General features: G+C 39.8%; 1 protein-coding gene across 2 annotated transcripts; it reads right to left on the bottom strand.

Moving 5' to 3' along the window:
* Window positions 1–4,244: 4,244 nt before the first annotated feature.
* LOC135091602 (condensin-2 complex subunit D3-like) lies at window positions 4,245–54,273 on the bottom strand. Of its 2 annotated transcripts, XM_063989357.1 has the most exons (5): window positions 53,198–54,204; window positions 30,233–30,409; window positions 27,984–28,150; window positions 13,716–13,869; window positions 4,245–4,882 (listed from the first exon to the last, which is right to left on the bottom strand). In XM_063989357.1, exons 1-5 carry the CDS (start codon window positions 53,783–53,785, stop codon window positions 4,613–4,615), a joined length of 1,356 nt encoding a protein of 451 aa, XP_063845427.1. In that variant the 5' UTR covers window positions 53,786–54,204; the 3' UTR covers window positions 4,245–4,612. The 2 variants fall into 2 exon arrangements, with proteins under 2 accessions (XP_063845427.1, XP_063845426.1); XM_063989356.1 differs by lacking the exons at window positions 4,245–4,882; window positions 13,716–13,869; window positions 27,984–28,150; window positions 30,233–30,409 and adding an exon at window positions 41,348–42,755 and having other exon boundaries at window positions 53,198–54,273.
* Window positions 54,274–58,389: the final 4,116 nt, after the last annotated feature.

The following is a 58,389-nucleotide window of genomic DNA, read 5'->3' as shown; positions in this document are numbered from 1 at the left end:
ATACTTCAGTTCAAACAACTCCCAATTCAAACAGGGTTGGTGAACAAATTTTGTCCTCCAATTCCAACACAAACACCAATTTAAAATTCACTTTAACACAATGGAAAAAAATATAAATATTGTACAGTACATAATATTTTAATTATGAAAAAGTACACTGCATTGAAAAATGAAAGGGGACTAAACTAATATGTACAGTAAACCTTTGATATACAAAAATTTGGGTATAACATCCCTTTAACTCTATTCTCTGTGGCATGGGTAAAAAACGACCCATCCTAGCTGATTTTTCCCAAATAAAACAAAATTCTAAACAAGAGAGAGTTTTAGAAAATTATTCTTATTGTCAATCAAAATTTGACGAAGAATGATATTTTAAACTTTTCTTTCAATTGCTCCCAAACCAATATGACAACAGATTAAAATCAATGATCAATGAGTTCACTAGCAACAGCTATCTTCTTGCCAGCCATATGATAGATTTTTCCATATATATATATATATATATATATATATATATATATATATATATATATATATATATATATATATATATATATATATATATATATATATATATATATATCTTTTTTTTTTGTGTGTGTGTGTGTGTTTTGGTATATATATCTTTAGTGTAGTTATTATTCTTCCTCCTACAGTATTTTAAATAAAAATATAAGAACACATGACTTATAAGTGAGGGATAACAGGGTGTATGTCACACAATATGGCAATGTGATCAGTGTTTGTGTGTGTGTTCTACTTTCTCTCCTGCATCATCTCAAAATAAAACTATAAAGACATAATGTGAATGCTGATTTAAGTCCAGTAGCTCAGTTCAATCTTGTGTTGACACAATACATGAAATTAAAAACACTACCAAAAATCACACTAGTTCACTAGTTTAATAATAATAATAATAATAATAATAATAATAATAATAATAATAATAATAATAATAATAATAATAATATCAGGTTTATTTATCAAGAGGCAGCAGACAATACAGTGTTAGTTGCTGAAGGGGTCTTGATTTACATGGAAATAAAAGTTAAAAACAATACATATATACTAGGTTAAAATATTTAAACTATTAAAATCAACTTAAAGTAAAAAGTTTACCAGGGTAAAACACTTTAGAGAAAGAATATAGTGTCCATGTATTTTTGTGCCAGTTATGTCTACTTGTTGGCCAGGCGAGTCACATAGGGGATGGTGGAGTTCCTGTACCTTTCTGTGCGGCACCTGACAGGCGGTAACCTGGCACTGTGCCTGGTCTGATACCGTGATGGTGCTCGCTGGGGGAGAAGCTGCAAGCTCCCCAAAACTGAGGGTAAGCTGACCTCTCCTGTCCTCCAGGGAAGGCAGGCCGAACGTGGTAAGCGTGGCTGTGTAGCTGTTGTAGCTGCCTCCGAGGATGATACGACACACCCGCTTCTGCACACGTTCTAGGGTGGTTCGTTGTGCGGTTGTAAGGCCGGAATGCCACACCGGCCACGCGTACTCCAGCACGGGTCGTATGCGCTGGCAGTATAGCTGCACTAGTTGTTGCTGTGTTGCTCCAAACGATCTCGCTTTGAATAGCATGAAGAATAGCTTGGAAGCCTTCTTGATGATGTGGTTGACATGGTCCTGCCAGGTCAAGTTGGAGTTCATGACTAGTCCGACTACTTTGGCTATGTCGATGCAGGGGATGGGGTTGGCGTCGAGATGCACATCTGGAAATGCCACACCCTGCCGCAAGAGGTTGATATTTATCAGTTGACATTTATTTGGGTTGGGTATTAATTTGAGTTGTTGGCACTGTTCATTGATGGTGGTGATAAGTTGCTGGAGTCGGTTTGCTTGCAGGTCCGCTGTTGTATTTACCGAGAACACAGTGACGTCATCCACAAATTTCACTTTATGGGATGAATGTTGTAACAGGCTGTTGATGAGGGCAAGGAAGATGACAGGTCCGATGCAGGTCCCCTGCGGCACCCCACATGTGGTGGGAAGCCACGTGGATGTTTTATCTTTGTATTTGGTACGCTGCTGCCTGCCCGTGAGAAAAGATGAAATGAATGGTAGAAATGACGTGCGGCAACCGAGGTTGTACAGTTGGGTCACTGCTACGCTGTGATCCACGTTGTCAAAAGCCTTCTTAAAATCAATCAGGCACATCTGGGCCACCGTATTACGCTGCTCCAGACCTTTCAGGATGGCGTCCAGGAGGAACACCATGTACTGCGTGGTAGAGCGTCCCTTCAAGTTCCCGAACTGGTGCTCATCGATGTGTGGGCGCATGTCCGTCAGGGCTACATCTGCAACGCGCCCCTCCAGCACCTTCCCGAAAGTGTGTGTGAGAGACACACAGGTTGGTCACATCAGCCACCTTGGGCAGGGCTGTCACTGTGGACTGCTTCCACCGGTCAGGGCAGGCTCCTGTTTGTAGGCACTTGTTATAAATTATTTCAAGCGGTTGGCTCAGTTCATATGCAAATTCTTTTACTAGTTTCAGCAGAATTTCACCTTGGGGAGTAGATTTCTTTGTTTTTATTTTCTTTAAGTCTTTATAAATATCATGCCTCGAGTAGTAAGGGGGAGGCAATGAAGGTTGGTGGGCAGGTACGATACTTGGGTCCAGGGGTGGATAGTTTGTACATATTGTGGCAAAGTGTGCATTTATCGCGTTAGCAATCTCACATGGGTCGCTTAGGTTGAGGAAAGGGAGGCTTACAGGCTTTCGTTTAGGTTCTATAAGTTTTGCAATGCACTTGTTAAATCCACTTTCACTTTGTGTCGTCACAAAATAGTCATGTTTCGCCTGTTTGATTTTTCTCTTTGCACAACAATTTAGTTCACGATATCGTTCTGGGTTCCCTTTGTTGTACACATTTCGCTTTTTAACTATCAACCGCTTTCTCTCAGGGGTCATCCACGGTTGGTCACTCTCTCGCTTTCGCCATGTTTTCAGCGGGAAGTAGGCTTCGTATTGGTGTTGGAGGATAGCGTGCAATGCATTTTCTTGTTGTTCTATGCTGGGGTATGTTTCTAGGAATGACCAGTCTACCGCTGTAATCCAGGATCCGAATTCCCTCATGGACGATTCCTTGTAGGGGCGGGTACTGCACAGTGTGGTGGTGCGGGGGTGAGGCTGGTGTGGCCGGCCGCACCAACACGCACTTGTGTCTGCTCAGACCAATAGGGGGCAGGTATACAGGGGACCTATAGTAATGCATGTCTGTTAGCACAAGATCTAACACGGAATTTTCATGAGTGGGCTGTGTCACCAAGTTTTTCAGACTCAGTTGATTACATATTTGATCTTTATTAAGCCCATTAAAATCACCACAGATTTTCACTTTACAATTATTATGCCTCCGTCTGAACATATCCACACTCGTTATTATGTGTTCAGTGAGATCACTATGTGTATTAGCGTCAGAATCTGGGAGATAGTACAGCACACACAATATTATTTGGGACACTTGTTTTACATTTTTCAGGTGTACCCAGAGACACTCAAGGTGTGGAGGGACAGTGATTTGTGCTCTCACTACTTGTATGTTTTTGCGCGTACAAACACACTCCTCCGCCACGGGTGTCACGGTTTTTGTGGAACAAGTCACAGCCATTAATTTCATACTGGTGAGCTGGTTTATTCACTGAGAACCATGTTTCACTTATTGCAATAATGTCTGGGTCCTCTTGTTTCACAACAACACAATATTTAAGGCAGTTATATGGAGCATTTCACAGATGGAAGACATAATGTTTACAAAAGGTGGTAGGGTTCTCTCTCTCTCTCTCTCTCTCTCTCTCTCTCTCTCTCTCTCTCTCTCTCTCTCTCTCTCTCTCTCTCTGAGACATGATAACCCCATTATTGTTTGTTACTATGATCTGAGAGGTTGGATGAGAGAATGGCTACATTGAAAGCAATTTCAGATGGGAGTTGCCATGGCGACAGTATTCCACTCTCCACTCCACAACTTACCCAGCCACCCCCACTCACATCAACTGTTTTACTGGACATTTAAGTTCAAGGTCATGATTGACAAGTTCATCACCAAAGCTATATGTGCTACCCATAAAACTACAAGAGAGAGAGAGAGAGAGAGAGAGAGAGAGAGAGAGAGAGAGAGAGAGAGAGAGAGAGAGAGAGAGAGAGAGAGAGAGAGAGAGAGAGAGAGAGAGAGAGAGAATGAGCTGGAATTGTGTCAGTCCATGACCTTGACAACTGCCAATGACTCTCTCTCTCTCTCTCTCTCTCTCTCTCTCTCTCAGATAATTAACAAAGCCAGAGAGAGAAAGAGAGTGTATGGAGCAGAGAGGGGAACAGATTAAGTAAGTGAACTGAGGTTCTACTGTATGAGGTAAGTCATTCAGTAATATTTATTCAATTGGAACTCTGAGTGGCACAAGTACATGATGATATAAAGAAGGGAAAGACTCCTTTTCACCTATCACCTACAAATGCAATGCCCAATAATGTGTTTGTGCCTGCATGTCACTCAAAATCTTGTGACTTTTCCTATTTAACACACTTTTGCTACTTATAGCCACCTAGAGCTTGTCATATTTGAGGCTTTTTCAAGAGACTTAAAGTTTCATTATATCAATATTCATTGTATCAAAGGTTAAGTTTACCATTAAAATAAGTACATTCATACTCGAAACAGAAGGCAAAATTTTCCAACTCACTTTCTATATCATCACCATGGAGAGTGTATGTAAGGAGTGTGACAGCATCCATCATGGAGGAAATGAGCTCAGCTCCAACAGAAAATGACGAAAGAGGTAAGAGAAGTTGCTGGTGCAGGTCCTCAGCACGATCAGCAGGGACATGTTTCATACTGTTGCTTAGTACCTTCAGCACCTGCAGCAGAGTGTATGATCCCACCTGCAGCAAAGAATGATTAATCAATAATAATAAGAATGACTAACCAATAATAACAAAGTAAAGCTAAAGATTCTTAATGAATATATACCTTGTTTATTTTCATATTTTAAACATTATTTAAAATCAAATTACATTTCCTAATGAAAAGTTGCATGCAATGAATTTATGAAATTTTGCTACATCTAATGTACAATGTCATGAGATGATGAAACATTATAGGGTAAAAAGCAAGTACATGTGCACTGATGATTTACTGACAAGATAATTAATCCAGTACCTCCTTTGAGATGGACAAAATTACATGTGTAAACTTGATTTTCTATAAATGTCAAACAAGGCAGCAAATGAAAATGCTGCTCTATTTAGTAATAACAGCTATCTCCTGAGCCACTTATGTATCAATCTTAATGAAACAGACTCAGAGAAAGGAAATCATTGGTATTTTAACCAATTCATAGTCAACCACATCAAATGACATGTTTTTGTCATTACTCCCTCTGGTCAACCACATCATTTCATATTTTATGAATTTTTTTCCACATAAATGAAATGCCTCTAGTGGTTTATAATCATGCTTATGGGAGTATCAAGAATCTGCTCTCAACTTATGCCTATATGATCAAAAGTTTAATAGGCTCAGTGCATGATTATACACCATGACAAATAGATGTCACTTCCATGTTCTCTTTGATAATCAAATTCAGTCCTCTCTACTACATTTCAATGAACAGAATGTATATACTGTATATATACTAAAGAGAAACTGCAAATAAAACAAAAAGGCGTGGAACAATATACATACCATAATATGCTGTAAAAAGGAAAACAACTGTTAGGAGAAAAGTGTATGAAGTATGCCAGTAACAAGATTATATCTGGCAAAGCTGCACCTGAGGTGTCAGTTAAATGCCAGCAGGATGCATGATAAAAATGTAAGGAGGACTTTTCATATTATTTTCTTCTTGTGGAACTATTTTTGGCTACAATATATATATATATATATATATATATATATATATATATATATATATATATATATATATATATATATATATATATATATATATATATATATATATATATATATATATATATATATATATATATATATATATATATATATATATATATATATATATATATATATATATATATATATATATATATATATATATATATATATATATATATATATATATATATATATATATATATATATATATATATATATATATATATATATATATATATATATATATACGAGTATATATATATATATATATATATATACAGGGTGTCCCATAAGTTTCCATACATATGGTATCATGAACACCATTACAAGTATAAATCCAGATGTGTTTGAATGTGTTCTTCAGCAGTGGAGGACATACACTGAAATGTGTTTTCAGCACAAAGGCAGTCATGTAGAGCATATTATATAAATAAAACTGTTTTTTTCTATAATTCTATAATTTATGATTTTTCCTATATATATATATGGAAACTTTTAAATAATTAAAAATTGTAAAAGGTGATAGATTTCAAAAATAGGTACCATTCTGAGGGGATGGGGGAATGGTTGTATCAAAATGGCATACTGGGAGGACTCTTGGACAATAGCACTTACATACATACTAATTTTGATTTACCATAAAAATTTAATGGGAAAAGAACAAATAATGAAGATAAAAAAAAAAGGCGAGGGGGACAGCCTCCTTAAGGAGACAACACCAGTTACTTAAGTGGTGACATTCATATTATGTCTATTTACATAACATTTTTATATGTTTTATGGGATTGATTAAGGGCATATCTAGAAAAATTTGATTTTATTTGGATGAGTAGTTTTTAGGAAAAAAGTAAAATGGAAAAAAATAAATAAAAAATTACATTCACTATAATAGAAAGATAGACACTTCTGTCAGTTCACTTTCAATCACATTTTGCCCCTGTAGTAACTAGACATGTAACTATAAAATGACAATGCAACTTTTTAATATTTTACTCCATTCCTGAGAAAAATTGCAAAATATTCATAAATTTTCTTCCAATGCATTGCCCCGGAAATAAATCAAAATAACAATTATTATTTATCTTATATACAAATTCAATCTGTCAAAATATTCAATGTTTAATCCTCTTTCTGGAGCTACTTTTAAAATTCCAACATGCTAAAAATAAATGAAGCAGGACACAGTAGATACCTGCCAAAATGATAATTACTCCCAGTGAAGTCTAAAGCACTGGATCAGGGGGTGCTGTGAACTTACCATTAACCCAGTTGTGACCTAAATGAATTCCCTTTATGTCTCACAAAACAAGGGGGCAGTCACAGCCTGCCCTCTAAAGACAACTCTTTTCCTTCACACAAAATTACATGCATCCAATTACACACACACACCCTTCAAAGTTCAAAATCATCATAGTGACTCCTTTTCTTTTTTTTTTTTTTTTTCTTTTTCAAGTAGGAGGGGCACTGGCCAAGGGCAGCAAAAATTCAAAAAAAAAAAAAAAAAAAGGCCCACTGAGATGCCAGTCCTAGAAAAGGGTCCAAAGCAGTAGTCAAAAATTGAAGGATAAGTGTCTTGAAACCTCCCTCTTGAAGGAATTCAAGTCATAGAAAGGTGGAAATACAGAAGCAGACAGGGAGTTCCAGAGTTTACCAGAGAGAGGGATGAATTATTGAAAATATTGAAAATACTCTTGCATTAGAAGTGGACAGAATAGGGGTGAGAAAGCAAAAAGTTTTGTGCAGCGAGGCCACGGGATGAAGGGAGGCATGCAGCAAGCAAGATCAAAATAGTAGTTAGCAAGAAAATAGCGGTAGAAGATAGCTAAAGATGCAACACTGCAGCGATGAAAGAGAGGCTGAAGATAGTTAGAGGAGAGGAGTTGATGGGATAAAAAGCTTTTGATTCCACCCTGTCTAAAACAGCGGTCTGAGTGTAACCCCCCCCAGACATGTGAAGCATACTCCATACATGGACGGATAAGGCCCTTGTACAGAGTTAGCAGCTGGAGGAGTGAGAAAAGCTGGCGGAGACATCTCAGAACGCCTAACTTCATAGAAACTGTTTTAGCTAGAGATGAGATGTGAAGTTTTCCAGTTCAGATTTTAAGTAAAGGACAGACCAAGGATGTTCAGCGTAGAAGAGGGGGACAGTTGAGCATCTTTGAAGAAGAGGGGATAGCTGTCTGGAAGGTTGTGTCGAGTTGATAAATGAAGAAATTGAGTTTTTGAGGCATTGAACAATACCAAGTTTGCTCTGCCCCAATCAGAAATTTTAGAAGGATCAAAAGTCAGGTGTTCTGTGGCTTCCCTGCATGAAATGTTTACTTCCTTAAAGGTTGGATGTCTATGAAAAGACATTGAAAAAAGTGCAGGGTGGTATCATCAGCATAGGAGTGGATAGGACAAGAAGTATGGTTTAGGTCATTCAAGAATAAAAAGAAGAAAGTGGGTGACAGAACAGAACCCTGAGGAACACCACTGTTAATAGATTTAGAAGAACAGTGACCATCTACCACAGCAATAATAGAACAGTCAAAAAGCAAACTTGAGATGAAGTTATAGAGAGAAGGATAGAAGCCTTAGGAGGGTAGTTTGGAAATCAAAGCTTTGTGCCAGACTCTATAAAAACCTTTGATATATCCAAGGCAAAAGCAAAAGTTTCATCAAAATCGCTAAAAGAGGATGACCAAGACTCAGCAAGGAAAGCCAGATCACCAGTAGAGCGGCCTTGACGGAACACATACTGGCAATCAGATAGAAGGTTGTGAAGTGATAGATGTTTAAGAATCTTCCTGTTGAGGATAGATTAAAAAACTTCAGATAGCCAAGAAATTTAAGCAATAGGACGGAGGGATTTGAATGGTCATCATTTTTAGAAACAGGCTGAATGTAGACAAACTTCCAGCAAGAAGGAAAGGAAGATGTTGACAGAGAGAGCTGAAAGAGTTTGAATAGGAAGGATGCAAGCACGGAGGCACAGTTTCGGGGAACAATAGGAGGGACCCCATCAGGTCCATAAGTCTTCCTGAGGTTTAGCCCAGCAAGGCCATGGAAAACATCGTTGCGAAGAATTTTAATAGGTAGCATGAAGTAGTCAGAGGGTGGAGGAGAGAGAGGAAAAGCCCTGAATTGTCCAAGGTAGAGTTTTTCGCAAAGGTTTGAGCGAAGAGTTCAGCTTTAGAGATAGATGTGATAGCAGTGATACCATTTGGTTGAAATAAAGGAGGGAAAGAAGAAGAATTAAAGTTATTGGAGATATTTTTGGTTAGATGCCAGAAGTCACGAGGGGAGTTAGATCTTCAAAGATTTTGACACTTTCTGTTAATGAGGGAGTTTTTGGCTAGTTGGAGAACAGACTTGGCATGGTTCTGGGCAGAAATATAAAGTGCATGAGATTCTGGTGATGGAACGCATAAATACCCTTTGTGGGCCACCTCTCTATCATGTATAGCATGAGAACAAGCTGTGTTACACCAAGGTTTGGAAGGTTTAGGTTGAGAAAAAGAGTAAGGAATGTATGGCTCCTTGCCAGACACTATCACCTCTGTTATGCGCTCAGCATACAAAGACGGATCTCTGACACGGAAGCAGTAGTCATTCCAAGGAAAATCAGCAAAATACCTCCTCAGGATCCTCTTGGATCCGCCAAAGCAGAGGTGACTCTGCTGTTTTGTCCTTGCTAGTTGGTGGTCCTGAGGTATTATGCTGATTTTCCTTGGAATGACTGTTGCTTCCATTTCAGAGACCTGTCTCTATCTCCTGAGCCCATAATAGAGGTAATAGTGTCTGGCATTAAAGCGTACATTTCTCACTCTTTCTCTCAACCTAAACCTTCCAAACCTTGGTTTAGCACAGCCTATTTTGATGCTATACATGATAGAGGTGGCCCACAAATGGTACTTCAGCCTTCCATCACTTGAATCTCATGTGCTTTATGTTTCTGCTCAAAATGATGCTGTCTGTTCTCCAACTAGCCAAAAATTCTTTCATTAATAGTGTCAAAATCTTTCAAGATCCCATGACTTCTGGTACCTAGCCAAAAACATCTCCAGTAACTTTGGTTCTTCATTTTTCTCTCCTCTATTTCAGCCTGATGGCACCACTGCTATCTCATATATTTCTAAAGCTGAACTCTTTGCTTGAAGCTTTGTTAAAAACTCTATCTTGAATGATGCAGGGTTAGTTCTTCCCTCTCCTCCACCCTCTGACTATTTCATGCTACCCATTAAAATCCTTCACAGTGATGTTTTCCATGCCCTCACAGGCCTAAACCCTCAGAAGGCTTTTGGATCTGATGGGATCCCTCCTATTGTTCTCTGAAACTGTGGCTCCGTGCTTGCACCTTACCTAGTCAAACTCTTTCAACTCTGTCTATTAACATCTATGTTTCAAAATTATCATGGCGACTCATACACCAGCCTCGGAGTCCCCATCTGGGAAGGGGACCATAAATGTCCCCAGGTCGGACTGCCTTTCTGTCAATTACCCTAAGTGTCTTGACACCCCACTCAACTTTTTCTTCATTAACTTCTGCAACATTCATGGTCTAAGATCTAATTTTCAATCTGTAGAATACCACCTCTCCTCTTCTAAACCTCCTCTTCTTTTCCTCACTGAAACTCAGGTGTCTGTGGCAACTGACAGTAGTCCCTTTTCTGTTCCCTCCTACTTTCTCTATCCTCATTTTCGATTCAAAGCTGGATGTTGTGTTTATGTGTGCAATGACTTAACCTGCTTTTGTGCCCACGCTCTTGAATTTTCCGAGTTTTCCACCAACTGGCTACGACTACAGAGTCACTCTCAAACTAAATTTATCTGTGCTGTATACCTCTCACCTAACTCCTCTGACTATAAAAAATTCTTTGACTATTTAACTTAAAAAGTGGAGCACATTCTGACCCTCTTCCCTTTTGCAGAAATCTCCATTCTTGGAGACTTCAATGTTCACCACCAGCTTTGGCTTTGCTCTCCCTTCACTGACCATCCTGGTGAACCAGCCTTCAACTATGCAACCCTCCACGACCTAGACCAATTGGTGCAACACCCTACTCGTATTCCTGACTGTCTAGGAGATACACCCAACATTCTTGACCTTTTCCTGACCTCTAATCCTTCTGCTTATGCTGTCACCCTTCCTTCTCCATTGGGCTCCTCCAATCACAATCTCATATCTGTATCTTGTCCTATCGCTCCAATGCCTCCTCAGGATCCCCCTAAGCGAAGGTGCCTCTGGTGTTTTGCCTCTGCTAGTTGGGGGGACCTGAGGAGGTATTCTGCTGATTTTCCTTGGAATGACTACTGCTTCCGTGTCAGAGACCCGTCTTTGTGTGCTGAGCGCATAACAGAGGTGATAGTGTCTGGCATGGAGGCATACATTCCTCACTCTTTATCTCGATTTAAACCTTCCAAACCTTGGTTGAACACAGCTTGTTCTCGTGCTATACATGATAGAGAGGTGGCCCACAAAAGGTATTTAAGCCTTCCATCACCAGAATCTCATGCACTTTATATTTCTGCCTGGAAACATGCCAAGTCTGTTCTCCAACTAGCCAAAAACTCCTTCATTAACAGAAAGTGTCAAAACCTTTCAAGATCTAACTCTCCTCATGACTTCTGGCATCTAGCCAAAAATATCTCCAATAACTTTGCTTTATTTCAACCAGATGACACCACTGCTATCACATTTATTTCTAAAGCTGAACTCTTCACTCAATCCTTTGCTAAAAACTCTACCTTGGACAATTCTGGGCTTGTTCCTCCCTCTTCTCCACCCTCTGACTACTTCATGCTACCTTTTAAAATTCTTTGCAATGATGTTTTCCATGCCCTTGCTGGCCTAAACCCTCGGAAGACTTATGGACCTGATGGGGTCCCTCCTATTGTTCTCCAAAACTGTGCCTCCGTGCTTGCACCTTGTCTAGTCAAACTCTTTCAGCTCTGTCTGTCAACATCTACCTTTCCTTCTTGATGGAAGTTTGCCTACATTCAGCCTGTTCCTAAAAAGGGTGACCGTTCTAATCCCTCAAACTACCGTCCTATTGCTTTAATTTCCTGCCTATCTAAAATTTTTAAATCTATACTCAACAGGAAGATTCTTAAACATCTATCACTTCGCAACCTTCTACCTGATCTCCAGTATGGGTTCCATCAAGGCTGCTCTACTGGTGATCTTCTGGCTTTCCTTACTGAGTCTTGGCCATCCTCTTTTAGAGATTTTGGTGAAACTTTTGCTGTTGCCTTGGACATATCAAAAGCTTTTGATAGAGTCTGGCACAAAGCTTTGTTTTCGAAAATAACCTCCAACAGCTTCTATCCTTCTCTCTATAACTTCATGTCAAGTTTCCTTTCTGACCGTTCTATTGCCATTGTGGTTGACAGTCACTGTTCTCCTAAATCTATTAATTAACAGTGGTGTTCCTCAGGGTCCTGTCCTGTCACCCACTCTCTTCCTATTATTCATCAATGATCTTCTAAACCAAACTTCTTGTTCTATCCACTCCTACACTGATGATACCACCCTGCACTTTTCCACATCTTTTTGTAGACATCCAACCTTTCAGGAAATAAACAATCCATGCAGGGAAGCCACACAACACCTAACTTCTGATCTCTCTAAAATTTCTGATTGGGGCTGAGAAAACTTAGTATTTATTCATTGGCTCAAAAACTCAATTCCTCCATCTGTCAACTCAACACAACCTTCCAGAAAACTATCCCCTCTTCTTCAATGACACTCAACTGTCCCCCTCTTCTACAATGAACATCCTCAGTCTGTCCTTTACTTATAATCTAAACTGGAAACCATATCTCATCTGTAGATAAAACAGCTTCTATGAAGTTAGGCATTCTGAATCATTTCTGCCAGTTTTTCTCACACCCCCAGCTGCTAACTCTGTACAGGGGTCTTATCCACCCATGTATGGAGTATGCTTCACATGTATGGATTCCAGTCATACTGCTGTTTTAGACAGTGTGGAATCAAAAGCTTTTCATTTCATCAACTCCTCTCCTCTAACTGATTGTCTTCAGCCTCTTTCTCATTGCCACAATGTTGCATCTCTTGCTATCTTCTACCACTATTTTCATGCTAACTGCTCTTCTGATCTTGCTAACTACATGCCTCGCCCCCTACACACTCACTGCACAAGACTTTCTTCTTTCTCTCATCCCTATTCTGTCCATCTTTCTAATGCAAGAGTTAATCAGTATGCTCAGTCATTCATTCCTTTCTCTGGTAAATTCTGGAACTTCCTGCCTACTTCTGTATTTCCTTCCTCTTTCAAGACACTTATCCTTCAGTTTTCATTGATTCTCTTGACATCTCTTTTCAGACTGGCGCCCAAGTGGGATCTTTTTTTTTCTGGTTTTGTCTCCCTTGGCCAGTGACCTTACATATAAGAAAAAATAAAATAAATAAAATATTGATCTAAGTAATAATAACTTTTGAGACATCACCAGTTTTCTGTGGGCATCACAGATCCATTCATGCCATGACTCTGGCAGACACTGGGGAGCTAGTCCTTAGGAACTCACATTCTCACCCCTACTAAGATGCCAGATGTACAATGACCTAATATTTATATAGAATTTTTTTTCAGATTATAAAAACTGGCAAAACCTGGCAAAATTAAAGAGAAAAAAATTGAGATTTCTGAAGGGAGGGGGTGTGCTCAACATAAATCATATATAATAATTTTAATGAGCTAAATATTGCCATATGGCTATCAAACTTTTACTGGAAATGGCAAACTTGTACAATTATTTTATCTTATATAATTCATCATCATAAAATCTAAGTCACAATCTGAATTCATTACACACCTCTGCTGTGTTCTGGCAGTGTTGCTCAAAGTAGTCAACAGCAAAAGCAACATTCTTGATAGTGATGTAGCCTGACAGCATTGCCAATAGTGTCCATGCTTCTTCATTGTGCTCTTGCCCAATGTGACACTTGACTATATTCACTACTTGAAATCTGTAACAGTCAGCAAATAAGAAAAGTTGGTTACAATAGCTTAATTCCCTTAAATTAGTGCTCTCCTGCAACATAAATTTTAAGGGGCATTCTAGAGGGCATTCCTAATAACTTTTTATGTTTTCTTTTTAAGTCCCTGAAGGCCATGCCACCTGTAACTTACACTTCACTGAGTACTCCTGTACCATCTTTTCACCTTTCAGGTGTGCCCACTCTCTCTCTCTCTCTCTCTCTCTCTCTCTCTCTCTCTCTCTCTCTCTCTCTCTCTCTCTCTCTCTCTCTCTCTCTTCTTCCTCCTTCCCCTCCTCACATTTCATACTATTGTGTATGATTCCCCCCCATACTCTACCACTTACTGTAGCAATTCAAACATATATATGGTACAATTAATGGCTTTTGAGCACTGCATGATGTCTCCTAACTTAAAACAATAAGCTGAGACAAAAATGGTAGTAGTATTCACAATTACTGAAAAAGATGCAACAGATGGATGGATGGTGATGATGGAAGCAGAGAGGGATTTGGCAGATTATTTCACACCAAATGGCTATCTGCTCACCATCTCTCTCTCTCTCTCTCTCTCTCTCTCTCTCTCTCTCTCTCTCTCTCTCTCTCTCTCTCTCTCTCTCTCTCTCTCTCTCTCTCTCTCTCTCTCTCCTTGTCCTCATCTTCTTCTTTCCCTACTTTGTCCACATACTCCTTCTCCTTCTTCTTCATCCCCTTCCTTCTCCCTACTGAAAATATATGTGTGTGATTCACCTGTTTATCCCACCATTCATTACTGAACCCAATTGGGGAATTTCTGAGAAGTGGCCATTATCAGGTGCCAGCAGTGAGAAATTTTTCAGGTTTTTTATAGAGTCATTCTACATACATATTAACATATTCAGCATAATAAAAAAAATTTACAACATTCATTCTGAGCAGTAACAGGAGCTGCTTTTCAGGTGAGCATGGAATACTGAAAATGTTGTTCATCCAAGGTTTTTAAGCAAGTACATTATACATATGAAATGTATTAATGCAGACAGGAGGTAGCAGGCACCTGCTGAAATGATAATTACTCCCAGTGAGGTCTAAAGCACTGGATCAGAGGATGCTGTGAACTTATCATTCAACCCAGCTATGACCTCACTGAACGTTTTTCTTTGTGTCTCACAACACAAGGGGGCAGTCACAGCCTGCCCTCTTCCTTCACACAAAACTACAAGCACCTAATTACACACACACCCTTCACTCAAAATTCAAAATTATCATGGTGGCTCCTACACCAGCCTCAGAGTCCCAATCTAGGGAGGTGACCACAAATGTTCCCAAGTCGGATTGCTCTTCTGGTACTGACCCTAAGTATCTCGACATCCTCCTCAAATTGGTGCAACACCCTACTCGTATTCCTGACCGTCTTGGAGATACGCCCAACATTCTTGACCTTTTCCTGACCTCTAATCCTTCTGCTTATGCTGTCACCCTTTCTTCTCCGTTGGGCTCCTCCGATCACAATCTCATATCTTTATCTTGTCCTATCACTCCAATCCCTCCTCAGGATCCCCCTAAGCGAAGGTGCCTCTGGCGTTTTGCCTCTGCTAGTTGGGGGGACCTGAGGCGGTATTTTTCTGATTTTCCTTGGAATGACTACTGCTTCCGTGTCAGAGACCCGTCTTTGTGTGCTGAGCGCATAACAGAGGTGATAGTGTCTGGCATGGAGGCGTACATTCCTCACTCTTTTTCTCGTCCTAAACCTTCTAAACCTTGGTTTAACACAGCTTGTTCTCGTGCTATACATGATAGAGAGGTGGCCCACAAAAGGTACTTAAGCCTTCCTTCACCAGAATCTCATGCACTTTATATTTCTGCCCGGAACCATGCCAAGTCTGTTCTCCAACTAGCCAAAAACTCCTTCATTAACAGAAAATGTCAAAACCTTTCAAGATCTAACTCCCCTCGTGATTTCTGGCATCTAGCCAAAAATATCTCCAATAACTTTGCTTCTTCTTCTTTCCCTCCTCTACTTCAACCAGATGGCACCACTGCTATCACATCTATTTCTAAAGCTGAACTCTTTGCTCAAACCTTTGCTAAAAACTCTACCTTGGACGATTCTGGGCTTGTTCCTCCCTCTCCTCCACCCTCTGACTACTTCATGCCTCGTATTAAAATTCTTCGTAATGATGTTTTCCATGCCCTCGCTGGCCTAAACCCTCAGAAGGCTTATGGACCTGATGGGGTCCCTCCTATTGTTCTCCGAAACTGTGCCTCCGTGCTTGCACCTTGCCTAGTCAAACTCTTTCAGCTCTGTCTGTCAACATCTACCTTTCCTTCTTGCTGGAAGTTTGCCTACATTCAACCTGTTCCTAAAAAGGGTGACCGCTCTAATCCCTCAAACTACCGTCCTATTGCTTTAATTTCCTGCTTATCTAAAGTTTTTGAATCTATCCTCAACAGGAAGATTCTTAAACATCTATCACTTCACAACCTTCTATCTGATCGCCAGTATGGGTTCCGTCAAGGCCGCTCTACTGGTGATCTTCTGGCTTTCCTTACTGAGTCTTGGTCATCCTCTTTTAGAGACTTTGGTGAAACTTTTGCTGTTGCCTTGGACATATCAAAAGCCTTTGATAGAGTCTGGCACAAAGCTTTGATTTCCAAACTACCCTCCTACGGTTTCTATCCTTCTCTCTGTAACTTCATCTCAAGTTTCCTTTCTGACCGTTCTATTGCTGCTGTGGTAGACGGTCACTGTTCTTCTCCTAAATCTATTAACAGTGGTGTTCCTCAGGGTTCTGTCCTGTCACCCACTCTCTTCTTATTATTCATTAATGATCTTCTAAACCAAACTTCTTGTCCTATCCACTCCTATGCTGATGATACCACCCTGCACTTTTCCACGTCTTTTCATAGACGTCCAACCCTTCAGGAGGTAAACATATCACGCAGGGAAGCCACAGAACGCCTGACTTCTGATCTTTCTAAAATTTCTGATTGGGGCAGAGCAAACTTGGTATTGTTCAATGCCTCAAAAACTCAATTCCTCCATCTATCAACTCGACACAATCTTCCAGACAACTATCCCCTCTTCTTCAATGACACTCAACTATCCCCCTCTTCTACACTGAACATCCTTGGTCTGTCCTTTACTTATAATCTGAACTGGAAACTTCACATCTCATCTCTAGCTAAAACAGCTTCTATGAAGTTAGGTGTTCTGAGACGTCTCCGCCAGTTTTTCTCACCCCCCCAGCTGCTAACTCTGTACAAGGGCCTTATCCGTCCATGTATGGAGTATGCTTCACATGTCTGGGGGGGTTCCACTCATACTGCTGTTCTAGACAGGGTGGAATCAAAAGCTTTTCGTCTCATCAACTCCTCTCCTCTAACTGACTGTCTTCAGCCTCTCTCTCACCGCCGCAATGTTGCATCTCTAGCTGTCTTCTACCGCTATTTTCATGCTAACTGCTCTTCTGATCTTGCTAACTGCATGCCTCCCCTCCTTCCGCGGCCTCGCTGCACAAGACTTTCATCTTTCTCTCACTCCTATTCTGTCCACCTCTCTAACGCAAGAGTTAACCAGTATTCTCAATCATTCATCCCTTTCTCTGGTAAACTCTGGAATTCCTTGCCTGCTTCTGTATTTCCACCTTCCTATGACTTGAATTCCTTCAAGAGGGAGGTTTCAAGACACTTATCCACCAATTTTTGACCACTGCTTTGACCCTTTTAGGGACTGGCATTTCAGTGGGCATTTTTTTTTATTAGATTTTTGTTGCCCTTGGCCAGTATCCTTCCTACATAAAAAAAAAAAAAAAAAAAAAAAAAATTTTTCTTCATTAACTTCTGCAACATTCATGGTCTTGGATCTAATTTTCAATCTCTAAAACACCACCTATCTGCTCACCATCTCTCTCTCTCTCTCTCTCTCTCTCTCTCTCTCTCTCTCTCTCTCTCTCTCTCTCTCTCTCTCTCTCTCTCTACTAAACCTCATCTTCTTTTCCTCACTGAAATACAGGTGTCTTGAGGCAACTGACAGTAGCCCCTTTTCTGTTCCCTCCTACTTTCTCTATCCTCATTTTCAATCCAAAGCTGGAAGTTGTGTTTATGTGCGCAGTGACTTAACCTCCTCTCGTGCCCACGCTCTTGAATCTTCCAAGTTTTCCACCATCTGGCAACAACTACAGAGTCACTCTCAAACTAAAATTATCTGTGCTGTATATCTCTCACCTAACTCCTCTGACTATAAGAAATTCTTTGACTATTTAACTTCCAAAGTGGAGCACATTCTGACTCTTCCCTTTTGCAGAGATCTCCATTCTTGGAGATTTCAATGTGCACCACCAACTTTGGCTTTCCTCTCCCTTCACTGACTATCCAGGTGAACTAGCCTTCAACTTTGGTACCCTCCATGACCTAGAGCAACTGGTGCAGCACCCTACTCGTATTCCTGACTGTCTTAGAGATACACCTAACATTCTTAACCTTTTCCTAACCTCTAATCCTTCTGCTTATGATGTTACCCTTTCTTCTCCATTGGGCTCCTTCAATCACAATCTCATATCACTCCAATCTCTCCTCAGGATCCCCCTAAGCAAAGCTGCCTCTAGCATTTTGCCACTGCTAGTTGGGGGAACTGAGGAGGTAATTTGCTGATTTTCCTTGGAATGACTACTGCTTCCATGACAGAGACCTGTCAGAAAAATATCCTGTTCAAAAAATATTTCATATTCATCTTATATTATTTTACCTTCAAACAGCTCATTCCAGTTAATTTTTCCATAAAATTTATTAAGCTCTACAAAAGTTTGCCTTAGCATAGTTCTGTCTCCCATTTCTAAATTGTTCATTCCTGTGCAACAGTTTCCTCTTGTAGGAGGAGGCAGTAGGCACCTGCCAAAACAATAAGTACTCCCATTGATGTCTAAAGCACTGGATCAGGGGGTACTGTCAACTTATCATTAAACACAGCTGTGACCTCACTGAACGTTTACCTTCATGTATCACAAAACAAGGGGACAGTCACAGCCTGCACTCTAAAGACTCTCTCCCTTCACACAAAATTACAAGCACCTAATTACACACACACACACCCTTCACTCAAAATTCAAAATTATCATGGCAACTCCTACACCTGCCTCAGAGTCCCTATCTGGGGGGTGGGGCCAAAAATGTCCCCAGGTTGGACTGCTCTTCTGGTATTGACCCTAAGTGTCTTGACACCCCCCCCCCTCAACTTTTTCTTCATTAACTTCTGCAACATTCAGTCTTAGATCTAATTTTCAATCATTAGACCACCCCTCCTCTACTAAACTTCATCTTTTCCTCATTGAAACACAGGTGTCTGAAGCAACTGACTTTTCTGTTCCCTCCTGCTTTCTCTATCCTTATTTTCAATCCAAAGCTGGATGTTGTATTTATGTGCACAACAACTTAACCTGCTCTAGTGCCCATGCTCTAGAATCTTCTGAGTTTTCCACTATCTGGCTACGACTATAAAATCCTCTCAAATTAAATTTATCTGTGCTGTATACCTCTCATCTAACTATTATAACTATAAGAAATTCTTTGACTACTTAACTTCCAAAGTGGAGCATATTTTGACTCTCTTCCGTTTTGCGGAGATCTTCACTCTTGGAGACTTTGATGTTTACTTTGGCTTTCCTCTCCCTTCACTGAACATCCTGATGAACTAGCCTTCAACTTTGCTATCCTCCACAACCTAGAGTAGTTGGTGCACCACCTTACACGTATTCATGACCATCTTGGAGATACGCCCAACATTCTTGACCTTTACCTGATCTCTAATCCTTCTGCTAATGCTGTTACTCTCTCTTCTCCATTGGGTTCCTCCGATCACAATATCATATCTGTATCTTGTTCTATTGCTCCAATCCCTCCTCAGGATTCCCCTAAGCAGAAGTGCCTCTGGCAATTTGCCCCTACTAGTTGGGGGGACCTGAGGAGGTATTTTCCTGATTTTCCTTGGAATGACTACTGCTTTCATGACAGAGATTCATCTCTGTATGCTGAAGGCATAACAGAGGTGATAGTGTCTGGCATGGAGGCATACATTCCCCACTCTTTTCCTCAACCTAAACCTTCCAAACCTTGGTTTAACACAGCCTCTTCTCGTGGTATGTACTCGTATGATAGAGAGGTGGCCCACAAAAGGCACTTGAGCCTTCCATCACCAGAATCTCATGTGTTCCATATTTCTGCCTGGAACTATGCCAAGTATGTTCTCCAACTAGCCAAAAACTCTTTCATTAATAGAAATTGTCAAAATCTTTCAAGATCTAACTCTCCTTATGACTTCTGGCACCTAGCCAAAAACATCTCCAATAACTTTGCTTCTTCTTTCCCTCCTTTATTTCAACCAGATGGCACCACTGCAATCACATCTATCTCTAAAGCTGAGCTCTTCGCTCAGTCCTTTGCTAAAACTCTATCTTGGACAATTCAGGGTTTGTTCCTCTCTATCTCCCCTACACCCTCTGACTACTTCGTGCTACCTATTTAATTCTTCACAATAATGTTTTCCATGCCCTTGCTGGCCTAAACCCTCAGAAGGCTTATGGCCCTGATGGGGTCCCTCCTATTGTTCTCTGAAACTACACCTCTGTGCTTGCACCTTGCCTAGTCAAACTCTTTCAACTCTGTCAACATCTACCTTTCCTTCTTGCTGGAAGTTTGCCTACATTCAGTCTATTCCTAAAAAGGGTGACTGTTCTAACCCCTCAAACTACCGTCCTATTGCTTAGATTTCTTGCCTATCTAAAGTTTTTAAATCTATCCTCAACAAGAAAATTCTTAAAACACCTATCACTTTACAACCTTCTATATGATTATCAGTATGAATTCCATCAAGGTTGCTCTATGGTGATCTTCTGGCTTTCCTTACTGAGTCTTGGTCATCCTCCTTTAGACATTTTGGTGAAACTTTTCTTGTTGCCTTAGACATATCAAAAGCTTTTGATGGAGTCTGGCACAAAGCTTTGATTTCCAAACTACCCTCCTACAGCTTCTATCCTTCTCTCTGCAACTTCATCTCAAGTTTCCCTTCTGACCATTCTGCTGTTCCTGTGGTAGACAGTCACTGTTCTTCTCCTAAACCTATTAACAGTGATGTTCCTCACGATTCTGTCCTGTCACCTATCATTCATCAATCACCTTCTAAACCAAACCTCTTGTCCTATCCACTCCTAAGTTGATGATACCATCCTTCACTTTTCCATGTCTTTTCGTAGACATCCAACCCTTCAGGAAGCAAACAGTTCACACAGGGAAGCCACAGAACACCTGGCTTCAAATCTTTATAAAATTTCTGACTGTGGCAGAGCAAACTTGTTATTGTTCAATGCCTCAAAAACTCAATTCCTCCATCTATCAACTTGACACAACCTTCCAGACATTTATCTCCACTTCTCTAATGACACTCAACCATCCCCCTCTTCTACAGTGAACATCCTCCATCTGTCCTTTTCTTAAAATCTAAACTGGAAACTTCACATCTCATCTCTAGGTGAAACAGCTTCTATGAAGTTAGGCATTCTGAGACATCTCCAGCAGTTCTTCTCATCCCCCCTTGCTGCTAACTCTGTACAAGGGCCTTATCTGTCCATGTACGGAGTATACTTCACATACTCCATGTCTCATATTGCTCTTCTAGAGAGTGGAACCAAAAGCTTTTTGTCTCATCAACTCCTCTCCTCAAACCAACTGTCTTCAGCCTCTCTCTCATCATTGCAATGCTGCATCTCTAGCTATCTTCTAACACTATTTTCATCCTAACTGTTCTTCTGATCTTGATAACTTCATGCCTCCCCTCCTCCCACAATCTTGCTGCACAAGACTTTCTTCTTTGCCTCAACCCTATTCTATCTACCTCTCTAATGCAAGAGTTAATCAGTATTCTCTATCATTCATCCCTTTCTCTGATAAACTCTGGAACTCCCTGCCTGTTTCTGTATTTTCACTTTCCCATGACTTGAATTCCTTCAAGAGGGAGGTTTCAAGACATTTGTCCTCCAATTTTTTACTACTACTGTTAGAGGCTTGACATCTCAGTGGGTTTTTCTTTTTTTTTATTGTTTTTTTTTTTTTTTTTTGCCCTTGGCTGGTGTCCCTCCTACATAAAAAAAAGAAAAAAAAAAATTTCTATTGTCATATGATTACTTCTTCCCAGTCAACTCAGGCAACATATACTTGGTCTACTTTCTGGGGTTTTCATAAACACTAAGTCCAACTGTGATAGTTCTTCTCTGCATCTTGTAGGCTCGTTCATCCACTGTTTCATTGTATTCACCATCATGGTATGCATAAGTTCTTCACTCCATGACACAGCATTTTCCTTCGCTTCCATCTCCTTCTAGTTAATTCCTTCTGTGTTGAAGTTGCCTACTAAGAGCACTTTGTTACTTTTCCTTATCATTTCCTCTATTTCTCATTTCTAGTTGCATAATTTTATATCTATTGGTCTCCCATGCATTAGTTTTTGGTGGTATGTTATGTCACAATGATTTTATTTTTTTTCACTTCCTTTGATCTTAATCACAATACTCAGTGTTTCCACCATTCCATCACCATATTCCACTTCCTCAACAACAATATCCTCTTTTACCAATATCATCACTCCTCCTCTCTTTCCTTTTCTATCCCTCCTCCATGTGCAATATCCTTCCTTTGCAAATCTCAACTTTATTTCCTCTTTTAGTTCAGTTTTCAATAAACATACCACGTATGGTTTATTGATCTTTAGGTAGTCTTTGAGTTCCAATAGGCTCAACACCAAACCATCTTTATTTGTACGAGTATACATAATTTTTAAGCTTCTGCTTGATCTTCCAAGGCATCTTTGTACCACCATCTTCTCACTTTCATGTCCACAACTTTCCAAGTGAATCTCCTCGCTTGTTCCTGTGTTCTCTCCTCACTTTTTGGCTGGGCCTCTACTCTCAACTCTTTTAATATGCTTCTCTCTTCTTTGTTCATATCTCTTTTATCCATATTCACTTCATTCCTTCTACTTTTGCCAATTTTCCTTTTCTTTATAAGACATTTTCCATTGCTGTTTGTGACATGAATCTTATTTTCATTGGTCTTGTCCCATTTTTTCATACTTTCTATTTCTAATCCAGTAAATCTCTTCAATTTGTTCATATATCTCCTCTCCTTCTAACCAGTTCTGCTATAATTTCCTTGGCCCTTTTCACTTCTTCTTTCTCTCTAGCTATTTTCATGGGTAGGTTCTTCTCCTTGACACCAAATACCACCACATACATCTTTCTCTGTACCATGTCTCTCACAAGATTACCTTTTTCCTTTATTATTTTAATCTTTCTTTTCCATATCATTATTGTGTTTCTGTTGCTGTTGCTTTATTATCTTTTCCATATCCATCTTTTGTTGTTGTTCTCTCTCTTCTTTCCAACTTCTGACTTCCTCTGTCACTAAGTCTTTTACTTTACCAACCTTAATCTCTCTCTCTCTTGTAAACCTTTCTTTAACCCCTCATTCTCTTCCTTGAGTTTCTTGTTTATGTCCACTATTTTTGTCACCTCTTCTTTCAGTTCTTTGTTTTTTTTCTTTTTCCATCTCCCTCTTCTTCATCTTTATTATATCACTGGGTATCTTTTTTACATTGTCACCACCCACCTCTCTCTCTTCCTTCCACGTCTATATTATCACTGCTACGTTACATATTTTTTCTCATATTTTCACATTTTCTTCTTCAATTTTCCATACTTATTTATTTGTATGAGCTACAGTCTTCTCCCTTGAAACCTTAGAAAGTATCTGCCATGCTGGCTGCCATCTTCCCTGTTAATATCACTGATAATGTTTACCTTTCATACATTTGGCCACTTCCCAATTTACACTTCACTTCCCTTGCATTCACACATCACACAACTCCCTATTATGGAGACAGGACTCAAGCTTATCCCCCCTGTACAACCAACACCTAGGTAAATTCTTGGAGCTGCTATGGATGCATCTGATCAGCTGGATGTGCGTGTGTGTGTGTGTGTGTGTTTCTCTGTCTGGATTCCAATGTGTGGTATTACCAACCTAATACAGTAGTACCTTGACTCACGAGTCTAATTCATTCCGTGAAATCTCATAACTCAACTTGTTAAAATGTCAAATCAATTTTCCCCAGTGAAATGAACTGAAATGTCATTAATCCATTTAAATCCCCCCAAAAAATAACCTCAGTTTTTTGGTTACATATTTTTTAATACAATAAACTGTCAATGTAACAAACCTCTGTTTACCGAATTTTGGGTATAACAAACCCTTTTAAGGGGACTGTCCAAGCAGAAAATCAAAAAAAATATAGAAAATGCAAAAATCATCCCATGACATCCTTAGGCATAAAACTTCACAATGCATGTACGATAATTAATCATCTACATTCAAATGCCATTTAAATAGCCATTTAAATGCTCCCTGCTCCCACTCAGTTGCTTAGTCAAGGTCACTGTAGGTGGGAGATGGTTGTAGAAAAAAATTCATGAAAAAAAACTAAGAAAGTTTACAAGGAACAGTTTTCTTTATGATGGAGTATGGACGTTTCCTCTCACAGCCTAGCAAAGTGGAAGCAAGAAAGAGCCTCAGACATCCTCAGTGACAGTGCATGTTGTACACACTTAGAGAGAGGGAGGGAGTTTGTGACGCTCTCTTTCATCAATTTCTGTACTCGCTTAGTATTCATTCACTCCCCACTTTTTTTGCTCTTTCACCACAATGGATAAAAAAGGAAGTCCTACCTTACCCAAAGGAGCGAGGTATTGGCAAAAGCACACAAGACATTAGCTGAGAGCAGAGCACATGCATCAGTGTGGCATGCCCTCATTGTAAAATTGAAGTGTAATCTTCCATCTAAGAGATTCTAGATGCTAACAAAATAAGTCATCTATGAATCTAAAGCTTGCAATTATGGCTCAAAATCATCTACAATTCAAAAAATACATCATAATACTTGGCACCTAAACATTCCAGTATTACATAGTTATATATGGATGAAAACCATGTGAGTGTCTCTTTAAACTTTAAAGTATTATATCTCAAAACTAACTTCTTTCCCTACTGAGGTGTATTTCTCCACCCCCCCAGCTGCTAACTCTGTACAAGGGCCTTATCCGTCCATGTATGGAATATGCTTCACATGTCTGGGGGGGTTCCACTCATACTGCTCTTCTAGACAGGGTGGAATCAAAAGCTTTTCGTCTCATCAACTCCTCTCCTCTAACTGACTGTCTTCAGCCTCTCTCTCACCACTGCAATGTTGCATATCTAGCTGTCTTCTACCGCTATTTTCATGCTAACTGCTCTTCTGATCTTGCTAACTGCATGCCTCCCCTCCTCCCGTGGCCTCACTGCACAAGACTTTCTTATTTCTCTCACCCCTATTCTGTCCACCTCTCTAACGCAAGAGTTAACCAGTATTCGCAATCATTCATCCCTTTCTCTGGTAAACTCTGGAACTCCCTGCCTGCTTCTGTATTTCCACCTTCCTATGACTTGAATTCCTTCAAAAGGGAGGTTTCAAGACACTTATTCATCAATTTTTGACCACTGCTTTGACCCTTTTATGGGGCTGGCATTCCAGTGGGCATATTTTTTTTTATTGGATTTTTGTTGCCCTTGGCCAGTGTCCTTCAAACATATTAAAAAAAAAAAAATACAGTCTGATTTTGATTATTCTGGTGTCATCAGAAAGGGAATTAAAATACCTACAAAATTATGTGACAGAATTTAGATTGGGTGTTTGTTTTATTTTTTTTATTTTTATTTTTTTCAACCTCAAGGAATATCCAGATGAGGAAAAATTTTATTTTTTTCTTGACAAAACCAAAAGTGAAAATGGTCACAAAATTTTCTTACAAAAGCATCAAAATATCTTATGACAAGTTTTCAAGAAAAATCCAAGAAAAACTTATCAAAATATGCAAATATCTAAAGCTCAATTTTTCATATTTTCATTAAAAAGAAAAACTATTGCTCCAAACTTAATGAAACTTATGCAAATAACTTATTTACAAGAACTTTATAGCTCATCAAAATTTGGCGGTTTGGTTCATAAATAACAAAAATGGAAAATAACTCAGTCGATCCCCTTAAGGCTATCAAATGCTCAATTTTATTTTATAAAACTTCGCAAATTTCAGCATATTTCAAAATTATTGAATGCTTGCTTTACTTTACAAACATCCTAGGTCTTAAAATATGGGAGAGTTAGTTGACACACAGTCAGTCACATGTTTGAGAGATGAATTTTGGCTGTGTGACAGCCAATGAGTGACCTTGACAATAGCCAATGACATAATGCACTTCTCTCTCTCTCTCTCTCTCTCTCTCTCTCTCTCTCTCTCTCTCTCTCTCTCTCTCTCTCTCTCTCTCGCTCTCTCTCTTTGTGCAAGAGTGTGTTAACTTATCTGTGAGTGAGAGAGCGAGAGAGAGTGAGAGAGAGAGAGAGAGAGAGAGAGAGAGAGAGAGAGAGAGAGAGAGAGAGAGAGAGAGAGAGAGAGAGAGAGAGAGAGAGAGAGAGAGAGCTGCATCATCAGCCATTGTCAAGGTCACTCATCTCTCTCTCTCTCTCTCTCTCTCTCTCTCTCTCTCTCTCTCTCTCTCTCTCTCTCCACAAATGTGTTCATTATATTGAGGGTTTACTGTAAGAAAAATGTATTTATAAATAACAAATATTGTATAAAAACATAAAATGAGTGAGACAAGAAATGCTGGGCAGATTTTGTGGCTCTCACTATGCCAACTAGCAATGGCATATCTGAAGCTCCCTCATATCTTGGATTATGGCTTGCAACTCAAGGCAAAAAAAAAATAAATAAATAAATATAAAAATAAACAAATAAAATAAATAAATAAATAAATAAATAAATAAATAAATGGATAATGGCATGAAAATACACTCATACCTCAGTACTACAGACCCCTCTTTAACAGATTTCAGAAGCAGCGGACAAAATCTGGAGCAGCTGACACAACTTGAAAGTCCCGTGTGCTACACATGGAGCTGTGGCAACACTGAACACATGCCGCTGCTTTGAGAACTGACCAGTTGTTTGCAGACTTTGTTTACATCAGTGTAACAACATATTTAGTTCATTGCTTCATGGTTTTTGCTCTTTTTATATGTTGTGTTTGAATTATCATAATTTTCTATTATAACCATGCCATCCCATGATATCCAATGGTAATCATGATCGATACCCAGGAGAGTAGCAGCAGTGACAAGGAAGACAAGATGCTGGTAACATTGCCAAAACTATCAGAGGTAGGTAGTTATATGGACACTGTGCTACAATTTGTGGAACACACCAAGAATAGAGATATCAGTGTTCATTATGAAAATCTCAGAATTCTTTGAGAAGCCATAATTAAAGAACATTTCCAGTGGTAAGCAATTAAAATTAGACAGCTTTTTCAAACCAGTAGACTCCACATTCACCTGATGCACCAGTGATACCAGCCATCTTTGCAGCTCCAATGATGTACTACTGGTTGTAGGCTGTGCTGGTGGTATAGATGTATGAGTAGTGCATGAACAATGTGAGGTAGAGGATGGTGGTTTGTTAGGTGACAGTGAGGTTGGACAGGCTGGTACTGCTGGTGCATCAGGTGAATGCAGCCTGTACAGGTTTGAAAAAGATGTCTAATTTTAATTGCTTGCCACTTTTAAATTGCTCTTTAATTATGACTTCTCAAAAAATTCTGAGATTCTCATAATGAACACTGATATCTCTATTCTTGGTGTGTTCCACAAATTGTAGCACGGTGTCCATACAGCCACACACTTCTGATAGTTTTGGCAATGTCCACAATGCCACTATCCAACCATCTAGATAGCTCTGAATGCTCTCCCACAGTTGTTTTCACCTGACAGTTCTGCTAAGCTTAGTGCTTGCCACAACTCATTTACAAAAAACCAGTCACCTCTCAGAACCAACTCAATCTGTGAACTCTCATCAGCAAAAAAAAATAGGTAATAATGAGTAGGTTCCCAACCAAACACCACCTTTGTGCAAAATAGAGGGCACAAAATAAATCTTAATATATATATGTCATGGTATGGGACATCAACCTTAACTCCTGAAAAATGGTCTTACCTACTATTATCCATCTTTGACCAGTGAAGAAGGACCTTATTAAAAAACTTGTGATAGCTGCACTTGGTAAGAGTAGTGAGGATATTCCATGGCAACAGATTTCCTGGAGTGTGTTCCTGAGCATGCCCAGCTGGAAGCAAGCGCTGGAACAGGAGTTGGTCCACACCCTGTAAAAGAAAAAAACCTGTCTTTAATACTACAGAGGAAGCTATGTTCTTTGTTCATGTTAAGTGTGGTGCAGGATGTATGGATTCCTTCACTACACTTCTTGTTTTGTTCCCATGATTTTGTAACATGACAATGTCATTGTTTTCATGGCCAAATAAATACAAGAACATGAACAAATCTGAGTACAATTTTTTTCAAATCTGGGTGGCATAAAAATATATTCTTTAGCCTGAATAAGAATTTTCCTCCAAACACCAATGTGCTGCTTAAGCCTTTTTTTATGATGTGTGGAAATATATGGAATGGGATTTGGGGGGGTTTCATTCCCTAAATGTTATTTAGGGATTTAAGGAGTAGACTGGCTACCAACACAATTTACCAGCAGTCTAACTGCCCCACTCGTCGCTGCTACACATGTGCACTGTGTCTCCCATAGTGTCATGGCTTTCATTACTATTCATGTGTTCTTTTCCTGTGCCTGCTGCAATGTCAGGAAAGATGCCAATGGTCCCTGGCATTGCAGTGAAGATGATTGAGAAGCATGAGAGTAGCACACAGGTGACTGACCTCATAAGGATAATTATCCACTCATCCTTCCTTTTTAACATTTACTGTCTTCATCATTTAATATCTTAATATTTTACTATATAATGCTTTCAATAATGTTAATTACTAGGAATAATCCCTCTCTTATGCTGAAAATTTATGTGATTTTTAATATTGTGCATATTATAAGTGGATTTGAAGCAAATTATTTTATTTCTCTCTATTGTTAGTGAGAAAAAAATTCTGATTATGAATTTTTCAGGATATGAATTGCCTGCTTGAATTAATTGAATTTGTTTAGAGGTTCTACTGTATCTGTTTTTCATGTACTACATGGAGCAACTGAAGAGCAGTTGTGAAAGAATGAACAGGCACAGGACCTTGAAGGTCCCAATGGAAGTTCTCCTACATCTGGTCCATTTAGCTAATCAAGTTAGATGTGAAGAAAGGAAGTTTATTATCATGTAATAAACATAACCTAGATTTGCTGTCAAGTCCTGATACAGAGACTGCTGTGTATGTTGCACAACTGATCCCTACCAGTGTGACTGATATGGACTTGTCTTCTGTTCCATTGTGTGCTGATAACCTATTAAAGGGCTTCTTGCATGAACATAGGAAAATCCAGATAATTATGAGCTGTTTTCAGAACTTTGTCACAATACTGTGGTACCATGTTGTGACAGAGAACTTGGAGTCTCCCATTATTATTATATATATATATATATATATATATATATATATATATATATACATATATATATATATATATATATATATATATATATATATATATATATATATATATATATATATATATATATATATATATATATATATATATATACATATATATATATATATATATATATATATATATATATATATATATATATATATATATATATATATAGATATATATATAGATATATATATATATATATATATATATATATATATATATATATATATATATATATATATATATATATATATATATATATATATATATATATATATATATATATATATATATATATATATATATATATATATATATATATATATATATATATATATATATATATATATATATATATATATATATATATATATATATATATATATATATATATATATATATATATATATATATATATATATATATATATATTTTTTTTTTTCTCTCTCTCTCTCTCTCTCTCTCTCTCTCTCTCTCTCTCTCTCTCCATTATAAGCTGATCATGGGGAGTGTGAATGTGATACACCATGTTGGCACATGAATAAAAGTAAAAATTTCATTTGACTAATTAGCTTGGTGTCAAGAATAAAGCATGCAAAATATACTGATAACAATTATGAAAGAGAAACCACCAAAAAGATGGTTCAAAGATACAGAATAAAAAAATGAAAAATGTAAGAATTAAATATGGTTCTGAAAAGATTACAGGAATCAATTCAGCACTGAAGAGATAAATATCACAAAAAAATAAAACATTTAAGGTGTACATACTTAGAACAAATTAATATCTGACCTCTATGACTCGCTCTTGAACTTTGACCTCTGGATCAAGGATGAGGGGCAGCACAGCTTTAATCCAAGTGGTGGTTATACCATCATGCTCTGGATAATGTTCCAATAATGTAGTTAGGGACACTACCATCTGCTTCCTTATCAGTAGCGCAGGATCTCGACAGTGCTCGGCCAACACCTGTTGCAAATCAAGTATTATATTTTTTTTTTACATTAAAAACACCACACTTCAATGAATTACTTTTGTAGCTGGTTTAAATGTGAAATTAAATTCTGGTACATATGAATATGAAATATGAAAACAATGAAGTATCTGTAGATATGTGATAAAGCATTTAAAATATGAGGCAGGTAGGAAACTTAAAAAAATATGGGCATGAGCCAGAGCAAACATTACTCAGTTGTGGAAAAAGTACACATAAAAAGTAGAAATAAATATTCTATCTACATATATACTATACTGATAATCTCATTCAGGATGATCCAGACAAGGCACCACACACTCACACTCTCAGCACTCTCAGTTGATTTACCTTGGAATAACAACTACTTCCATGTCAGAGATCCATCTCTGTGTGCCAAGCACATAACAGAGGTGATATTGTCTGGCATGGAAGAGTACGTTCCTCACTCTTTTTCTCCACCTAAACCACCCAAACCTTGGTTTAACACAGCCCGTTCTCGTGACGTACATGACAGAGAGGTGAGCCAAAAAAGGTACTTGAGCCTTCCATCACCAGAATCTCATGCACCTTATTTTTCTGTCTGGAACCATGCCAAGTCTGTTCTTCAACTACCCAGTAACTCCTTCAATAATAAAGTGTCAAAATTTTTCAAGATGTAACTCCCCTCATGACTTCTGGTATCTAGCCAAAAACATCACTAATTTTGCTTCTTCTTTCCCTCCTTTATTTCAACCAGATGGCACCACTCATATCACATCTACCTCTAAAGCTGAACTCTTCACTTAAATCTTTGCTAAAAACTCTACCTTGGAGGATTCAGGGCTTGTTCCTCCCTTGCCTCCACCCTCTGACTACTTCATGCTACTTACTAAAATTATTCGCAATGATGTTTTCCATGCAATTGCTGGCCTAAACCCTTGGAAGGCTTATGGACTTAATGGAGTCCCTCCTTTTGTTCTCCAAAACTGTACCTCCATGCTTACACCTTGCCAAGTCAAACTCTTTCATCTGTTAACATCTACCTTTGCTTCTTGCTGGAAGTTTGCCTACATTCAGCCTATTCCTAAAAAGGGTGACCATTTTCATCCCTCAAATTAATGTCCTATTGCTTTAATTTCCTGCCTATCTAAAGTTTTTGAATCTATCCTCAACAGAAAGATTCTTAATCACTTCACAACCTTCTATCTGATCGCCAGTATGGGTTCTGTCAAGGCTGCTCTACTAGTGATCTGGCTTTCCTAACTAAGTCTTGGTCATCCTCTTATAGAGATTTTGGTAAAACTTTTCTTGTTGCCTTAGACATATCAAAAGCTTTAGATAGAGTCCAGCACAAAGCTTTGATTTCCAAAACTACCCTCCTAAGGCTTCTATCCTTCTCTCTGCAACTTCATCTCAAGTTTCCTTTCTGACTGTTTTATTACTGCTGTGGTAGATGGTCACTGTTCTTCTAAATTTATTAACAGTGGTGTTCCTCAGGATTCTGTCCGGTCATCCACTCTCTTCCTATTATTCCTCAATGATCTTCTACAGCAAACTTCTTTTCCTTTCCACTCTTACACTGATGATATCACCCTGCATTTTGCCACGTCTTTACCTGAGCATCCAACCCTTCAGGAAGTAAACATTTCACGCTGGGAAGCCACATAACGCCTGAGTTCTGATCTCTCTAAAATTTCTGTTAGGGGCAGAGCAAACTTGGTATTGTTCAATGCCCCAAAAACTCAATTCCTCTATCTATCAACTCGTCACAACCTTCCAGACAACTTCTACAGTGACACTCAACTGTCCCCCTCTTCTACACTGAACATCCTCAGTCTGTCCTTTTCTTATAATCTAAACTGAAAACTTCACATCTCATCTCTAACTAAAACAGCTTCTATGAAGTTAAACGTTCTTAGATGTCTCCACCAATTTTTCTCACCCTCCTAGCTGCTAACTCTGCAGAAGGGCCTTACCTATCCATGGCCCATGTATGCTTCACATGGTTAGGGGGGATTTCCACTCATACTGATCTTTTAGACAGAGTGAAATTAAAAGCTTTTTGTCTCATCAACTCTTCTCCTCTAACTGACTGTCTTCAGCCTCTTTCTCATCACTGCAATGTTGCATCTCTTGCTATCTTCTATCGCTATTTTCATGCTAATTGCTCTTCTGATATTACTAACTGCATGCCTCCCCTCCTCTTGTGGCCTCACTGCACAAGACTTTCTTCTTTCTCTTACCCCTATTTTGTCCACCTCTAATGCAAGAGTATTTTCAGTATTCTCAATAATTCATCCCTTTCTCTGGTAAACTCTGGAATCCCCTGCCTTCTTCTGCATTTCCACCTTCCTATGACTTGAACTCCTTCAAGAGGTAGGTTTCAAGAATTATCCTTCATTTTTTCAATACTGCTTCAAACCTCATTTGGGAACTGGTATCTCAGTGGGCTTTTTTTTTTATTGGATTTTTGTTGCCTTTGGCCAGTATCCCTCCTACATAAAAAAATAAATAAATAAAAATAAAATAAAATAATAAAAATAATCAGCCCCTAGTGGAAAGGGAGTCACATGGACCACCAAGGAATCCAGGCACAGCACAGCTGGTCACATGTCCACAGCAAGACCTGACAGCATACACTGGTTTATCCCTGTCCCTTCATAATACTGAAAGCCCTGCACTCTAACTGGGTCCATAACCTAATGGTCCCCACCAAATGCACCCACACATCCCCCTGTGAGTTGACAGAAGTGTCATTTTCATGCACCCACCATTGTTGCTCTCCATTCACCTCTATCACACATAATTGCTCTTGCCTGCTGCATAATCATTCCTCTCTCATTCAATACTCTCTTCACATAGTTTAACCGCTACAAGCATGGCTTTCCTTTTAACATTTCACCACACACATCTGACCACACGATTCTCTTTACTAATTTACTGTCCTCCATTCTCTCCACATCCCAAATCAACTCAACAGACACTGATCTGCCTATCCAGCCAACTCTCAAAATACTAGTTCTTTTTAACTGCTTGTTTCTTATTCTGTTCCACCATGTTACTCCATAGATACTCCTGAAACACTTTGTTTCCATTACATTTAACCACTATTTCTTCTCTGCTACTCCCATGCTCCATGTTTCAGCACCATACGGCACAGTGGGCACCCCTATTCCTTCTAATAATCCTCTCTTTACTCTCATAAAGATCTTTCACAGTCCACCAAGTATTTTTCTTGTTTCTTTCATCCTGTGCTTCATCTTTGTCTCAGCTCTTCCATTCACTGTAAATGTTGATCCCAAATACTTGAAACAATCCACCTCTTCCAGTTGTTCAGCTTATTCTCCACTGAATCTTGCATTTATCCTTTCATCATCTCTCAGGCATTTCATTATTTTGCTTTTACCAACATTCACTTTCAGTTTCCTCCTCCTGCAAACACATCTAAACTCCTCCACCAATCTCAACTTCCTCTCTGAGTCAGCCACCAGAGCCACATCATCAGTAAATAGTAGCTAACTCAGATACCACATCCTATTTTCCCCACTGATCAAACTCAGCCCTCTGCCTAAAACTCTCACATTTACTTCCTTTACTACACCACCCATATACAAGCTGAACTACCATGGTGACATACCACAACTCTGATGCAAACCTACTCTGACTGGAAAGAAATCATACCATCACCAACTCTCACACAAGCCCTGCTATTTATTTACACCTTCCAACAACCTACTTCCAACTCCATACACTTTCAGAACATCCTAAAGGGCCAATTCTACAGTTTTTTCATAAGCTCCTGACCAAACTGATCCCCATTTGGGGGAGGGCCTGAACAAATAGAATGTGCTGGTTCCACAGTTGGTTATGTTGCCGTTTAGGCATTCCCCAACCCCACTAGATCACTCACCAAAGTTTTGGGGGCACCCAGCTAAGATTGGCAAGCATGTATCACTCAAAACATCAGTTTCATAAGCCTGAGTGTTGAAAAATGTAAACAAACTGTGTAGGGCAATGCCAATATGACACAGGAAAAAGAAATCTGCATCCATGACTCATAAGCAAAAGCAGATGCTCATGAATCTAGTCACTAGTCACAGAATAATACTGGTAAGAGTGGCAGCTATGCCCTCAATGGCAAGAAAAAGCTGACATGGCAAAGGATAGCTGCCGGGTGTAATGCTGCTCACCACCCAGTTGAAGCCAAGACACCACACCAGCTGAAGAGAGCTCAGGACTACCTCAGAAACAAATTAATATTTCATTGTTATTTATAACATGCAATATACAAATACATACGGTAATACATTTTAACTCAGAGCAAGTGTTTCCTTGATGCTATAATAGCTCAGCTCAACAGAAGATACAAATTACACTTCATATTATTAGCCACATGAGTCAATATTTCTCAGTAAATCAAAATATGAAAGTGAATTTTTTTGGAAACTAAATCCATTGGCAATTAAACCAGTTTATCAGTACAGTGCTGTGCTTTGTCAGAGATAGGGATCTTGTCACATTGCATTTTTTTCATGTTTTTTTTTATTTGCTCCATAAAATGAGAAAAAATAACAAACCATTTCATATATATATATATATATATATATATATATATATATATATATATATATATATATATATATATATATATATATATATATATATATCCAAGGGAAAGGTTATACCAGTGAAATTAATGCCATCAGCATGGTAGGTCAGCAAGTGAATGTGAAATCATTTGGTCGTACAAGACAGTTGAGACTAACTGCCATTTACAACAATGAATTTTGCACTCATGTGAATAATGAACACAAATAGAATTTGTTTTCAAAACCTATGCCCAATGTTTTTTTTGTTTTTTTTTATGTATAAAACTAGCTAATGAAAAACTGCAGGCATTACAGGGAGAAAGCCAATGACCTTCCCATCAGAAATCATTATTACAAATATATGAAAAACACTAATAACCATTGCATTCTGAAATTCCTGAGTGAGAAGTTATCCCAGAGACAGCCCAACTTAGCCAAACTAAACCTAAGCAGACCTAAATTTGGCTGGATGAGGACATTCTAAAGAGTGAGTACTCAGACTCCCAGTTGAAGTTTCCTTATGGCTGCACCACTGCTGATTAGCCAACAACATTCAATCCCCGAGTTAACCCTCCCTCTTTCATTCTCCCTTCCTCATGTCTCTACAGCTCTCCCAATGGGTATTCCCTTGAGTTTCTCTAAGGTCTTGAGTTATTACAGTATTTGAAATATATAAGATGGCCATCTTAAACATTCTCACTGCTGTAAATATTATATGGAACTACAGGGAATCCACAGGGCTATATAGCAGTAATAACATGGTATTTGCCTTCCTGTCATTTTAAGCACATTAGCTAAGAACAGGGTTGGAAAAAACCCAGATAAAAAAAAAAAAAAAAAAAAAAAAGGGTTCTTGAGGGTTTTATTTTTTTTGGGTGGGGTTATTATTTTTGGGGGATTTTATATTTTTTGTTTATTCAAATTTAAACCAGTTTAAATAAGCAATTAAAAAAACATTTAGAGTGAAACAAGAGGTTTGAAGTATTTTTTTTTTTCATGGAGGGAGGCAGAAAAAAAAAAGTGGTGGGGGGGCAGGGGCCCACAGAGGTGCCAGTCCCCAAAGTGTTAAAAGTAGTAGTAAAAAATTACAGGATAAGTGTCTTGAAACCTCCCTCTTGAAAGAGTTCAAGTCATAAGAAGGTGGAAATAAAAAAGTAGGCAGAGAGTTCCAGTTTACCAGAGAAAGGGATGAATGATTGAGAATAATAGTTAACTCTTGCATTAAAGAGGTGAACAGAATAGGAATGAGAGAAAGAAGAAAGTCTTGTGTAGTGATGCTGCGGGAGACATGCAGTTAGTAAGATCAGAAGAGCAGTTGGGATGAAAATAGTGGTAGAAGATAGCAAGAAATGCAACATTGCAGTGATGAGAGAGGATGAAGACAGTCAGTTAGAGGAGAGAAGTTAAGACAAAAAGCTTTTAATTCCACCCCATACATGTGAAGCATATTCCATACATGGACAAATAAAGCCCCTGTACAGAGTTAGCAGCTGGGGTAGGTAGGAGGGGGAATGTGAGAAAAACTGGGAGACAACTCAGAATGCCTAACTTCATAGAACCTATTTTAGCTGGAGATAAGATGTGAAGTTTCCAGTTTAGATTATGAGTAAAGAACAGACCAAGAATGTTCAGCGTAGAACAGGGGGACAGTTGAGTGCCACTGAAGAAGGGATAGTTGTCTGGAAGGTTGTGTCAAGTTGATAGATGGAGGAACTGAGTTTTGAGGCATTATACAATACTAAGTTTGCTCTGCCCCAATCAGAAATTTTAGAGAGATCAGAAATCAGGCATTCTGTGGCTTCCCTGCATGAACTTTTTACTTCCTGAAGGGAAAAGACATGGAAAATACAGGGTGGTACCATCAGTGTAGGAGTGGATAAGACAAGAAGTTTGGTTTAGATCATTGATGAATAATAGGAAGAGAGCAGGTGACAGGACAAAACTCTGAAGAACACCACTGTTAATAGACTTAGAAGAACAGTGACCATCTACCACAGCAGCAATAGAACGGTCAGAAAGGAAACTTGAGATGAAGTTACAGAGAAAAGGATAGAAGCTGTATGAGAGTAGTTTGGAAATCAAAGATTTGTGCCAAACTCTATCAAAAGCTTGTGATAAGTCTAAGGCAACAGCAAAAGTTTCACCAAAATCCCTAAAAGACTCAGTAAGGAAAGCCACAAGATGACCAGAAGAGCAGCCTTGACAGAACCCATACTGGTGATCAGATAGGTCATGAAATGATAGATGTTTAAGAATTTTCCTGTGGAGGATAGATTAAAACTCTAGAGGCAGAAAATTAAAGCAATAGGACAGTAGTTTGAAGGATTAAAATTATCCTTTTTTAGGAACAGGCTGAATGCAGGCAAACTTCCACCATGAAGGTAAGGTAGATGTTGATAGACAGAATTGAAAGAGTTTGACCAGGCAAGGTTTGACCAGGCACGGAGGCACAGTTTCTGAGAACAATAGAAGTGACCCCATCAGGTCCATAAGCATTCCGAGGGTTTAAGCCAGTGAGAGCATGGAAAACATCACTGCAAAGGATTTTAGTGGGTAGCATGAAGTAGTTAGAGGGAGGAGAGAGAGAAACAAGCCCTGAATCATCCAAGGTAAAATTCTTACCAAAGGTTTGAGCAGTGTTCAGCTTTAGAAATAGATGAGATGGCAGTGATGCCATTAGCTTGAAATAAAGGAGGGAAAGATGAAGAAGCAAAGTTACTGAAGACGTTTTTTAGCTAGGTGCCAGAATTTATGTGGGGGCTTGGATCTTGAAAGATTTTGGCACTCTATTAATGAAGATCAGACACTTGTTTAGGTCATGCTGATACAGCTTGGTCTGGTTGGACTAAAAGCCTGTGTTAACTTGTACTGTACAAGAGATGAATGGATCAGGCTTAACTACTTTTGCATTTTTTATGTCTATGTACATATACAGACCTTATTTATCAATATATAGAACTGAATTCTGATATGTTAAATAAGAAAAAAACATGCTTTTTTTTTTGTTTATTGAGGGTTTATTTTTTTTATTTATTTTTTTTTTTTTATGTAGGAAGGGCACTGGCCAAGGGCAACAAAAATCTAATAAAAAAATGCCCACTGAAATGCCAGTCCCATAAAAGGATCAAAGCAGTGGTCAAAAATTGATGGATAAGTGTCTTGAAACCTCCCTCTTGAAGGAATTCAAGTCATAGGAAGGTGGAAATACAGAAGCAGGCAGGGAGTTCCAGAGTTTACCAGAGAACGGGATGAATGATTGAGAATACTGGTTAACTCTTGCATTAGAGAGGTGGACAGAATAGGGGTGAGAGAAAGAAGAAAGTCTTGTGCAGCAAGGCCGCGGAAGGAGGGAAGGCATGCAGTTAGCAAGATCACAAGAGCAGTTAGCATGAAAATAGTGGTAGAAGACAGCTAGATATGCAACACTGCGGCGGTGAGAGAGAGGCTGAAGACAGTCAGTTAGAGGAGAGGAGTTGATGAGACGAAAAGCTTTTGATTCCACCCTGCCTAGAAGTGCAGTTTGAGTGGAACCCCCCCAGACATGTGAAGCATACTCCATACATGGACGGATAAGGCCCTTGTACAGAGTTAGCAGCTGGGGGGGTGAGAAAAACTGGCGGAGACGTCTCAGAACACCTAACTTCATAGAAACTGTTTTAGCTAGAGATGAGATGTGAAGTTTCCAGTTCAGATTATAAATAAAGGACAGACCGAGGATGTTCAGTGTAGAAGAGGGGGACAGTTGAGTGTCATTGAAGAAGAGGGGATAGTTGTCTGGAAGGTTGTGTCGAGTTGATAGATGGAGGAATTGAGTTTTTGAGGCATTGAACAATACCAAGTTTGCTCTGCCCCAATCAGAAATTTTAGAATGATCAGAAGTCAGGCATTCTGTGGCTTCCCTGCATGATATGTTTACCTCCTGAAGGGTTGGACGTCTATGAAAAGACGTGGAAAAGTGCAGGGTGGTATCATCAGCGTAGGAGTGGATAGGAAAAGAAGTTTGGTTTAGAAGATCATTAATGAATAATAAGAAGAGAGTGGGTGACAGGACAGAACCCTGAGGAACACCACTGTTAATAGATTTAGGAGAAGAACAGTGACCGTCTACCACAGCAGCAATAGAACGGTCAGAAAGGAAACTTGAGATGAAGTTACAGAGAGAAGGATAGAAACCGTAGGAGGGTAGTTTGGAAATCAAAGCTTTGTGCCAGACTCTATCAAAAGCTTTTGATATGTCCAAGGCAACAGCAAAAGTTTCACCAAAATCTCTAAAAGAGGATGACCAAGACTCAGTAAGGAAAGCCAGAAGATCGCCAGTAGAGCGGCCTTAACGGAACCCATACTGGCGATCAGATAGAGGGTTGTGAAGTGATAGATGTTTAAGAATCTTCCTGTTGAGGATAGATTCAAAAACTTTAGATAGGCAAGAAATTAAAGCAATAGGACGGTAGTTTGAGGGATTAGAACGGTCACCCTTTTTAGGAACAGGTTGAATGTAGGCAAACTTCCAGCAAGAAGGAAAGGCAGATGTTGACAGACAGAGCTGAAAGAGTTTGACTAGGCAAGGTGCAAGCACGGAGGCACAGTTTCGGAGAACAATAGGAGGGACCCCATCAGGTCCATAAGCCTTCCGAGGGTTAAGGCCAGGGAGGGCATGGAAAACATCATTGCGAATAATTTTAATAGGTGGCATGAAGTAGTCAGAGGGTGGAGGAGAGGGAGGAACAAGCCCAGAATCGTCCAAGGTAGTGTTTTTAGCAAAGGTTTGAGCAAAGAGTTCAGCTTTAGAAATAGATGTGATAGCAGTGGTGCCATCTGGTTGAAATAGAGGAGGGAAAGAAGAAGAAGCAAAGTTATTGGAGATATTTTTGGCTAGATGCCAGAAATCACGAGGGGAGTTAGATCTTGAAAGGTTTTGACATTTTCTGTTAATGAAGGAGTTTTTGGCTAGTTGGAGAACAGACTTGGCATGATTCCAGGCAGAAATATAAAGTGCATGAGATTCTGGTGATGGAAGGCTTAAGTACCTTTTGTGGGCTACCTCTCTATCATGTATAGCACGAGAACAAGCTGTGTTAAACCAAGGTTTAGAAGGTTTAGGACGAGAAAAAGAGTGAGGAATGTATGCCTCCATGCCAGACACTATCACCTCTGTTATGCGCTCAGCACACAAAGACGGGTCTCTGACACGGAAGCAGTAGTCATTCCAAGGAAAATCAGCAAAATACCTCCTCAGGTCCCCCCAACTAGTAGAGGCAAAACGCCAGAGGCACCTTCGCTTAGGGGGATCCTGAGGAGGGATTGGAGTGATAGGACAAGATAAAGATATGAGATTGTGATCGGAGGAGCCCAACGGAGAAGAAAGGGTGACAGCATAAGCAGAAGGATTAGAGATCAGGAAAAGGTCAAGAATGTTGGGCGTATCTCCAAGACGGTCAGGAATACGAGTAGGGTGTTGCACCAATTGCTCTAGGTCATGGAGGATAGCAAAGTTGTAGGCTAGTTCACCAGGATGGTCAGTGAAGGGAGAGGAAAGCCAAAGCTGGTGGTGAACATTGAAGTCTCCAAGAATGGAGATCTCTGCAAAAGGGAAGAGGGTCAGAATGTGCTCCACTTTGGAAGTTAAGTAGTCAAAAAATTTCTTATAGTCAGAGAGAGGATTTAGGTGAGAGGTATACAGCACAGATAAATTTAGTATGAGAGTGACTCTGTAGTCGTAGCCAGATGGTGGAGAACTCGGAAGATTCAAGAGCGTAGGCACAAGAGCAGGTTAAGTCATTGCGCACATAAACACAGCATCCAGCTTTGGATCGAAAATGAGGATAGAGAAAGTAGGAGGGAACAGAAAAGGGGCTCCTGTCAGTTGCCTCAGACACCTGAGTTTCGGTGAGGAAAAGAAGATGAGGTTTAGAAGAGGAGAGGTGGTGTTCTACAGATTGAAAATTAACAAAGTACACAAGACTTACCGTAAGTCAGTTGAAGTGTACTTCTAATTTTTCGAGGCAAATCACCTCTGCTGGTGCGGATATTTCACATGAGAGAGAGTGCGTCACGCGCTGCCGGCAGACTTTAAAGCAAGGACTCAACATCCACATGATGAACCAATTAGGAAATTAAGTAACCTGTAGATCTTAAGGTAGGGAGGGAGAGGAGGGCATGTGAAATCTCCGCACCAGCAGAGGTGATTTGCCTCGAAAAATTAGAAGTACACTTCAACTGACCTACGGTAAGTCTCGTGTACTTTGTTAATTTTACTTCGGCAAAATCACCTATCTGCTGGGCGGACATTTCCCATGAGGCTTTGAAGCTATGTGGATGACGAGGGAGGATGCAATAGTAGAGAGGAAAAGGAAATGCCCCACAAGAAATAGTACTATAACTATTATTCCATGGAAGGATCTTGTACATGAGACAATCATACAATTGGTGCATAAAATAAGGTACATTGCATCCAACTTAATCCAATCTACAAACAATGTTGAAATATGGTAACAGTTCACATCATAAGGTAAACCTAAGGTACTAAATACTAAATACTTAAAATATCCGTGTACTGCAACACTGGAGTGCAGCAACAAACCCAAATCATGTCTTATTCTAGCACTGCATCCTGAAAGAGGTCAGAAGCAGCCACAATGTTCTTATTATAATATTTTGCAAAGGTAGATTCCCTAGACCAGCCCGCCTTAGCCATAATGCATGCGACAGGGACAGCCGCCACTCCAGCTTTTGAAGCTGCTGCTGGCCGCACACTACCAGCGGAAAACTTTGAGATGTCTATGCCGGACATGCGGAGAATGGTCCTGACCCAACGGGCAATAGTGTCTTTGGAAACTGATTTGTGGGGTTTTATGAAGTTAATGAGGAGCCTGGCATCAGTGTGCATCTCATCCTGTCTAAGCTCTTTAGTCACATCAATGTACCTCAGGAGAGTGCTACAGACACATAATCGTGGATCCTTAGGGTAACGATGGAATGTGACCCTGTTGATATTAAAATTTGGTCTGGATTGTTTAAGAGTGCCCCCCAACTGTACTGAAATGGAGTGTTCATTAATGAGCATGTCTCTGATTAACAGTAGTTGTAAAGTTTGAATTCTGGCAGCTTGAGTTAAGGCCATCATCATAACCAATTTTAGCTTTAATTCTTTAAGGGTTAATGCTTGTAAGGGAAACATGGACCTTAGTTGCTCTAAGACAGGTTGGACGTCCCAAGTGTCAGTGTACCTGGGCTGAGGAGTTCTAAGATTGAAAACCCCTCTCATGAATCGGATGACCAAAGGGTGATTTCCTGCCCTGCATCCGTCCACCACAATGCCGAGAGAAGACAGGGCACCCCTCGCAGTGTTCACACACTCATAACCCACACCCCTGTCAAAGGTTTCCGTCAAAAAATTTACAATGTGACTTACAGTTGGAGAAGTGGGATCGACATTCCGTCTACCACAAAACAACGACCACCTCTGGACATGTGGGCGGTATTGCCTCTCAGTACCTGGTTTCCAGGAGGCAAGTATGATGTCCGCAGCAGCCGGCGAAACTCCTCGTTTCTGCAAGTTTTCCCTGACAGAAGGCATGCCATGAGCCTCGTGTGAGACATGATGGGGTGTGGATCTGTTGTGGACGGGTGTGTTAGAACATTCCTCCTGTTCGTTATCAAACGTGGGAAGTCTATTAGCAACTGGAGCAGCATGCCCATCCAAAACTGGGACGGCCACAGAGGAACCACCATCCAGCCTCGTGCTTGCTCCGCACGTAACTTCTGAAGGCACCTAGCAATTAATGAGAATGGGGAGAAAATGTAAGACAAATCAAAGTTTGACCAGTCCAAGGAAAAAGCATCAAAATATTTAGCCTCCGGATCTGGCAACCACGAACAGAATGTATTAACCTGTTTGTTAAGCCTTGAGGCAAATAAATCAATGGACGGTGTCCCAAAAACATTACACAAGGTAGTAAAAATGTGTGAGTCGAGTTTCCACTCATGTCTGTCATTAATCTTGCGAGAGGCTACATCAGCCAAGGTATTGTCCTTCCCCGGTATGTGCGAGCATGTAACCCATGAGTCATGTTCCAGACACCAATCCCAAATCTGGGTAGCAACATCATTACAGGACTTGGACTTTGTGCCTCCCATTTCATTGACATAGTTTATGGCAGTGGTATTATCACAAAAAACTCTAACATGTCTACCTTCCAGCTCATGTTCAAATGCTTGCAAAGAGAATAGAATGGCTTTCATCTCCAGGATGTTAATGTGAAGCTCCTTTTCATCCAGGGACCAAGTACCACTTGTAATCTGACACCCCAAATGACCCCCCCAACCAAGGCTGGAGGCATCAGTAAATAAATCGATGTCAGTACCTGGCCTAAAAATGTGTCTGTGGTGTCTGTCCACATTGTCTAACCACCAGGAAAGGTCTAGTTTCATGTCTGCAGTAATATTCAAAGGCCTGTCAAAATTACCATACTCCTGTTTCAAAGCGGCAATTTTTCCCCCCTCCAACTTCCTGTAGTGAAGTTTACCTAACTCCACTGCTGGGATCGCAGCCACCATGAGGCCAATCACCCTGGCCACCTCTCGAATGGGGGCAACATCTTTACACAAAAGTTCTGCACATCCTTGGCGAATTTTGATTAGTCTACGCTCAGGTAAAGAGGCAGTCATGAACTTGGTGTTAATAACATTGTCTAGGTATTCAATACATTGTGTGGGGGTGAGAACAGACTTCTCCATATTGATACAAAAGCCTAACCTCTGCAACAGAGAAATGGTGGCCTGAATCGCCTGAAGACATCCTGAGTAAGAGTTACTGCAAATTAATGTGTCATCTATAAAGCTGGTGATAGTGTATCCTTCCTGCCTTAAAGTAGCAAATACTGGCTTCATCAGTTTGGTGAAAAGCCGAGGTCCCTCAGAAATGCCATTAGGGAGGCAGGTGAATTGATAGATAACACCTTGCCATGTAAAACAAAAATCGTTGTTGCTCATCTGCAACCCTAACAGAATAATAAGCATGCCTGAGATCGACAGAAGCCAAAAAATCACCCTGGTTGATGAGCCTGATGGCCTGTTCAAAATTTTCCATTTTAAAATGTTTATATGGTATGTATTTGTTTAACCTCTCCAAGTTAAGAACCAGGCGAAATTCCCCGTTTTTCTTTTCTCGCAAAAAAATAGGAGAGATAACCTGCTGAGTTTGTTTGTGTGTGACTTTAATGACTTTAAGCTGTAAAAGTTTTTTGATCTCTCCAGAAATTATCCCCTGTTGCACAGTGTTGAACCTGTATTCCAAATCATTAAAAAATAAAGGATGAACACTATCGACATCAATATCAAGGTGGCAATGCTGAACAATATCCAAAATGACAGGGTCACTGGTAATTTTACGCCACTCATGCAGGAAAGAGTGTAGTCTGCCAGCTTCAAAACATGCACTTGCCTGTAAGTTTACTGGGGCTGCCTGCTGCGGCCGCCCCGGCCCTTGGAGTTTTTTGGCTCCACATCCTGACGAGTGGAAGGCAGTCGTGGGGCAGCCCTGGAGCCATACCTCTGTTGCCCGTAGGGTTGGAACCTGGCGTAATATCCCCTACTAGCAGGCTTGTTCCAATATCCACCAGGGCGTTTACCTGCGAACTTGCTAGTAAAGGCAGGCTTTTTCTGCGAGAACTTACTCCGCAGTTTCTCCGCTTCCTCAATTTGTCTGGCAGACTGGGACACATCGTCACCGAACAGAAAGCGAGTAATTGGCACCTTATCTGAACAAAGATGAGCATATTTATAGTTTATCTCGCGTTTCATGACAAAACGCCTGGCCAAATTGTTCCTGTGATTGGCATTGCCTAGCAATGCCAATGCACCATTTAGCATGCTCACCTCATTTGCCAACTTGGGGTTACCTTCCTGTTCAGCCAAATCATCCAGTGCCACTAAGGATTTGGTGATAATGGTTGAAGCCCGCAGGATGTCCTTATTTACCTCCTTCAAGCGGAAGTCTGTCTTCCTGGCATCCAGCTTCAGGGTCTCCAACACCTGTGGGTTGCATTCCACTGGCGCAAGAGCATGGCAGTTATTAGGCCTCTTGACAACATCGTCCTCACACATGGCCTTGTAGTCCTCCTCTCTCATACCATTATCAAAGAGAAAGTTTACCATCTCTGCCACTCTATTGTCAATGTCAGCAACCACCGTGTCAGAAGGACCAAAGGCCTTAGTGCCCTGAATTAAGGTGCTGTCAGCAGGGGCGGCAGGCATCGACACTGCCTCATCCTCACTCATCCTGGCCGAGAAACCAGAAAAAGTGGCAGAACAAGGAGGCGACAAACCCCAGCCCCCCAGAGTACTGTCCTCCACAGTCACCTGCGCCGACCCAGTAGGGGGTGGTAGTTGCCGTCTGTCTGCCTTCAAGGCCTCCACTTCACCCCGCAAATCAGCCAAGGCATCCAACACAACTGACCAAGGGGGAGGAGCAGGAGAAGTGCCGCGGGAACCACGTGCGTCAGCACTGTTACGTAATCTCACGCAACCATGCCTCCCACTCAAGCGACGAGATGAATGATCCCTGTGCCTGTCGTCGTCATCTTGAGGGCGAACAGTGGACCCAGGGAGAGGAGAAGGCCCACAGAAGGCACGTGGGGCAGGAGGGGAAGGGGATCGAGAGGCAGAGGACGCTACACCAGACTCCGACATGGCTGCCGCACTGCGATAAGGAGAACAAAGCCGTAAGCTTCCCACACAGTTCCATCGTCAGTGGAGACCGATATACCAATAATACAACTCGCCCCAAAAACGGGTAACGAAGTTGAAGGCACTGTACCTGCGTAACAAGTATCGTGGCCTTATCTGAAAGAAAACAGCAAAAACTTGGGAGTCCGTATGACCCAGAATGACCATGTCTGCCCGACGCGGCGATCAGCAAACAACTGCCGGCAGCGCGTGACGCACTCTCTCTCATGGGAAATGTCCGCCCAGCAGATAGGTGATTTTGCCGAAGTAAAATTAGATCTTAGACCGCGAATGTTGCAGAAGTTAATGAAGAAAAAGTTGAGGGGGGTGTCAAGACACTTAGGGTCGTCGACAGAAAGACAGTCCGACCTGGGGACATTTATGGTCCCCTCCCCAGATGGGGACTCCGAGGCTGGTGTAGGAGTCGCCATGATGATTTAAAAATTTTTGAGTGAAGGGTGTGTGTGTTATTAGGTGCTTGTAAGTTTGTGTGGAGGAAGAGAGTTGTCTTTAGAGGGCAGGCTGTGACTGCCCCCTTGTGTTGTGAGACACAAAGGGAAACGTTCAGTGAGGTCACAGGTGGGTTTAATGATAAGTTCACAGCACCCCCTGAACAGTGCTTTAGACCTCACTGGGAGTAATTATCGTTTCGGCAGGTGTCTACTGCCTCCTCCTTGGAGGAGGGGAGTAGACACCTGCCTTGTTTTTGGGTGGGTTTTTTTTTAATTCCAACCATGGCTGAGAAGTGCTGCACCCTTGAAATATTGAAACAGCATAAGAGTAATTAAATATAGAGAAAATTTCCATAAAAAAAAAAAACTTGCAAGAGATAGGTGAAACTGTGAAGATGTTTATCGTTGGAACATGCTTTTCATATTGATGCAAACTTTAATACGCCATAAAAAGTATGACTGTCATTAGGCATCTTCTTCAGTTCTTTGCAAGTGCCTCAGAAACAGGCATTTTCTGACACATTCCTTTCGCACAGGTCTCCTGGGAGTCTCAGAACCTTACAACTACTCCAAGCTACAAGCTCTTTAAGCTCCCTTGAGAATTGATGGCAGAAATGGGCAGGCAGCGGGGCAGAGCGAAAGACACAGCCACTAACAGGCAGCGATGCAAACATGTCAAGGGAAAAGCCGATGTGCTTGTATTGTTTTCAACAAAACCTCAAGCATAAAGAATTATCTGCATACCAATCAGTCATGAGTGAAAATCATTATTAAAACCGATTAGCATGAATTGTTTCACATGAAATGATTGGTAACATTTGCATACAATGAGCACAGAGCAGTCAAGCCTTCCAGCAGCGTATGGCATTCTGGCAGGGCAGGTGAAGGTGTTTGAATGGCCTTCCTGTCTTAAGCCACAACTTCCAACACATCATTGTTCTGGTACAATGCCATAATTCAGTGTGAGGTCATGACTGATACAATCAATTCACACTTAAGTACTCTGTAGAGTGGCTTGCATTTGCACAATCGATGAAGTAGGACAGGTCTGAAGAAGTACAGTAAAATCCCTCTCATCCAGCATTTGAGTATCCGGCAGCTTCAAGTATCCGGCACATTTTTCCCCGAGCCTTAAAATCAATAAAAAATCAATGTGTACTCATAAAATCGATTAAAATTCCCACGCAAGCCATACTTTGTCCCCTCGCCACCAGAGCGCACTGCTTCGCGCCACCCGTGGCCCACTGCACTGTGTTTACTCAGTGACTCAGTCCCGCGTGTGCACTGTTTATCGCCTGACGCCTTCATCATGCCTAAAGTTGTAGAAAAGAGGAAGTGTGTTGTGCTTACACCTAAGCAGAAGGTAGATATTTGTCGACGATTAGAGAGAGGTGAAAGCAGACAGCAACTAATGGCGGAATATGGTGTGGGCTCATCAACTATTTATGACATTAAATCCCAAACGAAAAAGTTGCGGGATTACATGAAAGCCACCGACACCCCAAAGGCAGTGGAAAATCGTCACACACTGCAGTATCATCGTGGTGAAATGATGGACAAAGTGTTATACGAGTGGTTCAGCTTGAAAAGATCAGGAGTCACAATTACAGGCCCAATGCTACAACTGTGTGTTGGTGAGTGTGAGGTGGCAGCGCGGGTGGCGACACGCGGCACGGCGATCAGCTGATCTTTGTTATGGTAAGATGCGTGAGTGTAGGGTGGTGATTGTGGACATAATTTCACTTCTATTCAAGTATCCGGCAATATTCAAATATCCAGCATGTCGGCAGTCCCATTGATGCCGGATAAGAGGGATTTTACTGTAATACATGGAATAGAATGTTGCCTTAACATAGCAGAACCTGAGAAGCGGGGCAAGGAACCTCACTCTCCCATCTGTGAATGATCTGTGACCTGGACAGCTGCTAGGCATGCTCCTTACGTCACAGTTTCCCCTTGCTCCATAATTGCTAATAATGGAAAATATTTTGTTATATTATAATACTTACAGTCTGCCTAGACATACTAGGATAAAAAGTAGGAAGACTATGATATGGAAAGCACCCAAAAAATGCAGACAGTGTGAAAATACCAGCAAAATGACACTGACATTTCATTCCATAATTGCCCTAAGTACAGTATAATGCAAAAAAGTTTTACTAGTCATATCTGGCCAACGTCAGGCATCATTTTAACTCAGAATGTCTTAACCAGGCTACGGCATATTACTATGTGTTCTTTAAGTGTAACAAGCATTAAACAAGAATAACTAATGTGTCTGCTTGTCTCTTTCCTTCGATCAGAAAAAAAAAAGCAAAGAATCAGCCCTATATGATTACTTTTATTCAACTGACAATATCACAAGATCTGGAAGACCAGCTATTCACTTCTAAATAGAATAAACTTCAAGAAGCAAGTGGTTAAGACTGCTGTAGTCTCTGTGAGGGGCAAATTGCCAATGAACTGTATGACACTTTTTCCTTGGGCAGCACACCAGGCAACTCCATTGATCTGTTCTTCAGTGGTCAAGTGAGCAGAGCACCAGAGCTATAAATCTAAACTCTTAGGAGAACTGAAGAAGATGCCTAATATTACATATGTAGTGGTAAATTATTTATTTTATTTTTTTTATTTATATACAGTAGAATCTCGATTCACAAACTTAATCTGTTTCAGGCCTTGGTTTACAAACCAAATTGTTCATGAACAAATGAAAACAAATTTTTCCATTCAAATTAATGCAAATACAATTCACTCATTTCAGCCTCTGAAATATGGTATTTATATATATATATATATATATATATATATATATATATATATATATATATATATATATATATATATATATATATATATATATATATATATATATATATATATATATATATATATATATATATATATATATATATATATATATATATATATATATATATATATATATATATATATATATATATATATATATATATATATATATATATATATATATTTTATTTTTTTTTTTTTTTTTTGCAATGAACATATAATGAAACTGAAATACATATCCTTAAATAGGGAAAAATAACACTAAATTAAATAAAACAGTATTGTAATTTATCTTTGTTGTTTATAGTTGCTAGCACAGGAAGATGGTGTGGGAGGATAGTAAAAGGAGGAAGCTACCGAATTTCAGGTAAAAGGCTGCTGCCTGCCTCCTCCTCTATGAGCTCCATACATTCTCTCCTTGTTAAAAGACTTATCAAAGAGAGAGAGAGAGAGAGAGAGAGAGAGAGAGAGAGAGAGAGAGAGAGAGAGAGAGAGAGAGAGAGAGAGAGAGAGAGAGAGAGAGAGAGAGAGAGAGAGAGAGAGAGAGAGAGAGAGAGAGAGAGAGAGAGAGAGAGAGAGAGAGAGAGAGAGAGAGAGCGTCACTTGGTAGTTGTCAAGGTCATTGGCTGACACAACTAAACTCCTCTCTCTCTTTTTTTCTGTTAATTTATCTTAGAGAGAGAGAGAGAGAGAGAGAGAGAGAGAGAGAGAGAGAGAGAGAGAGAGAGAGAGAGAGAGAGAGAGAGAGAATCATCACCAGTTGTCAAAGTCACTGGCTGACACACTACAACTCATCTCTCTCTCTCTCTCTCTCTGGATATAGTGATTCTTTATCTTTGGCAACCCACTCTCTCCATATGTTCATTACTGGTAATGTACTGTAATTTACGATAATTGAAAGAATAATCCAGGTCCTTTGGGCTAAAGACTGACCCAGTGGTGACATCTAATACTTTTCTCCATCTTAGATGGCATAGTGGGGACTAAAATCACACAAAAAAAAAGAAGGGAGAAAGAAAAAAATTAATGTCTGAACATAGCACTCTCATGAACAATGTTTATGCCAAGCACACTAACGCACAACTGAGCACAAGATTACACAAATTTTGGGAAATGTGTCTTCATACCCAAAAGCATGATTGGTGAACCAAGCTAAAATTTGTTCACAAAACTAGTTTGTGAACCAATTTCTTCATGATCTGGGGCATTCATGGACGAAGATTCTACTGTACTTTTCAGATCATACTACAGGAAATGATGATTTAATGAAGTAATTTGGAAATTTATTATGGACTGGGCAGCCCTGCCCCTCCCCAAAATTCACTAGTTCCAATTTTTTATGCTCACCTACACGAAAAGCAACTGCCAAAAGTGACTGTGGAACTGGATTATGGCTATAGTGACTGCTGGCTTGCTAATATATGAAAAAGGGTGACTGTGAAACCAGCGCATAGTCCTTTCCTCTCAATCCTGTGGTACACTTTGTCCATGAATGCCTAAAAGACTTCCTTCCCTTCCCCCCCCAAAAAAAAAAAAAAATCACATAACTGCCCTACTGAAAAATCTGATCTAAAAACCTCCTATATTTCTAGAATCTCCCTCTTCCTCTTGGATGGTATTTTCTGTTCTTTCCTTTATCCTCTTTATCAGCATTCTATCAAACACCTTTTCTACCATACTCAACAAACTGATGTCCCTGTAGCTTGAGCATTCCTGTCTATCCCTATTTCCTTTACATAAAGGAACTACACATGCATTTATTCAGTCTTCTGGCACCTTGCCAGCAATATAGCACAGATACCTTACCAACCACAATACAATGCTCTCCCTACCACACTTCATATATTCTACAGCACATCCAACCAATCCTGCAGCTTTCTCTTTTCTCATTTCCCTCACAGCCTCACACTTCCTCTCCCTTGATTGATATATATATATATATATATATATATATATATATATATATATATATATATATATATATATATATATATATATATACATACGAGTATATATATATATATATATATATATATATATATATATATATATATATATATATATATATATATTTTTTTTTTTTTAACTCTTCTAAACTACTGACTCTTATTTCATCTATCAACTGCAGTAGTCACTGCTCCATTCTCCTCTACATTTAACAATCCTTCAGAATATTCAATCCATCTTTTGTGAACTACATCTTTCTCACTCAGCAGTGTCCCATCACCTGTTTTCAGTCTCTTCATTCCCAGAAATTTCTTTTCTAGTCCTCTTTACTTCTTTCATAACATTTTCTTGTTCATCTGGAAGTTTTCTGTCAACTTACTACACAACCTCTCACCTGCCCTCATTTTTACATCCTGAACTACTTTCTTTGCTTGGTTCCTCAATATGTAAATAAAAATAAATAAATAAATAAAATTGAAAAAGACTACAAAAATAATGGATCAAGAGGCACTGTAAATTTGTTTAGCATTAAGCTACTGATAACTATATCACAGACTGGATGGTTAAAGGGATTACAACATCATAAAGGAGATACAAAAACTTGTTTTCAAGAGCTGCAGAAATTTCTGCCAGATTATTAGTAAATTTTTATTTATTTATTTATTTTTTTATGTAGGAGGGCCACTGGCCAATGGCAACAAAATCCAAAAAAAAAAAAAAAAAAAAGCCCACTGAGATGCCAGTCCCATAAAAGGGTCCAAAGCAGTAGTCAAAAATTGAAGGATAAGTGTCTTGAAACCTCCCTCTTGAAGGAATTCAAGTCATAGGAAGGTGGAAATACAAAAGCAAGCAGGGAGTTCCAGAGTTTACCAGAGAAAGGGATGAATGACTGAGAATATTGGTTAATTCTTGTATTAAAGAGGTGGACACAACAGGGGTGAAAGAAGGAAGTCTTGTGCAGCAAGGCCATGGGAGGAGGGGAGGCATGCAGTTAGCAAGATCAGAAGAGCAGTTAGCATGAAAATAGCAAAGACAGCTAGAGATGCAACATTGCAGCGATGAGAGAGAGGCTGAAGACAGTCACTTAGAGGAGAGGAGTTCATGAGACGAAAAGCTTTTCATTCCACCCTGTCTAGAAGAGCGGTATGAGTGGAACTCCTCCCGGACATGTGAAGCATACTCCATACATGGACGGATAAGACCCTCGTCAGAGTTAGCAGCTGGGGGGTGAGAAAAACTGGCGGAGACATCTCAGAACACCTAACTTCATGGAAGCTGTTTTAGCTGGAGATGAGATGTGAAGTTTCCAGTTCAGATTATGAGTAAAGGGCAGACTGAGGATGTTTAGTGTAGAAGAGGGGGACAGTTGATTGTCACTGAAGAAGAGGGGATAATTGTCTGGAAGGTTGATAGATGGAAGAATTGAGTTTTTGAGGCATTGAACAATACCAAATTTGCTCTGCCCCAATCAGAAATTTTAGAAAGATCAGAACTCAGGCATTCTGTGGCTTCCCTGTGTGAAATCTTTACTTCCTGAAGGGTTGGATGTCTATGAAAAGACGTGGAAAAGTGCAGGATGGTATCATCAGCATAGGAGTGGAAATTGCTGGAATGAGGCACAAAATAATATTTACTTTGTAACAAGATCAATGAGTTAACCTTACCTATTGACACAAAGACTGAAAGGAGGACAGTGGTCTCCCATCCAAGAGTATTTCAACAAGCACTGTTTGCTAGTATTGTAGACTCATGCATATATGTGCTCCCAGAACTTCTTAAAATGGTAACTTTCTCCAATGAAATTTCTTAATCACATTTGTTGTAATACTCACAGCTTTAGTTTTCTTTAATGATAAAAAAATTATGCACTTCCTGTAAATTCAGAATATTGTTTAAAAATATATTTGAATAGTGCATAATCACAGCATAAATGTCTTTAAAAGAAGTTTGTTTATAATGCAATGATTAGCACATGCAATGGTGCATGTGAATGTTTTTTCCAGATGGCCATCCTTCTTTATTGGTTAAATGATTTATGAGCATTAAAAAGAAATGTAATGAAAGTATACCAAATGTACATGATTTAAACACAAGAACTCAAAAGCCAAGAAAACAGAATCTAGGGCAATGGGAAGACACACCCAAGTGCTGATTTATATTCTCAGAACTTCAGTCTAGATCAAAATTTCTATGTATAGAAAACACATTCAGATAACTAAAATGGTAGCTTTTACCATTACATTTGAACCAGAGTAACATGGCAACCATGGAAACTCACCGCAAGATTTTGATGGGTGAGCATATCATTGTGGAGTTTCATGAGATTTTCTAGTACTTGAAGTGCTGACTTGCGCACAGTCACTTTGTCATCAAGAGCACGACGACGCAACATTGACACAACCAGTGATGCATTTGGAAATTTCAGTTCCTCCTCCTCAACCTCCTCATTCTCTTGAACTGGTGACTCAAGGTTAATGTTGTTACTAGTAATATGAGGTGTGGTAAACATAAGGGACTTATTATTGACAAATATTTGCTGCATTGCCAGCATAATAGTGCGGTTGGTGGACAGAGTGCACTCAGCAAGAAGTGTAAGTGCCTTGGAGCGCACAGAGGCAGCACTATCCCGGCAACGTGAAAATATTATACTCAACAAGAATTTGTGAGAGAGCAGTTTGCGGTCATGAGGTATCTCCACAGGATGGTCCACAGGCACTGCACAGAAACTATTTTCTCCTTCCACTTGTTCCTCATCTGAGTTCTCATTTTCCTGATATTCTGTATCAGTTGAAAGCCTTCTAGGTCGCACAACTTCCTCGAGGTTCTCTTGGGATCCTTCTGCACTTCGCTCCACCTCACCAAGCATTTTGGAAATGACCTGTAAAATATAACAAGATAATAGTGTTACGAAAATGCATGACTGAAAATTCTACATAACTCACTTCAAGAAAATGGAGAACAGACACAACTGCTTCTCTCCCTCCTCACATAGTTATGTTGACTCAGCTGGTCAGAGGCACTTATTTGGCCAGTGTATACAGTGTAATTACCATTACTCCCAGTGAGGTCTAAAACACTGTTCAGGGGGTGCTGTGAACTTATCATTAAACCCAGCTGTGACCTCACTGAATGTTTCCCTTTGTGTCTCACAACACAAGGGGGCAGTCACAGCCTGCCCTCTAAAGACAACTCTCTTCCTCCACACAAAACTACAAGCACCTAATAACACACACACCCTTCACTCAAAAATTTTAAAATCATCATGGCGACTCCCACACCAGACTCGGAGTCCCCATCTGGGGAGGGGACCATAAATGTCCCCAGGTCGGACTGCCTTTCTGTCGACAACCCTAAGTGTCTTGACACCCCCCTCAACTTTTTCTTCATTAACTTCTGCAACATTCGCGATCTAAGATCTAATTTTCAATCTGTAGAACACCACCTCTCCTCTTCTAAACCTCATCTTCTTTTCCTCACTGAAACTCAGGTGTCTGAGGCAACTGACAGTGCCTGCTCTCGTGCCCACGCTCTTGAATCTTCCGAGTTTTCCACCATCTGGCTACGACTACAGAGTCACTCTCATACTAAATTTATCTGTGCTGTATACCTCTCACCTAACTCCTCTGACTATAAGAAATTCTTTGACTACTTAACTTCCAAAGTGGAGCACATTCTGACCCTCTTTCCTTTTGCAGAGATCTCCATTCTTGGAGACTTCAATGTTCACCACCAGCTTTGGCTTTCCTCTCCCTTCACTGATCATCCTGGTGAACTAGCCTACAACTTTGCTATCCTCCATGACCTAGAGCAATTGGTGCAACACCCTACTCGTATTCTTGACCGTCTTGGAGATACGCCCAACATTCTTGACCTTTTCCTGACCTCTAATCCTTCTGCTTATGCTGTCACCCTTTCTTCTCCGTTGGGCTCCTCTGATCACAATCTCATATCTTTATCTTGTCCTATCACTCCAATCCCTCCTCAGGATCCCCCTAAGCGAAGGTGCCTCTGGCGTTTTGCCTCTGCTAGTTGGGGGGACCTGAGGAGGTATTTTGCTGATTTTCCTTGGAATGACTACTGCTTCCGTGTCAGAGACCCGTCTTTGTGTGCTGAGCGCATAACAGAGGTGATAGTGTCTGGCGTGGAGGCATACATTCCTCACTCTTTTTCTCGTCCTAAACCTTCTAAACCTTGGTTTAACACAGCTTGTTCTCGTGCTATACATGATAGAGAGGTGGCCCACAAAAGGTACTTAAGCCTTCCATCACCAGAATCTCAAGCACTTTATATTTCTGCCCGGAACCATGCCAAGTCTGTTCTCCAACTAGCCAAAAACTCCTTCATTAACAGAAAATGTCAAAACCTTTCAAGATCTAACTCCCCTCATGATTTCTGGCATCTAGTCAAAAATATCTCCAATAACTTTGCTTCTTCTTTCCCTCCTCTATTTCAAGCAGATGGCACCACTGCTATCACATCTATTTCTAAAGCTGAACTCTTTGCTCAAACCTTTGCTAAAAACTCTACCTTGGACAATTCTGGGCTTGTTCCTCCCTCTCCTCCACCCTCTGACTACTTCATGCCACCTATTAAAATTCTTCGCAATGATGTTCTCCATGCCCTCGCTGGCCTAAACCCTCAGAAGGCTTATGGACCTGATGGGGTCCCTCCTATTGTTCTCCGAAACTGTGCCTCCATGTTTGCACCTTGCCTAGTCAAACTCTTTCAGCTCTGTCTGTCAACATCTACCTTTCCTTCTTGCTGGAAGTTTGCCTACATTCAACCTGTTCCTAAAAAGGGTGACCATTCTAATCCCTCAAACTACCGTCCTATTGCTTTAATTTCCTGCCTATCTAAAGTTTTTGAATCTATCCTCAACAGGAAGATTCTTAAACATCTATCACTTCACAACCTTCTATCTGATTGCCAGTATGGGTTCCGTCAAGGCCGCTCTACTGGGGATCTTCTGGCTTTCCTTACTGAGTCTTGGTCAACCTCTTTTAGAGATTTTGGTGAAACTTTTTCTGTTGCCTTGGACATATCAAAAGCTTTTGATAGAGTCTGGCACAAAGCTTTGATTTCTAAACTACCCTCCTACGGTTTCTATCCTTCTCTCTGTAACTTCATCTCAAGTTTCCTTTCTGACCGTTCTATTGCTGCTGTGGTAGACGGTCACTATTCTTCTCCTAAATCTATTAACAGTGGTGTTCCTCAGGGTTCTGTCCTGTCACCCACTCTCTTCTTATTATTCATTAATGATCTTCTAAACCAAACTTCTTGTTCTATCCACTCCTATGCTGATGATACCACCCTGCACTTTTCCACGTCTTTTCATAGACATCCAACCCTTCAGGAGGTAAACATATCACGCAGGGAAGCCACAGAACGCCTGACTTCTGATCTTTTTAAAATTTCTGATTGGGGCAGAGCAAACTTGGTATTGTTCAATGCCTCAAAAACTCAATTCCTCCATCTATCAACTCGACACAACCTTCCAGACAACTATCCCCTCTTCTTCAATGACACTCAACTGTCCCCCTCTTCTACACTGAACATCCTCGGTCTGTCCTTTACTTATAATCTGAACTGGAAACTTCACATCTCATCTCTAGCTAAAACAGCTTCTATGAAGTTGGGTGTTCTGAGACGTCTCTGCCAGTTTTTCTCACCTCCCCCAGCTGCTAACTCTGTACAAGGGCCTTATCCGTCCATGTATGGAGTATGCTTCACGTCTGGGGGGGTTCCACTCATACTGCTCTTCTAGACAGGGTGGAATCAAAAGCTTTTCGTCTCATCAACTCCTCTCCTCTAACTGGCTGTCTTCAGCCTCTCTCTCACCGCCGCAATGTTGCATATCTATCTGTCTTCTACCACTATTTTCATGCTAACTGCTCTTCTGATCTTGCTAACTGCATGCCTCCGCTCCTTCCGCAGCCTCGCTGCACAAAACTTTCTTCTTTCTCTCACCCCTATTCTGTCGATCTCTCTAACGCAAGAGTTAACCGGTATTCTCAATCATTCATCCCTTTCTCTGGTAAACTCTGGAACTCCCTGCCTGCTTCTGTATTTCCACCTTCCTATGACTTGAATTCCTTCAAGAGGGAGGTTTCAAGACACTTATTCATCAATTTTTGACCACTGTTTTGATCCTTTTATGGGACTGGCATTTCAGTGGGCATTTTTTTTTATTAGATTTTTGTTGCCCTTGGCCAGTGTCCTTCCTACATAAAAAAAAAAAAAAATTTGTTTGAAACAATGAAACATTGCTGCTGTCTAAGCAAAGAACTCAAACTTTGCAAGTTACTTAGGTTATAGTATGTCTAGTCATTGATATTGCTAAGCTGAGCCTTTTTTTTGCTGGGCTGGCACTGTTTCTCTTGACTATGTTAATTAGTCACACTGCACATCAAAATTATCAAGCTGCTGTTCTGGACCAGTGATCATAGAAATGTGGCTGTAAGTGCTGCATTTTTTTTTTTTTTTTTTGAAGGGTGCTTTATATTCCACTTGTGCACTTTTTTTATGGTTAAATCTAGTAATAAATATCTTATTGTACATAAATGCAATTGTAAGTGGCAAATACCATCACCTACATTTAAAAGGTGTATGTTTATATTAGTACTTGAACTTTGTTTGCTATTTGCTTCATAGTCAAAAAACATTTAACATTATAAACAATACAGAAAGCAAAATTGTTTAAAAAGCTATAAATACTAACTAACAACAACATTTGGAAATGCCCATTTAATTTCAATTATAATTATGACTAATTTTAAATTATTTTACAATTATTTTTCCTTTTTTTCATATTTATACCTTGAAAAGAAAAACTTTCATATCTGATCACTCTGAAGAGTAAACTGTGGATCAAGATAAGAAGTAATGTGAAATGATAAAACATTAAGAATTGTAATTTTCTCTATTAAAATAACATATGAAACAGTAAAATTTTTCTTCTTTCCAGAGTTAGAAAAGGAATGTTACATTGATGAGAATGAAAGTAATACTGAAATTTTAAGCCTGTAAAAGTACATAACTAAGTATCAACATTTGACTTATGGAGTTCCTACATAATTAAACATCACGGGAAGGATTTTTTTGTAATTAGCATGAATGAAATTCAGTACGATATTTACAAATGTGAAATGTACGCTATAGTATTTGAAGCCTCATAATTGGTGATTCAGAAGCTTGAAATATGTATTTGTAACTAATAAAATTTAGTTGAAAAATTCATATTTGTATTTGTAGGTATTTGGTTATCTGTATTTGATCCCATCTCTGAAATTATGTATTCTCAATGTCTGTATCACCCAGTGATGGGCAACCAATGCATACTGGTCCAGAGCAGAGCTGCCCATTTCAGACACATCTAAGGATCCATGGACAAAATCCCAACCAAATTACAGGATCCAGGTCCAGTGACAACAATAAACAATTCCATGTCAGTTGACACTTTCACAAATAACA

The sequence above is a fragment of the Scylla paramamosain genome, chromosome 38 (assembly GCF_035594125.1).
Source record: "Scylla paramamosain isolate STU-SP2022 chromosome 38, ASM3559412v1, whole genome shotgun sequence".
Taxonomy (NCBI): Eukaryota; Metazoa; Arthropoda; class Malacostraca; order Decapoda; family Portunidae; genus Scylla; species Scylla paramamosain.
The sequence above is the reverse complement of the archived record's forward strand: the minus strand, read 5'-3'. Positions and strand labels throughout refer to the sequence as shown.

Coding starts and splice junctions, on each gene's coding strand:
- LOC135091602 (XM_063989356.1), bottom strand. CDS start 53,785: ATGCTTGGTGAGGTGGAGCGAAGTGCAGAAGGATCCCAAGAGAACCTC. Junction 42,756..53,197: donor TCACCCATCAAAATCTTGCG/GTGAGTTTCCAT, acceptor ATTAATTGCTAG/GTGCCTTCAGAAGTTACGTG.